Source organism: Melanotaenia boesemani, chromosome 13 (genome assembly GCF_017639745.1).
Source record: "Melanotaenia boesemani isolate fMelBoe1 chromosome 13, fMelBoe1.pri, whole genome shotgun sequence".
Classification (NCBI taxonomy): Eukaryota; Metazoa; Chordata; class Actinopteri; order Atheriniformes; family Melanotaeniidae; genus Melanotaenia; species Melanotaenia boesemani.
Genome location: NC_055694.1, coordinates 29,987,625 through 30,059,713, shown reverse-complemented (window position 1 = coordinate 30,059,713; position 72,089 = coordinate 29,987,625). Strand labels below are relative to the sequence as shown.

Below are 72,089 nucleotides of genomic sequence, written 5' to 3'. Positions count from 1 at the left end.
CAAAATGTCTACAAGATATGGAATCTGAATGAACAGACTTTTATAACTTAAAACACACAGCCCAGTCAAAGTGACGTTTATACCAGTTTGGATTAGTGTCAGGGTAAATACAGGCTGTTTCATTTGGATCATTCTAGACCATCTCACACTCAGGGGAGGAGCCAGAGGTGGCCAATGCCCTGGTGGCTCTGGCCACCTCTGAAATCTGATTAGACCCCCCAGGTACCAGCTCAGGTGATTGACAGGTCAGTAGAGGACGACAGAAACATCTTTCTACACCAGTTTGAAGTAAATTGTAAAGTAGTTTCCTATTTATTTATCCTTTAAAAAGATCAACATTGGGTTGCACATTTCTAGAAAAGACTTTGTTCCTGTGGAAGTACTACAACTAATGTTCTGTAAGGCTATTAACCTGATGTCAGCATGAAGCTATGTAACATTATATGAAAATTTTTAAAAATACTTTATTTATCCCAGAGGGAGATTACAATGTTGTTGTAGTTATAATTTTTTAAAATAAAAATGATAATAAATCAGAAGAACATAGTGCTATGTTCTGGAGTGTTATGACTCCTGGCAGAAATGATCTCTGGTAACTTTCTGTCCTGCGTTGGACTTGATGAAGCCTCACACTGAACACACTGTTGTTTCCTCACTGTGTTACGTAAAGGATGTAAAGAATTGTCCATATATAAGTTATCCCTCAGCACAGAACCTGAACTTCTTGTTTAGTTTATTCAGTCTCTTTAAGTCTCTGGTTCTGGTCCTGCTGCCCTAGCAGATACTGCAAAGCTGGTGGCACTTTCCACAATATACTTATAGAAGATATAAAACATCTTGGTGCAGATATTGAATGTTCTCAGCTTCCTTGAGAAGTCGAATCTGCTTTGTCTCATCTTGTAGATGGGATCTGGGTTTCATTTCCAGTCTAACCTGTTGTCCAGCTGAACTCCAAGGTACTTTTATTCCTCCTCCACCTCCACCTCTTCTCCAAGAATGTAAATAGTGTTTTGTTACTCCTGGTCTGTTAATCATAAATCCAGAGGGTTTGCAAATGTATCCCCTTGGAATTTATGGAGCTTCTCATGTAACAGGGCAGTTGAATTGTTATTAAAGCACTTAAATAAAAAAAAAACATGATCCTCAAATAGCTGCCTGATTTGTCCAGATGAGAGTGGGCTGTATCTTATGTGTAAGATATCCTATTTTAAAGTATTTTAAGTAGCTACAGGATGAAAATGTGGAGAAATATATCCTGAAACTAGTCTGACTTTTTTATAGGAAAATTTAAGAATGAAGAGTAAGGGAGACATTTCTGACTTTTTAGTAAAGAGGGAGGATCAGACCGAGACAGACTGCAGCCCCAGTATCAGCAGTCCAACAGCTCCCAACATGGAGCTAGTAACACCAGGATCCAGTCTATTACCACCAGACAGTAAACCAGAACTGATCCCCTGCTCCCACATCAAGCTCTAAATACTGCACCCAAAAACAACCAACTTATCTTTCTATGGAGCTTTTTGAACTTGTTGCAAATATTTCCACTTGGTGATCCAGATTATTATTGTAAAGATGTTTTATTTCTCATGTCTCTCTAATGTGACCACAGTTATCACAGCAGTGGATGTGAGTGTGTGTTAGAGAGAGGAACACAGTAATTTCCTTTCTTAGTACATAACCTCTGTGGTAAAGTCATGCCCACCTCTGCCCCCTCATGTTTAAATGTCTAGCTCCACTGCTGCTTACCCACATAACAGAGGTTGCTTGACCAGGACGAGAACGGGTACACAGAGATGACGTTGTAAGGCTTTGACTGGCAGTAAGTTTGGTTTCAGTAGTGGTAGACGAGGGCACAGTGGGAAGACCTGGAACTGGTTTTAAACATTCTGAAAATCAACTTGTTGAGTATCTGGCTTCCAGCTACTGTCACTCAGCAATGAAATCTTTCTCCATGGTGCTCAGAAACAGATATTAGTCCTAATTTGTAGACATGTCCTTTTCTCTTTCATTCAGACACCCGTGTATTCAGTTAGTGATGTAATGTCCCCCTTTTCCCCAATGAGACAAGGGCAACAATAGGGGGGGGAGTGCCTCTGTCACATTATTTTCCCCCACCGAGGCACGCCAGCTGCTTACAGTTGCTTAATGGCTACGAGCTGTCACAAGGCATCACAGCCTGCTGCCACACAGGAGCGGCAGATGCTTTAATTGCACAATGACTTGTAGGTTGTCAACAGCAATTATAGCAAGCTTCCACCTGAGGGCACCCAAACCACACTGTCTACTCACTTCATTGATACAAACCTCTAAAATGTGATCTCTGAGTCCTGTCGCTGACCAGACAAGAGCTACACACAGATTCCAGGTCTCTTTTTAGCTTAATGCTTTATTCAGGAACTGCAAAGATCTGGGCAAGATTGTCAGACAGCAGACTCAGGACCCTAAAATCATATTTAGACATAAAATATTTATTCAGTTTTGTCACCTTGGGGCCTGCTGCTCACCATGCTGCAGCAGGTCGTTGTGTGCAGAGTTTGAGTAATTTTGTTCATCATTAATTCATGTAATTCTTTTTTTTTTTTTTTTTTTGCATTTCAAGAGAGGCTAATTTCGCCACCTCTAGTTCAAAGATTATTATAATGAACAAGAGACAAACCAATGAATGTGTTTCAGGCTGCAATCTGCTGCAACACATAGAAACCAAATGCACTGCAGCATTTATGTTTATGTCATATCATATCCCTTATTTGTTTTTAGTCAAATTCTGCACACACACATGAATTCCTCTGGTCAACAGCTGCCATCACAGCATCAGATAAAACAGAGCCAAAGTCTGGGAACCATCATCAGCTTCCGACACCCCTAGTTTATCACAGAAAGGACACACTGAACACACACACAAGTGAGTGCAGGCGCTCCACACACAAAAGGCGGTCATGCTCGCACGCAGATCAGCTCATTGCTCTTTGTATCTGCTAACTGATGCAGATGATGGGGCTGCAGATGAGCACAGGCTAACCAGAGAGCACACATGGCTTCAGAAAGCAAAACTAAAGCAAGCTGGGATTCAGGATTCAGCCCACAGAGACATGCTGGGAAAGAAATGTTTACCTTTTATTATTTTAATGTGTGATTTGAGGTAGTACATGTTTAACCACACAAAGCTTTATGAATGTTATTGAAATGTAAAGTACATTTCCATCAGAGCAAATATTTGGACAGGAAGCAGCTTTGTGAGAACGGTTCTGCAGGTGTCGTGCCAGCAGGGGGAGCCCAACGTCAGGCTGCAGGAGGAGACCCTGTGCTCATTTGAAGCAGCTCACAAACGGTGATCCAGTTTGCAGCAGCTGACATTTTGGAACCAGTGGGTCAGCAAAATGGAGAGACCACAGAGATGGATCAGAACCAGTGAGAGTTCTGGTCACATGATGTTTGTGTGTAATTTACTGCAGCTCTTTGGTTTGTTCTTCATGAACCATCACCAGCAGGTTTCACAGGGGAAAATCAGGCCCATATTTGGTGATTGGATTCATCCAAAGAAATTAATCTAGACACATGCATAAAGGAATACATCCAAGATGTGCAAATGTGTGTGTGCACTTTTTTCTTTTTATGTGTGAAATAGTAAGTGATGTCATGATGGAGGTGGAAATCTTGATAGTTAGACAGTTAACTATCGGTCTGGCTTCTTCATGCCCTACACACACACACACACACACACACACACACACACACACACACACACACACACACACACACACACACACACACACACAGCATCATCATCGTCACAGAGGGAGCAAGGCTCATAATTGGACAGAGGTGTCTGTAGATAATGAAGCCAGACCTCACACCTGCCAAACCTTGGGGATTTCACTTGACTGGCCACTTAAATCTTCTTCACTCTGTGGGTCTGGAGGGCAAGAAACTGAGTAAGGAACTAATGGAAAAAAAGCATGCACTACAGGGAGGATCCCTGTCAGCATGAGTGTAGCGTGGACCCCCACCTCTCCACCCCGCCCCAGCTAAATCAGCCCCCACAGCTCGCTCCATGCAGCACCCACCTCACTTCACTTCACTGTAAATCCTCTGGTGTCAAGAATTTCAGACAGAAACTGGGAAATGCTGCACCAGCTATTTTGTTTCAAACTCTCAAAACACTCGCTTCTCCCAAGTTGTCTTTGGTGACAGCGTTGTGTGCGGCGAGCGTATTGTGCCAGCTTTTAGTGGGGTGTCATTCGAGGTGCTGAAAGCAAAATCAGATAGACGCTTCAACGGAGAAATACTTCTGTATGGAAAGTTTACCTGACAGTCATCACTGAAGGTGTGACACTGTATCACTGCTAGCAAAAAAGCTACACCAATTAGGAGCGAGTTTACCCTGGCATAATCTTAACAATTTATGAGAAACAAAATGGGATTTTTCTTTGTCGTTCTGTGTGACTTGATCCATAAATGAGGCGTAGAAATCATTGTCAGTCGTGATACAAATTAGGTATAGGTAAAACACAAGTTGAGAAAATTCTGTTTTATTCTCTCATATTGCTCCAGAACAGCACAGACACCCACGAACCAGTGGGGGGTATCACTCTTTGTTAACTTGTGATGGAGGCAGCCACGTCACTTTTAACATATGTGGTCGTGTCTGCTGTCAGAACACTGTGGTGGTAAACGCTAAGAATCAATAACTTTGAAGTGCTAACAGACACAAATAGGGACTCCTAGCTTTGTGTTTGTGGCTTATCTGTACCCAAATGGTCGGGGCAAAACTGCCATAGTTTATTCTTGACTCTGCAGATAATGGATGAAAATAAACAAAAAACAAAAACAAAACAAAACAAAAACACTCGCCTGTCAAACTCTGCTGTCTTTTGGAAGTTGTTTTGTGCCTTTCATGCAGCCCAGTGCCAGGCCATAGCCTACAAAGAGAACCTCCATCATCATTCTTCATGCTGAGTCTCTGCTGATGGAGAATTACACGCAAATCAAACCACAATTCTTCACAAAGCTCAAACACAGTTGGATAGTCATATTTCCATCATGTTCCATCAGCGTCCTGTAAATCAGATTTTAGTGAACTGACTGATTTAGTTTTCCAGAGCAATCTATGTGCATTCCTGCTGAATCTAAGATGTCAGTTGTTCAACAGTCTGTGGTTGGTGTTATCTGATTCTCCTCTTAATGGTGCCCCATTTTCTGTTGGAAGTCATTCAGAATGAGGTCTGACATCGTCCTGCTGGAATAACCTGCATTGACCTGCAGGAAAAAGACATCACCTTGGTGATATCACGTCTCTCTTGAACTCTTGAACATCCACCTTATCATTGGTACCTTCACACTGGTAAAGACCTCCATACCATCACAGCTTTCTCTGATAACAGCCTAGATGATCTTTCTAGTCTTTGTTGTGCAGATGCAGACGTCGGTTTTTCCCAAAAGCGGCTGAAATGTAGAATCCTCTGCCCACAGGACACATGTCCACTGTCTTTCTGCCCATGCAAGATGAGCTGGTGTCCAGAGAACTCTGTGTTTTTTCTTAAGAGTTTATATGTCATGGTTTATAGTTTCTGTTCTGACTTCATGTGTTTAGTTTTGGTCATGTTTCTTGTTTTTGTTTTTGGTGTTCAGGGCTTAGTTTTGTGTTTCTTTGGTTGCTGTCTGAGGTGTCTGATTGCTCATGCACGTCACCTGTGTTTAATATGTCAGTCAGTGTATTTAAGTCCTAGGTTTTCAGTTAGTCCTCGTCAGATCCCTTTGGTTCGTCCCTGTTTGTGTGGTTCCCTGTTTCTGGTTTTGTGGACAATAAACCCTTTTTACCTGCACTGACCTGCCTCCTGACCCTGACTGCCTGCACTTGGGTCCTCACCTCTGCTACACATATCTGTCTTCCTCAATGTGTAACCCAGTTTCAGGTTCTGGTTCTGGACCCAAAGATGGACTGTGTTGAGTGAAAATTGTTCTCCTGGTTCTCCTGAGTCCATGGTGTTGACAGTGGTGTCATGGTGGTTTCTACTGCAGTGCTGCCTGAGGTCAGGAAGGTCCCGACCCTCCAACAGGGATTTCTGTGCTTGTCCTTTCGATTCTGAGATTTCTCCAGACTCCCTGAATCTTTTCCCGACATTCTGAAAGACCAAACCTCTTTACAATCTGTCACTGAGAAATATTTGTTAAACTTATTGATGAATCTCTGATGCAGTTTGGGCCTAAATAATTAGCAACAACCCGTCATTGTTCGAAAGACTAAACCTTTGCTGGATGCTTCTTTTATACTCAAGCAAGTGTGAATTTTTTTTCCTGTTTTCTAAACACAAAGATGTTGGTGAAGACACTTATAGGTACTGTGTGTAAAAATACAGTCATCACTGAACGTAGTCTGTCTGCGCTTATGAGGCTTTTTTGCCAGGTAAATTAAACACCTCACCCACAGCAGCAACAAAAGTTATTTTTCTTATCTTTCCGTCTGGTCTTTTCGCTCCTGAAGTGAAACATTTTTTTCTCTACGTTCAGACTGCAGGACATGATGCTCAATTCAGATTTTTTTGAGAGTCCGTTCACATTTCCAATTAAATGCAACTTGTATGTGATCTTCTGTATGAACCTTATGTGCACCAAAAGTGTCCTGCATGCGTAGAAGACACGACAACGTGACAGCGAGCGTGTGTGTGTCGTCTTTGTGTTTGCGGAAGTAAACAGGGACGGTAACAGTGGAGCGTATGTTGCAATTTTAAAGTTATTGTCCAACCGTAGCCAGCACATTTTCAATGGCATTGTTTTAAGGAGGAGATTTTTAAGGAGGGTTGTTGCCTTCTGTCTGTGGTGTTTTTGTCTCCTCTTTCTTCTTCCCTTTTACTTCTTTTTGCTATTTTCCTTCTTTTTCTGTCCCCTCTGGTCAGGTCCAGCAAGATTACATAGATTCCATGATTCAAAGTAAATAAATAAATGAATCAGATTATCAAGAGGAGCCTTATACCCATAAACCTTCCCTTGGTAAAGCAAATTTGTTCAGCACAATACAGCAACCAGACTATCATTCCGCTTGCTATGATGTTGGACAGGAAAGGTTAAAAAAAAAAAAAAAAAAAAAAAAATTAATGTGATCAACGAGTATCAATGACGGTTAATAATAATAATAATAATAATAATAATAATAATAATAATAATAATAATAATAATAATACATGTTATTTAAAAGCGCCTTTCAAAACACCCAAAGACAATGTACAAAAGAACATTAAAACAGTTAAAAAACAATAAGTAAAAAAAATATATATATTAAAACAGTTAAAAACAATAAGGTGTGGGTTGGATTAATGCAACCTGGCCGTTCAGACTGAAGATCCGATATGTATCGGACTTAGGACCACATATCCAAGTGGCCTGGGTCGCATTTGAAAAAATTGGATCTGTGTCGTTCAGACTGTTATGAAAAGATCAGATACAGGTCTCATAGGGAAAAAATTTTTTGGGTCACTTCAGTCTTCAGTGTGAAACTAGCCTTCGACAGTTGAGTAACCATAATGCTCTGGTCTGTTGCCTCTACTATCAAGAAAACTCAGACAAAAACAGCTGTTAAACTTTCCGCTCCGAGCTCAGGAGGCAGAGGAGAAATAATTACTCCTCGGTGGCTTCAGGCCTAGTTCCCTTCACTTTACCCAGCAGTGGTGAAGTGGTCACGGGACTCTGCTGGAACTAGCAGAACTGTATGGAGTTTACTGCTAAAGCTTGTAGCATAACATTCACCTCTAAACAGGTAGTGTCTCACAGCAACTTTCTCTGCCCCACCCCCTCAATCTATTGTAATCTGGTGGGTCAGATATTATTGGCGGCGGGCCAGTTGTGGCCCACTGGCCGCCAGTTGCCAACCACTGCTCTAGCTCCTATCAAACAAAGCTGCTACTGCAGTTTTAAATCCTCCCACACAGAGATGTTTGTCCATTTAGGGACACCATAGTAAAATGATGGTACATTTATGGTTCATTCTAAGAGAATAAAAACACAAGTTATTTCAGTAAAGAGATTAGATGCCAATAGAAACACAGTTTTTGTTATTGACCTTTAATCTGGTTACACACTGCACCTTTGAAACAATTTCTTTAGAAATGGATCTGCTATATAAGACCTCCAAAAAAAAAAAAAAGAAAAAAAAAAAAAGAAAAAAAAAAATCACAGATTTAATTTTTTTGTTGCATTTTATGAAATTTTCCAGCTTCTAGAAATAAGGATTGGACTGTGTCCACACTGCTCCAGCACACTGTAAGTTTTTAGGTGTTAGTGTCCTTGACATTTACAACAGGATAATGATGAAGCTGCAAAATATTCATCTGGGTACAAAAGCCTTAACGACCTCCACAATGATCATCCTCTGGCTGGAGCTTTCATTCAGGATGAGAATCGGGGAAAAAAACTCAGCCCAGGATAGGAATCTTGGATACTCTTGGTTTATTTTTCCAGTGTCCTGGCCAGGTGGGCAGGTAAATGAGCCCAGGTGGCTTCCCTGGCCTGTGATACCCAGGAGAGAAACTTCACAATCAGCAGCTACAAAAACAGCTTTCACAGTGACAGATAGTGTCGCATGTTAGCCTATCGTCTCTGCTCTAAGTGCTGAGCTTGCTCAGATGATCGCTGCCCTCATCCTCCACAGCGATAGATTATGGATAGACAAGAAGCCGTGTGAGTGCAGGCAGTTTTGGGAAATGCACAGTAACCAAAGACCCTGGATCATCGTCATCGTTCTGTCTTTTAGCAGCTTGAGCTGCCGCACTAAGACACTTTTAGCAGTTAGTCAACATTTGCTAATGTGGATCTTCTTTCCAAATTCCAGAGATAAGCAACACCGGAACACACCCTGAAACGAAATCACACGGAAATCGAAAGCTTATCAAGATGAAGCTGTGCAATAATACAAGAATTATCCATCACCATCCATCATGTATTTGTTTGCAGGAAACAGATTACATGGATCTTAATTGAAATATTATTTTACCTTCATTTGAATTATTTATGGAGCCTCTTACTAGATTCATACTTCATAGAAAAACATGGACACATGTGATTCAAGTGTGTGTGCATAAGTGTTTGGGAGTATTTCTCATATATTATTCAAAGTATAGAGTCAGAATATGGTCCTATGTAAATGCAGGATATGAAAGAGTCTGTCTTTGATAGAATTTATCTGAAATTCTCTGGCCAGAGCCGAGCTGTCCATTGGCCTTCCATTGCTAATGAGATCTGGGGGTAAAATTGAGAGTGGTGGGCTGGCTGTCATCCGCTAGGTGATGGTTTTAAGACTAAGCAGTGATACTTCATTAATTAACCTTCACATTCTATGTAGATCTGCTCATCAAGATGCAGTTAATTAAAGAAAGGTCATTCCAAGGGCTGCTGGGAAGCGGCATTATTACAATGGAGGGATGGCACTGCTTTGAGCGAGATAACACAGGGGAGGGGGCAGGGAGGAGGCGATCACCCAGTCACTGCTGAAATGGCAGCCCACTTGCCAAAGCCATTTTCTGAACTCCTGACCATATGGACCACCACAACTGAGGAAAATAAAATCTATTTTTCAGTTGTTTATGTTTTTATTTCTAACCTTCCCCTTTTTTTTATATAGAAAGATACGGTTGAAAAGCTCTAATGGAGAAAGCCTGAGTAAAATATTCATTACACTCAATCGACAGCATCTATCTTTTAGCATCTCTAGATAGTTTGTACTCTCTTTTTGCATCCCTGTTCTTTTCCTGCCAATTTCTTGGGTGAATTTTACTTTCTGTGACCTTGTTCAGTGTACAGAAAAAATTTCCATCTTGAGTAAATAAAAGGCCAGAAGCTCAGCGGCATATAAAATACTTATGTGTCATCCGTAAGTGAAATCCACTTCAGCTTGGTAACTTATTCATTCTGATTCCTGACTATTTCTCTCTCTGTATATATATATATATATATGTGTTATCTCTATCTATCTATCTATCTATCTATCTATCTATCTATCTATCTATCTATCTATCTATCTATCTATCTATCTATCTATCTATCTATCTATCTATCTATCTATCTATCTATCTATCTATCTATCTATCTATCTATCTATCCATCTATCTAGATGAGTGTTACAAATGGCTTTCTGTAATGTTTTATTTCTGATGGCAGCCCCTCTCTGTCTCATCACTGTGTTGTTTGGACCCTTTGGGTCAGTTTTTCAAAATGTGGCTCTTCTGCAAAACTGTAGGAAGACATCAGTGCCTCCCCTGTGTCCACTCAGTCCTCCTGTAGTGTCTTTTGGCATTGCTTGCTTTGGCAGTTGTGGAGACAAATGAGAAACAGTGCTCAAACCTCCACACACTATATATATACATATATATATATATATATATATATATATATATATATATATATATACACGCACACACGTGTATATATAGTGTGTGTGTTGGACATTCCTGTCCCAGCCTGCTATGATACAGTAACTACTGACCCTGGACACAGTGCCATTATGGCAGACGAAGCAGGGCTCCCCTGGTAGTGGCTGGGCTGGCTGGTTGCTAGGTGGAGAGACATTACCGCGGGCCTCTGCAATAATTTATCCTAAGAGCGCGGCGAGCCGTCATGTAGCCCCTGACAGAGAGCTGCAGTACTTTATCAGCCTGCCTGTAAATCAGCCATGTGTGGGTGCAGACGGCAACATTGTTTGATCTCTTTCAGACACTCTAATAATCTGCTCCCCTCTGATTGATACCTTCACACAACAAAGCACATTACACCAGCAAGCACAGCAGTCATCATTGTGTGTGTGCGCTAACGTTTGAATGCGTGTGTCTTTCTGGTGGTCATCAGTATTGCCAGTGGCCAGGAGAGGATGAATTAGTCTTCTGTAGAAGCACAGGGTCATTTGGAGTCTCTAAAGCAATGACAGTATAACGGGTTCACGAAGCGATCACTGAATGAAAGGAGGGGTGGGGACCGAGACGGTGCCACCAACCTTCAAAACAAAAATGACCCCAAACAGGAAAAAACAAGCATTTTTATTTTTCTGAACAGATTGCAGAAGAAGAGTGTTAGCAGCTTTGAGGACACCACTTTTGTTGAAATATATTTATTGAAGGATTTGTACTCGTCTAAGTAAAAAATGCTTAGAAGAATAATTCTCTTACCTAGTTCGGTTTTCAATGAGAGCAGATATTTTTGGACATGAGTATCAGAGCTAGGCTTTGACAAACACAGAAAATGTAACTACACAGCTGAATGCTTGTATCTTTTCCTTAAACTGCTGATATTTATTCTCATATGCCATTCATGGCTCTCTATCAACTCAAAGTGAATTGCATCCTTTCCAGATTGCCTTCAAACTCCTTGCTTGATATGGCTCATATACAAAGGAAAGCAATGTCCCGTCCCACAATACCCATACCATTTGTGCTGCTCAGCTTCAGAATGTCATTGGTTTGAGTGTGACAATAAAACATAACTCTGGCTTTTCTCTGTGTTGCATTGGAACATGGCTTCCAATTATTCAGCCCCAAATTCAATAGCAATTTTCTGCTCAATGAAATAGTGGCTTCAATCTCTAGAGTAATGTTACTTTGGAGAGATTTTCAAAATGGCATGTCTGTGAGTGAATAGATGGACGCAGGAGAATTCATTTTGCTTCAGGAAATGATACTTGTCTGCTGAAGCTTGTCATTTATTGATGAAGAGAGTTTCTCTTCAGACACTATAGAATATATAGATGTAATGTTTTTTGCACGAGTCTAAGAGTCCCTATTAAATGCAATGCTATCAATTTTTTTTAGCTTTTAGTCAGAATTTCTAAAAGGATAAAAGATGCTAGCCAGATGCATGAGCTTATGATTGTATTTGGTCAGATGGAGCCCATTTTGCTTCAGTGCAGCATTAAAAGTAGCACTGAACAATAAAAAAATGCAATTATAAGTGTGTTTGTGTGTAATGTATCAGTAGCCCATCCAGGGCCCCATAATGAATGCAATGCAACGTGCGATCACTGAGCCGTGTGTATGCCCCGCTCAATGCATCTCTGAAAATAAACAGAGCAATGGAAATGGTTCTCATTAGTGTTGTTTTCATATTAAGTCCCCCAGACAAGGTTGACAAACCCAGCTCCCTGTGCCAGGCTCCTCGGGGACCATCGCTTCAATACAGCTAGGGCAAACAACACCAACCGATACCAACACCATTACCACCTCCTATAGTTACTTATCCTCTCCTCCCTCCCTGTGGAGTGCTCTGTCTACACACACCAGAGGAAAATGCATTAAGATCTTCCAGCAGCATAGAGAAAGAGTCCTGCTTTCATTTATCACCATTGCTATTGGCCCTAAAAGGGACAAATGTCTGTTCTCCATCTTTGTGCAATTGGAATTGGAGAAATGTGTACTTTGTGTACTGTGTGTCTATGTGTTTGAAGGTGCGTGTGTGTGTGATATGGGAGCTATTTTGTGCTCCAAAGACGATTCACTGCGAGGCTGTTTAGCAGGAAGGGAACAGGTGTGCCAAGCTTCTGGCTTCCACCATGTGTTCCAGTTGTTTCATCTGCACCTGTTTCCCCAACTCCTGTATATGATGATCAAAACACTTTATTAACCACAAAGAGCTCTCACTCGTCTGCCTCCAACATCATGAAATCATTTATTTATTCAGCACATACTACCATGTCAGATCTAATTTCTATTTACCACATCATGTGTTTAACATAAAACATGAACTTTTATCTGCTTTTTCTGAAGGTCAGTTGGATTAAATTTAAAGTTTTCAGAATTTCTTCATTATGACTTGAAAAAATAAACAAAAATCCATTTCTAAAAGTAGTTCCAGGGTGATGTTCAGCATTGTGTAGCATCACCTCTTCTTCTAACAGCTGTCTGTAAACATCTGGGAAGTGAGGAGACCAGTTGCTGAAATTTTAGGAGAGGAATGTTTTCCCATTCTGGTCTGATGCAGGATTCTAGCTGCTTTACAGTCCTGGATCTTGGTTGCTGGATTTCTGCTTCCATGATCCTCCAGATGTTGTGTATTGGTGAAAGGTCTGGACTGCAGGCAGGCCAGTTCAGCAGCCGGACTCTTCTCCTGTGAAGCCATGCTGTTGTTATGATGCAGGATGTGGTTCAGCATTGTCTTGCTGAAATCTGCAAGGCCTTCCCTGAAAGAGACGTTGTCTGGATGGAGCAGATGTTGCTTTAAAACCTCCATGAATTTTTCAGCATTGATGGAGCTTCACAGATGTGGAAGCCGCCCATTGATTTGGAGAGTGAAACCTCTGTTGACAGAAAAATAATATCTATGAGGCTACAGGGGATTAAACCATTAAAATACACATTATCACACATTCAGCTCCATTTGCTAAAATTAACTAAATTAAAGTCTGATTTGTGGTGATTAATGGTTTAAATCTGGGCCCACACTGACAAATTATTGTGGTTGCCACATTTCTGTGAGTACTTATTCAGCAGAACAAAATTCAGAAGCCTCTAGCATATATGTTCATTATAAATGGTGCAGCAAAGCTGTCCATTAGGATTTGTGTGCACCTCCATGCATATATATCTAAAGTTATGCATAAATAGAAAATTAGTAATTTCTTATCTGTGTAAAATTACACATTAAATATATTTAATTTTGTCTGTGAAAATACGACTTACAAAGGTACATCTTCCAAAATTACAAAATGTAATTTGTAGTCACAGTTTCTTCATTATGAATTTATGAACTGTAAACAAATTTATGAATTATTATTATTATTATTATTATTATTATTATTATTATTATTATTATCATCATCATCATCCATCCATCTATTTTCGATCCCACGTTTTCCAATTTTGCAGGGAAGCTGGAGCCTATCCCAGCAGGTGAGAGGCAGGTACACCTGGACAGCCTATTGCAGGGCCAGCACAGACAGACAAACAACCACTACATTGGGGCTTCAAGCGGCTGCTTAGTTTGCTTCTGCCTTGTGTCAGGCCTGCTTAGAAGTAGACTTTTATTTCAAAAACTTGCTTAAGTAAATGTAACGCAGTAAATGTACCTTTTTACTACCCACCTCTGCAGGCAGTAGGGTGAACTTGAAGCTCATAAATGTGAGTTATATTATGTCTCCTCTGTGTGTCTCCGTTACAGTATCACCCTTCTCTAAACAGGATGAAGCCACTTCGACTACCTGAGCTGTGATTTGGCAGGACACATCACACAGTTGCAGGCTACTGTAAATATCACCTTTCTTGTTATCTCCAGGACCTGCTTTTCCAGTAAATGGTGGAACATGTAATTCAATATACTGTGTCGGGCCATTTGCTTTCAGAGGACATCTAGGTGACATGACTTAGTTGCCTCACAATGAGCATAAAGATTAATAAGTAATGGACTTATAAAGATGATATTTGCACTCAGATATCACCCTTATTTAGATAAATGCTCTTGATCACAGGGATGCTGGTAATACAAAACGAGGAGCATTTGGCATAAAAGACATCCCAAAACAATGTGGGCCATCAGGATTCTGGAGCGCTGTTTACCTTCATTCAACTAAATCATGTTACTGCTTTTGCATAATATTAGTGACAGTGCACAGTTGTGAAATATCCACCTCGTGCTTTGATATGCACCTTAAACTAACTTGCATGTTACAATTTATCGACAGTAACGATAATATTGAGCTGCATGGCCTGTACTCTGAAATGAAATGGTATTTGGTTGTCTTCTGTAATACTGTTGTTGGTCCCTCTGGCATTTTGTAATTTGTTGCAGTGTTTGTGTTCTCTTTCACACTTTAATATCAGAGTATTGCTTCAATTTAAGCTCCAAGATAAAGTTCTATTTCATTTTGTAGGATTAACTCACTGGGTAGCACATGTCTCAAGGTATTTGTTGTGTTTTGTTTTATCTATGAATTATTTAGAGGCTTCAAAAATCGAGAATGGGTTAGAAGACTGTTCTGCCTCTCTCAGCAATCTCAGTCATATGTTTAATTTGGCCAGCAAGTGTAGAATAGCATTCACCACGACTGGGATCAGATGGTCGTCTGTGTAATTTCCCTAAAGGAGGAGCATGCTGAATGGAAGAATAATGATAACAGAGGTACTGAACAGTTGAAATGATGGAAGTATGAACTCATGATTTCTACATGTGCTTGAAGTTGTCGCAGATCTTAGCTTTTTGTATGAAATACTGTGGAAACACGGGGGCAGAGTTATAAAAACCAAATGGTTCAACTTGCAAGTAGGTGATGGTGCTTCAAAAGTAAGTCTGTAGCAGAGCTGTAGCCATCGGGTGATTTTTCATAATTTACCCAACATACTAAAGTTCAGCAGGTCTGTTAATGAAAGATTCCCTGTTTTTTACTAACGTTCTGCAGTGCTTTTTAAAAATGCTAATGGACTCACACAAGCACCTGAGCAAGGATGAAAGTGCCCTAATTCCTGCTCAAAAGGTCACTGAGATGAGTTATAGTGGTATAAGCACCTGAAAGCTATTCCCTTGTTAGATTTGACAAAGGGAGGCTGCCATTCCCCCCTTAAAAATAGTGTTGGGTAATAAATGATCATTTGCAGAACGTTGTTGCTACCGGCAGTGACTTTTTCTCTGACATAACAGTACTGCTGGCTGATTTACATGCCAAAAATTGTCCCCAAAACATTTCAAATGAGCATTTTATTCATGGTACACAGCAGACGGCAGTGACACACACAAGAGCTCTGATTGTGCTTCTTAGGGGGAAACGGCTAATTAGCCGGCCATGAAAAATGCAGGCGTTCCTGTTTTATTATCATCCTCTGTTTGACTCAACAACACTTCAGGCTTTTGTAGGAGATTTGCGGTTATATGTTCAAAATCAGCATAATATGAAATACCTGAAACATTCTGGTCTCTGGATGAGTGCCATCTGTACGGCAGGTGCTGTGTGCACCTCAGCATATGTGATAGTCCATCCTCAGCAGCCCCCTCACAGGTCCCTGGAAGCTGTTCCTGGTGTGGATGCAGGGCTGTAGAGCAGGGATCACTGTGACAGTTTCAGGTAGAGGAGTCTATTAATAGTTTACCTCTCAGCAAAAGCTTTTCATCATTTTTGGTGTCTGAGGGCTTCCTGCTTCAAAAAGAGGGGGTGAAGTTATGCATCTCAATCCAGCCCTTCATATTTCATGCTGTTGAGGATTATAAATAAAAGGACAGACTTTGACCTGGACCATTAGTTACCCAGGATCCTGTGGGTGGATGGCGCTTTGTTTTCTGTCAGCCTTTGGAAAGCAACAGGATTACAATAAAAGTCTTTAGGATACAACATGAGATATGATCCATGCTGTCTCGTTGGAAAACGGAACAAAAGGCAAAACAAAACCAAGCCAATCACTCAAAATCGGTCAAAAAGAAGCATCAGAAAAGTATAAGATGGAGAGTCTGACAGCAGGTCAAGCTCTGGGTCAGTGTAAAGTACCATTTTGTTGTTTGCCATCTTGCCTCTGGTGCAGCTCTCTTGTTTTGACCACACAAACTGACCAGCAGTCTCCAGAGATTAGCCTCTCTGACAGACAGTGAGGAAAACAGTAAGCTAGAAAGCTCTCTCGCCTTACCCGTGGTCCCAGAGATGGACCCAACATATGCCAGAACACACTGTCAATGCTGCTTGTTGTGGGGAAGACCTTTGATCTCCAACAAATAGAGAGAAGAGTCTAAGCACCTGCCTTGGGGCATAAAGAAGTATGGGCTTCGCATAGGGTCAAATTCTGAAGGAAGGCAGTAGAATTAAAACCTTTATTGCCCACTTTATGGCTTCATTCCCTTTGGCAGTTACATTATTTATGGAAAATGACAGAGCTTTGTTCCCATTATCAGAGAAATCAAGGAGTCTGATGGGCTGAAGATGAAAGTGATGTATGTGAGTCCGAATGTGGACTTATCGTAGCATGTTTGGAAACTGAACAAAACAAACTTTAATCATATTCTGCAAATAAAACAAGACTAAGTAAACTTCGTTTCAGAGTTATTTTCAATCCAGATTGACAGCCCTCTCCTGAAATTAATGATTTTGTTTTTCTGTGACCGGTCCGTCGCTAACCACCCGAAACCTCACACATTGACTTTTCTCCACAGATTGCAACCCATCCATTTTTTTAATTGTGTTCATTTTTACCTGGGTCCCACCGGACCTGCAGCAGCGGTGGTCGCTGTCATCCGTCTGCTCTGACAGGGAGAGAGAGAGAGTGGCGCCACGCCACTTTCCACCCCGAGCTGATGTGTCAGGCTTATCACACAGCCGAGTGATCCTGAGGTGACATCCTCCACTGAATCAGTGACATTTCACGGACGGTGCAAATCTATCCATCTTTGTCAAGCATCTGCCTACATTTTAGCATTCCTCGAGTTAGCATATTGATCACTAAGAAACGCATGAGCGAGGACTTTTTGTTTTCTGCTCCTTAAAAGTGGCATCGTGAGTCCACTGGACTCATGCAGTGGGCCTTCGTCCATCTTCTTCAATGTTACATAAATTCTGGAGGGCTTTTTCATTCAGGACCAAGAAGCTCACGGACGATGTTCTGGCGTCCACAGAGTTCATTCCTGCAACATAGTTTGTATTATGTTAAATGGCATGGCTTCCTTCCTGATAAACTCAGTTTGTTCACATGCAGTTTCCATGTTTTCTGGTTCATCTGCAATTTTCACGACAAACAAGCAGCTATAACTTCCAGAGACAATAGCAGATCGTGATCCAGTCCCAGTTTCTTCCATTGGCCCAATATTTTGACCATATCATGCTGGATTTAAAAGGTCAGGTGCTCCTTTTCTTTTGGAATCAAGGAGTATTGGTCATTTATTATTCATGTAAAACACTTTGTATTGTTAGTTGCTTAAATTTGTTACAAATAAATTTGCCTTTCCTTTCCAAATCATTAATTAGGCGACTAACTTGAAACTGGTGTGCCGTGAATTTACCTATTCTGTTCCTACAGCAGTCACAGTCCACATAGCTGAAACCAACATGGAATTAGAAAGAAAACCAAACTGGAAAAAGGAGGCGATACTCCTACTTGTAGATTTAGTCGATCAAGGAAAGGACACAACAGGGAAATTTAGCAAAATGCTTACAAGCCATGATAAAAGAAATGTATGGTAGGAATATAGAAAACTAACTAAATGCATCTCAAGCCTTCTGCTCTAACTCACCTGACTCAATGAAACGAAATCTAACGGCCCATAAAGTTCTGTGTAATAACTCATTAATTTGAGTCAGGTGAGTTAGAACAGAGAGACGTGGAAAACCTACTGGATTATGGTCGACTTGAATAGCTCTGCTCTACAGGCAACTCCTAACCCCTTAGGACACCTGTGGAGGTCTCTTAAAAATTTGTTGGAGTAGGAGTGATTCTTAGACTTGAGAAAGTTGGTAAATAGCTTTATTTCTTAAAGGGGTAATAAGCTAAATCATTTCACCAAAAGGTTTGTTGCTGTGCGCTGCCTGTAGATCAAAACAAAACGTGTAATAAGCCACACCTTCCTCGACCACTTCCCCCACTAGCCTTGTTTGCAAATAAAAGTGCAAACACGCTGAGCAAAACAATCACCATTTTGTGAAACAAACTGAAGAGCTAGCTTCAAGTCAAACTGTAGCTTCTTTAGCTCTCACAGTGCTTTCTACTTAGAAAATACAAGCCCAATGTTAATCTGGATTATGTCCCTTTCTCTAACCAACAACTTCTTCGCCAACAAGCATTTTCTTTTGGAGGTAATGTCGGTTCCTGGTCATCTTCTGGTCAATATTTCGTTCCGCTCTCTGTCATTTTGCTTTGAAAATATATACTGCCACTGCTCACTGGCTGAAGCCTTTTAAAGGAAGGGAGGAGGTGGCAATTCACATGAATGTATGTGAACGAACGACCAGACCAGCTGGTAAAAACAGGGCTGGAGATCAACACAGAGAGATGGTGTGTGATGTCATGCTATGCTCCAGATGAAATTACGCCTCTATTTCTTAAAAGCGAAATAAGTGACAATGACACCTAGTGTTTCAAATCAAAACTGCAGTCGAAAGAGAAAAACATCGAGAGCGTGTAAGACTCAATGTAGGACTCTCTTTTGCCGACATAAAATACCAAATGCTGCTGTTGTTTAGCAACCTTGGGGAGTTGCATATGATTGGTTAAGCAACCACGAAGTAGGAAAGAGCTACACAGTGCACCGAAGTTATTCCATCACTTAACTCTCACTTTCAAAGGAAAAAAACTTGACAAAAACATTACTAATGTAGAGAGATAGATTATTCATAGGGAAGCTTCCTTAACCCCTGTAATATTTTTACAGTAAAAAAAAAAAAAAAAAAAAAAAAAAAAACTTATTTAGCCTTTAACATAGCCATTAATTCCTTCAATCCAGAAATGATGAATTTCCACTTATTGTCCCTTTAAGTTTGAGAGTAGGACTAAATTCCACAATTTCTCAGCACTTGGTACTAAAATGGCACTCTATTCTGGCCCCTGATCTTTAGTTTCCAGGTGAGTTTCATTAAAGGCAAACTACTGAAAGAGATTGTTTTACATTATTAAGACAGTCCCAGTTTCCATGCAGTCTGGAGAAAAAGAAGGATCTTTCTGCACATGAAAAAATTTCAGCGTCTTGAGAAAGGAATGAAAACACTGGACATTTCAGGAAAACATATATGAGATCATTGTACTGTTTAAAGCTTAGTGTGTGATTCTGAGAGTGAACCGGCTGGCTCAGATAAAGGCAGACCAAGAAAAGTCTGTGAGCAAAATGCTTTGCATTCAGAGATCAGCTGTTAAAAAAGCCACTGATCAGCAGCAGCAGGTATCTGATGGGCAGCAGACCTCCAAACAGTAATTTAATGGAAGAAATTCTGGCCTCCTGATTGAGAACCAGGCAGAAACGATCCATGGCTCAGTAATGAGAGAGTTGTTTACAGAATTATTTAGGAGAAATTAACATGAACAGCTTATACAGAATAATTTGGAACACAATATAGTGGCAGTGGTGAAAAAAGTGGAACATTTTCTAATACAGGATATCCTATGACCCACTCTCTGAACAATAGTCCCACTGTGTTTCTCCCATTTCAGCTGCCCATCAAGTGTGACATCAAGCAGCTTAACCTCATGAACCTGCTCAATATCTGAGGATTTCAGTGATAGATGAAGCTCATCAGCACTATTAGTTGCATGCCTGGACTTAAGTCATTCACTGCAAATTTATTTTCATTTATTTTAATTCTGTTATTCACGACAGCATTCAGCTGTTTTTATAAGTGTTAACTGCTCTTCTCTTCCCTTTTTTCATGATGCATTATGACAAAATACAGCATCCTGTTTGTCAAAGTCCTGACCACCTGAGTCCAGCAGTGTGTAAACAGCCAGCCTCTATTGTTTGTATTAGGGTGTGCAATATAATAATAAATTAATAATGCAAAGCTTTAGGGAAAAGCGTAACCCCTTAAAAAGAGGACTATGATTGCGCTTGTGCCAAAGCAAATCAACAGAGACAGAATAGCACCAGGGATTACATCTGCAGTCTGCGGTGTCGGGGTTAACTTGTCCTGTGATTACAAAACACATTTACAGGGAGCAGCTGGTGCACTGACACTGCTGAGATCATGTATGTTGAAGCACCCAGCTACAGAGAGAGGGTAGGAGAACAGGAGGAAGAGGACCATATGCTTTTGGCCTCTCTGGCTGTGAGACCCGTGTGAAAACATGAATGAGCAGCCTGCAAATCGATAGGGACAAGAGATCTAGTGTCTAGCAAATCCTGTGCAGACTGACATGTTTCCATGTAATCTCCTGCATTGTGCTACGAGGGGAAAGATTATCCTTCTTTGACTGGCTGGTAAAAGGTTGCTTTGCTGTAGTATATGTCTGAGTGAAGGGAGCGAGCACATGGCTCACTTTAAACGATGCTGGCTCGCCCGCCTCCTCTGTCAGAGGCTGGATTATGGCCAACATTATCCACTCCCCTCACACACACTCTACTCTCCAATAAAGGGCTTTCTCTCTGCTCTTCCCCTTTTCAAAAATCATCGGATTTATGACAGTGGATTTCGGAAAAGTTTTTCGCCAATTTTGATGTCGGCTGAGCACCCCGGGAGGATTAGAAGGGACTCTTGATGTCGGCTCTCCAGTGTGTTTAGCAGAGCATTGTGGTCAGGGTTATCAACTGAGTGGGAGAATAAGGCAGTGGAATATAGAGCATGATGATAAGGCTCGTTATACAGATCAAGTGCTGAAGGCAGAGTGTTTGTGTGTGTGTTTGTGTGTGTGTTGAGAATCAATAGAAAACACTATCAGGATTAATTTACATTTCTGCCCAGCAGATTGGAGGAGATGGCTAGCTCCACTGTAGCAGCATCGTTATGGGAACAGGAGCTGCATGAATGAAGTGGCTGCTTACATTGACTGTAAATTGAAACTTAACACTGCAGCACAATTTACAAAGCCCTGATAAAAGGCAGCGACTGTACCAGGATTGACTTGTAAAAACGCAGTATACATGTTGTAAACTGTAATGAAATACAGCAATGACTTTCCTCTGATCTAGAAATAAACACCAAAAAGTTGTGTGATATGTGATGCAAGATTTATTGTGTCACGCTTGTATTGGCATGTGTGTGTTTGTACTCTTAAAGTCTAGACAAAGGAAGCAGACAGTCACCTTCACAGCCTGCATTTCTCTGGATGATGATGCTGGGTGGCCTGAATGTACAGCTGTAAAATCCGAGTCACTGAGGCGGTTCTGACTGGCTGCCTGCAGCCTCACTGACAGAAGGTCTGACTCCGGGCAGATGGGAGACAAGGAAGAGCCAGGTTAGACTCAGTTAATAAAGCCTCTACCAGTTTCTCGCTCTGCCCTTGGAGATCGCTTACATCAAAGCACCAATCAAAAACTGGTGCAGATATAATTTGTCATCAGGGATTTCCTGCAGGAGAATTATAGAGAAGATACAGGCCGATCAATACTATGGATTTTCACTGCAGTGGCTGATTGTCCAATTGCCGTGAAACATGTACCGAGATAAAAGGGCACGCCTGCCATTTTGTAACAGACTGCTGAGTCAGCATAAGGCTTGTCAGATACTTATAGGCTGCTGTGATAGAAAATTATCATGCTGCAGTGTCCAAGTTCTATTTAACACATTTTCCCTCCGTGGGACGTGATTCATCACACATCCCCCCTCTCTCTCTGCTTTTGAGGGAGCATCACTCTGCGTCATTGTCAAGTGGGGCTGTGGCCACACATGGGTGGCGTTTAAAAGGAGCAGACACATACGGATGCCACTGCAATGCAATCCCTCCGCAAGAAGATGTCATCAGGAATTAAAGAAGATGTTTGAGGAATATGTTAAATCCCTGAAACTCCCTGGAACACTGACCACTTAAATCATTTAATACGGCTTCAGAAGTAGCTAACTCCCTGAGACTAATGCCCCCAAAACATTTATCTTAGAAAAGTATACTAGTGAGGATTTAGAAGAATATGGACCTTTGAGGACCTGTTGCACCAACTGATGCAAACCTTTGATCACGATGACACAAACTACTTCTGAGCATGCTACATACTGACATGGTTTGGTTTCTCTGCAGAAGGCTGCCAGTCATTCATATAACACTTAATAAATAATCACAAATTAACCTTTAATTTTTCCTCCCTCCCTGTTAATATCAAACAAGAGAATGATCTGATCATGTCCTGTAAAGAAACAAATGCATCGGACACTGATGTAATGATAACTTCTAAATTTTTACTTCTAAAGTCACAAATTTGAACCTGGTATATTGATAAGAGTACTGATACCAATAAATTGGTGTTTTCATTCTGTTAATGGTTGCAGAATTAAAATCTAGGAGTTCAAACCAGCCCTTCCTGTGTGGAGTTTGCATGTTCTCTTCATGTACATGTGGGTTCTCTCCAGGTACCCTGGCTTCCTCCCACAGCCCAAAGACATGAATGTTGAGATAACTGGTCACTATAAATTCTCCCTACGAATAAGTGGTTGTTTGTGTCTGTGCTGGTCCTGCAATCGACTGGTGACCATCACTATCTACCCTACTACCTACCCTAACTACAAAGAAACTACTAAAACTGGGTTAAGAATTGTCCAACACTGAATAAATAAATAGCACAAACTCTGAAAGGATAGTTGGGAACCATCGTCTTCCAGGAAGAAATGTGGTCAGAAAAACATGCTAAATGAAGGTGATGGGTGATCATTTAAACGTTTGGTGAAATCAAACCGAAGAAAAACACAAGAACTCAGGGCTGTGTTTAATAGTGAAAGTAAGAACGTTTCCACATGAACAATGTGAAGGGAACTTAAGGGATTGGGACTGAACAGCTGTGTGGCCATAAGAAACCACTAATCAGTGAGATTGAATTTGCTATGGAGCATAAAGACTGGACTCTGGAGCAATGGAAGAAGGCCATGGGGTCGGAAGAGTCCAGATTTACCCTGTTCCAGAGTAATGGGAGCATCAGGGTAAGAAGAGAAGAAGATAAAGTGATGCAACCATCATGTCTAGTGCCTACTACAAGCTTGTGTGGGAAGTCTATGATATGTGGTTGCTACAGTTGGTCAGGTCTAGGTTCCGGTCTAGGTTCAGCAACATTATGTGCCCAAAGAATGAGGACAGCAGATACCTGAATATACTGAATGAGCAGGTTATTCAATTCATGGATTTTTCCTACCCTGATGGCATGGCTATAATCCAATATGACAATGCCTGGATTCATGGGGCTCAGCTTGTGGAAGACTGTTTTTAAGGAGCAGGAGACATCATTTTCACACATGGACTGGCCACCACAAAGTCCAGACCTGAACCCCATTGAGATTATTTAGGATGTGCTGAAAAAGGGTTTGAGCGGAGGTCAGAGTCTCCCGTCATCAATACAATATCTTGGAGAAAAATGAATGCAACACTGGATGCAGGTTATGGAGATGATGCCAGAGAGAATGCTGCTGGAATCAGAGATAAAGGCAGTCTAACAAAGTAGTCTGGCTCTGGCTGTGATGGAGGTTTTCCTTCCTGGTTCTGATGGATGCTTTCCTTCTGGGTTCTGGTTCTGATGGCGGTTTTCCTTTCCACTGTCTTCTCGTGCAGGATGGAGGATTGAATCAAAGAGAAGATTTGATCCAATCCATTGCTTTCCTTAGCTAGGTCATTATTTTTCTAAACTGGTTTATATGAATACAGTTATTATTGGACTAATGTGGATCAGAGAATAGATTTGTTTTATTTAGATTATAAGAGGACTACAGTGAATTGGACTGAATCTTCAAAAATGTCTTGGGATGACTTTGCTGTGAATTGGTGCTGTATAAATAAAGCTGAATTGAATCAAACTTATTTGAAAATGTTCTGCTAAAAGTCGTAAGATGTTTGTTGGTCTGTTAAAAATCTGCTGCTGTTAGCGAGCTAGCATAAATATCTACTGACTAGCATAAATTTGCTAAAAACTGGTTATGATCCCTCACCTTCCAGTGTGCAACCAGGGTGGCAACCAAGTGGCAACCTCCGTCTGTAAAATGTGAAGCCTATGTGGAAGTGCAAAAAATTGCCGTTCACTACTCATCCGCTAGGGGCTGGCTCCAAAACAGAGCAAATCCCGATAGAGTTCCATGTTAAAAAGGCCATCTTCACAGCAGAAATAAACCTGGTACAAAAATCCATTTTAGGATTAATAGGTCAAGTTTACCTTCAAGACAATTGTGAGGGGGTGAATTTTTTCTAACTCATTCATTTGGATGTCATTTAATCTTGAAATTCTACATAATTAGGGACGTGTCCTTTTGATTGAAAGGTATTCAGTATCCACAGAAAGAAGGGAGAGTGTAGCACAAACGCGTTTTTTTTAGCCGGCTAACAGCGTGTCTTAGCTTTAGTCCCTACCTCCATTAGCTGGTTAGCTACCGTTGCTCGGGGTTAGCTCGGTTAGCTCTTAGCTACAGGCAGCTCGGAGTTTGATAGTTGTCAATCATCTACCCCCACCTTCACAGTCCCCTTCTCAGCTCTAACTCTTTGCCCATTTTGGATTTTCTGGGACCAACGACACGTGTGATGCTGCCAAGACAGCAACGGTGGGAACGCCCAACGAGCTTCACTTTTGCTCTTCAGAAACCTACGGGTGACGTCACGGAGGCTCCGTCCATCTTTCATACAGTCTAGGGTGGCAACCCATGCAGGTGAGAAGGGTCCAACCTTTCACACCCTTTGTTTCAAAATTATTTAATGATTAATTTGGTTATTTTTCCTCAATCATTTATGCTGTAACAATATGATATCCCTTCAGACATAAATTAAGTATCATTAAGTTTAGTGAAGTACTGAGTTCTGGTATATTGAAGGTAAAAGTGAATCATTGTCATTTTTCCAGGTCTCCATGTTCTTCTTCATTTCCCTGCAGAGATGCTTTTTGATGATGTGGATGTTAAACATCTTGCTGCATCTCGTTGTGTGATTTTGTTGACAGCTGAGGTCATATACCCATCACCATGTCAAAATTTGATGTCTTTGCAAACGATGTTTGGAGGTGCTGATTTACTGACAAACACCTGGAAAGGTGGAGGAAGGGATATTTGAATTATAGTTAGCTGCCTCCCATGCTGAATGCCCAGTTTATGATCCATCCCAACAAACTCCACTCTCCTTAAATATGATTTTTAGATATTTGCTGTTTTTTCAGTCCAGTCTATGTATTTGTGGACCATTTTCAGATGAATGTTTTTAATTTTGGTGTAATTGCTTGTTAAGCCACTCTCCTAACTTTGTTTTGGTATGAACACTGTAAACATGCCGGAACTCAGATTGGAAATTTTCAGATAGATGAAAAGTGGAAAATGAATGAAGAGGTTAGTTCATCTGCAGAGAGGGTGGACGGTGCAGGGAAGACAGCCTCTCAGAGTGGACAGGTCATGTATGATGGAGTGCTGAGTGGGAAGCAGACATGTCTGCCTGCTATATCCGTACAGGCTTCTCCAGACGGAGGCCAGCGACTTGTAGGGATGGATGCCTGGGAGAGAAAATGAGAGACTGCAGCTCAGTGACAGAAGCAATGACCCTCAGCTCCACCATCTTTTACTGTTTACAGATGTGCTGTTATATGTGTATTTTTCTTTTTCACATGAATGGATGTTCAGCACAGAATATCCCACTTTTAAAACTGGTCCACATGTTTACAATATCATATAATAAGAATAATAGTTCAAGTATCAGGGAGGTGGAAAACCACAGTAAGGTAAGTCTTTTAAATAATACTGGCACAGATACCATGTGCACTTTTCAACATGGCTCTACTAGAGAAACAATAACGATCTGCTGAGAGATAAAAACAAATTACACATCCAGAACATCATCAACCTGCTAAATATGTTGAAAACAGAAACCACAAAAAAAACTAAAGAACATGACAAAAACAGAGGCAGTCTCTGTGGTAAATGGATTTATCATGACTATTTTTCTATTGGATTTTATTTAAACATAAAAGTTCAATTAATTTAATCTGGAGTCTTTTTCAGGGACATGTTGTCTTGACATCAATGTCCTAATGAAATGTGGACATTTGTGGACTAGGCTGGGGACTAAAGCCCTGCTGGAATGCTGCTACACATTCCCAATGAAAGGCGGGAGCAGGAAGTGGGATTCATTTTCCTCCCTTGTTACGAAGTTTAGCATGTTAGTACCTTTGTAATGATGCTGTCGGTAACAAGCAGAATTAACACCAAACATTCAATTAATCAAAATTCAAGGAACTGAAAATCTGTGGAAAGTAGAGGGAATTTGCTCCTCAAAGTCTAGCTTGATTTAATCCAACCAATGAGCTTTTATGGTAAAGTTTGCTTGCATGAACAGGGATGACGCAGTCTTTGCTGGAGTAATTTTTCTTAAAGGTCCCATATTATGCAAAATTCACTTTTTAATGGTTTTGGAACAGTCATACTGGTCCCCCCGCATGTGTAGGAGACCCGTAAGTGTGAAACTCTTTCAGGCGCTCTCTCTCCCCCCTGCTCCACCTCTAGGGAAGTAAGCGCTGAAATGAGCTTGTTTGAAAGCGTGTACGTTATGACGTCATAAGGGACAATAACCACTCCCCACAGAGCGATGGACCCGTCTACCGGCTCTCAAAGCCCGCCCTCTAAAAATCACCTAGCGCCCAGTGTTTTTCCCTCTTCGGCAACCCTCGTTAGCGGACATGGCTAAGCGACAGAAGCACTGTTCTGTTTGTGGCTGCATAAATGAACACGAAAACGTTTTTTTACTTCCATCCACTGAACCCACGAGGACTGAGTGGATTAATTTTATTTTTGGAGGAAATGTACCCGGAAAACTTCCAAAGGTTTTGCATGTCTGTGGCCAGCATTTCAAAGAGGACTGTTTCCACAACATGGGGGCATGGAAAGCAGGCTTCGCCAACCGTTTGAAGCTGAAGCCAGGTTCAATACCAACTGTCCGTGACACAGCTGGAGAGGTAAGAGCTGGCAGTTATTTTATCGTTTCGGCCTTATTAGTCTGATAGCTTGAAAATATATTAACCTGTCAATCACCTCATGACGGGCGATGCGATGGGCGGAGCCAACAGCTGAGCTGCTCCACCAGGGTTCCGCCCACCATAAACGGCACATTTCTGAAGCTGCTAAAAAGAGGGAGGTGAAGAGAAGCCGCTGCACTCAAACTGAGGGTCGATTTGTCCATACCATGGCGGAAATATTTCATTTAGATATTAATGAATGGTCTCAGATTGGGAATAAAGTGTATAATATGGGACCTTTAAAGTCAAAGGTCAACTATGACAAAGTTTTTCACTCTGTGTTGTTCCATCTGTTGCCCGCCTCACATGATGGGCATGGACATCAGTGTGTTGGAAAATATGCACAGCAAAATGAATTCATACTGTAAGGTAATGAGGACTTGCATGTGCTGTAATTGTTATTATTGCCAGACACAAATTGAAAAGCATAACCTGTCTGACACCAGCTATCAGTTGTCATTAGGTGGGAAAACATGCTCTCATTGCAGATTGCTGTCTGTTGACACCCAAAGTAATTTAGGAGGAAGCAGAACTGTTGAAGGTCCTCAAAGGGGAGGACGAACACTTGATCAGAGCATTTTTATGTCCTCTGAGATGATTTGATTTCACATAATGTATATTTTACAGCTAGATATGTCATTAATTTGCATGATAGTGAACCAAAATGTGACATTTTTATTTAGACGTCCCCACAATATTTGGAGAACAATTGAGTGCTGTTTTTTTTCTTCTGTCAGTCTTTCAGAGCGCGGCGTCTCATTATATCATTTCTAACAGAGCGGTGAATAGTTGCCGCTCTCCTCACAGTGCTGCGTCAGGTCAATGTGCCATTTTGAAGTGCTGATGGGAGGGAGTGGGTGGGGGTATGTTGTTGACAGTGAGATGATGATTTTGCATCTAACCATTCATCATTGTTTTCCAAAAGAAGAAACCAATACTGATGAAGAAACTTGGTAATTACTATATCTTGCTAATCATCATCCTAAATCATCTGGTCTGAAAAGGATGCCCAAACAGAAACTAAATGCAGTGGCTGCGACAGTCCAAGTTTATCTGTAGAAACAATGAAGATTTAGGGGTGTAGTTGAGTACAACCATATCAAATACAAAGTATCTGTTCTAAGGTTTTAGGTATCCAGACGTAATAAAAAATAATAGTCTTAAAACAACTCACATTGAGTCATTATTTATTTAATAAAAACTAACTAAACTAAACTAAACGAACCACTGTCGTCCCCTGAGCAAACTGCCCCAGTACTCTTGTATCCAGAGGCGTTCATGGTCCACTCAATAGCTGTGTCCCAATTCAGGGTCTGTACACTTGCTGTATGCAGACTACTCAGTGTCCTCTGTAGTCTACACACTTCGAAGTCTGCTTAACGTTCGTGAAATGGGACAACCTACCTAGCCAACAAGAATTTACCATAGCAACATGTTTTTAATGTAATTGGTTTTGTAACATTTCTACTTAAGAGTAGTTAAACAAGTCCACTGACCTTTGAAATGTACTCTTATGAGCTTGGTTGCTCATTTGCCACCGCCTTGTGAGCAATGAATTCTGGGAGGAAAGAGGCTGCAAAGGATGCATCACCAGCAGCCTTAGTTTGAGGCCAAACAAAGTGTGGATTTGTAGGGGGGATCACTGCTGCCAACTCCTCAGTAAGAAAAGTGGCCATTGGCTGTCCTAAAAGTCACTAGAAGTCGCTAAATGACGTCATCGCCTAATTAGCATAATAAATCTGCTACATTTAGTTGGAATGGAAGCTGCCATGAAGAGGAATGTCAGGGGAAAGGTAAAAATTGATGAAAACTCAACCTAAAAATGTTTTGATCTCACACACACACACACACACACACACACAAATTATTGATAATAAAATAAAAATAAATTCTTCGCTTAATGTTTGTTTTTAAGTTCAATTTTATTAGGCTTAGTAGTTTTTCTTTAATTAGGAGTTTGCTAAATTTCTAAAATTTTACATGTTTTCCTCCGCACTCATCATTAATAGACATTACTGTCTGACTGTAAGCCAGCGCGGGATCAGCCAGCAGCAGCTTTGCACGTTTAATTTTCAGCCTGGTTTTGAAACAGGTGATCATCTCCTGCTCTGACTGCAGCTGAGAGCTTTGTGATGCTGCTACATGAGTACCAAGTGTCTTCTGAGTGCTTTTGGAGGGGAAGGGCCTGTTCAGCACCGACTCCCCATTGAAAAAACTAAACTACATTCATTCACGTCAGTCTCCAAAAGTGTCAATTACTACCAGAAAAAATTGCTAGATTTGTCGCTAGTTGCTTTTGTGAAAAAAAGTCACTAGAGGGGTCTGAAAAGTTGCTAAATTTAGCGACAGAGTTGCTAAGTTGGGAACACTGGGGTGGATTCGGAGGCTCCTTTGAATTCTCTGAATTGGGGCGGTACTTGGTGCACCACGATGATGAATGTAGCCAAGGAATCTGCACTTCGAAGTGTGCAGACCCTGAATTGGGACACACCTATTGACTGCTAGGTGTCCAGATCCTCATCCGTCCACCACCGTGCTGAACATTGTTATGAGATGTTTGTGCTGATTTGCTGTTTTTTTTCCTGCTTTGGTTTGGTCTGTCTAAAGGACAATGTTCCAGAAGTCTTGTTGTCTTTGTTCAGATGCAGCTTTACCAGCCTAAGCCCTGCTGCCATGTTGTTTTTAGAGAGAAGGGGCTTTCTCCTACAACCCTTTCAAACAAGCCATGCTGGTTCAATCTGTTTCTAACTGGACCATCATGAACTTCAAAATTTAACATGTTCTGGAGAGTCTAAGATGTAGCTCTTGGGTTTCTCCATGGTCTGACCTTGGACTGGATTCACTGGGACGTCCACTCCTGGGAAGACAGGCAACTGTCTGAAATGTTTTCCTCTTGTGAATAACCTTCCTCTCTGTACAATGATGGACTCAAGATAGTTTAGAAATGACGTTATAACCCTTCCCAGACTGATGGACAGTATCAGCTGCTTCTCTAAGATCATTCCTCCTTGGCATTGTGTTGTATGTACATATAAAAAAAAATGTATAGAAGCTTAAAATTTTATATTCATGTTTTCTCTCTCTCTCTTTCTCTCTCTTTTTCTCTATTTGTCTATCTATCTATATATATATATATATATATATATATACACACACACACACATATATATAGAGAGAGAGAGAGAGGGAGAGAGAGAGAGAGAGAGATTGTTTTTGAAACAGTTGTATGTGCAGCACAGGCCAATGATGTCTTCCCTGTTAGCTCAGGCTGGCAAACTGGGCAAGTCTGTGCTTGGTGCCTGAAGTGCTGAAGCGAGAACAAGGAGCTTCTTTCCCATGAACTGGAGCCAAGTGCCAGCACTTAAGGTGAAGGGCCGAGGCGCTGGAGAAGTAATTTAATCTGAGGCTCTGTCCAATTCCCTGGGCGGCCGAGTTTAAGAAAGGTCACACAGAGAAACAGGCGCTGGTGACCCCTTCCCAATTACGGGTGCTACAGCAGAACATATCACAGCGCCGTCCAAAGTGACAGTCATTTAGCAGCAACTCATCTGAGAGGAGGAAGTGGGAGATGGATGATAAGGAAATAAAAAATGATTTGCCAGGACCTGTTAGCCACTTCTCTACACAGGCCTGCAGCCCACCCCCCTCCCCACAGCTCCTCCCTGTCCTATTCACACAGACTCATACACTCCCTCTCTGTCTCTTCCCACCCCCTGCCACCCCTGCTGCCCATCTCCCTCCTGTTCCACAGACACGTGACGACTCCGCATGATTATTGGCGCAATCACTCATGTAACAGCCTGCCCAGCTTTCCGTGGGGGCTCCAGTATTTGTCACTGTCACTTCCCCAAGTGCTCCGCCATTGTCTTGGAAATTGTATGTGTAAGGCAAGAGATGCCTGTGACCCACTTCGACAAGGGAGCCAGCGATGTGAGGGCGCTCATCACACAAAAAAACAGCAGTTTGATGTGTCCTATTATGTGTCCCAGCAAGAGCCATAAATAATTGTGACAAGTTTTTTGTTGCGCGTGAAAGTCCTTGACTCTGCCTCCTGTTCCAGCACCTCCTCTCTCGTATGGAGACGCTGCCAAGCACCCCTGATGATAGATGGCACGGTGCAGCAAATGACAACGGGATAGATTTTTAGTTTGTGCTTTGGAAGGGATCAGTAATGGTGCTTTGCTGTACAAAGCAATAAAAGAGGAGGACAAGAGACAGAGAGGAGAGCAAAACAAAACAAAAAAAGAGCCATCGATGATGGAGAGGGAGGCATGATGGCCGTGACGCACAATTTTCAAGCCATTTTAGCTCTTAGATATATGAAATCAGTGACATTTGGCCACTCACTACAAAAACATGCATTATAACTAATTTATTTATTTTTGTTGTATTATAATTATTAAACTCAGACTGACGTAGCACAGTTCAGATGCATGTCGTTCATGTTTCTTTTCACCTTGGACAGAAACTGCATGCAGCTTTTCAACCATTCATTTAAACACTTTGTTTTTGCTCTTTTTTATGTTGCCAAGCTGTGATTTCAGACTGCTTAGCGGCAAAAAAATTTCTGTGAAAAATTGACATGGATATTAGATAAAGTACCACCTGCAGGTCCTGGGTGCCAGGCGGGCAGGATACTGGTAGACAGTATGATCAGTCATGGTAATGAGCACAAGGCTGACATACATGCTTTGAATTATATGACTGTGAGGCCTCGGCACCCGCAAACCAGGCCTCAGCCATTAGTTCAAGCACGCTCTCCTTATCTCTGAGTCAAGCTGTGAAGTTTTAACAGTGCTATCATTCTCCTTTTTCCCTTTCTGAATCGTTCCACCTCCACAGCAGTGTAGTGTAAGGATGCTCACAGGGGTAAATTAACATTGTTTGCCTAGTGATTTCATCTGCTCTTTAGGTAAATGATTATAGAAAGCTTTTTTTCTTCTAAAGACAACAAGTTAACATCCACAAATGAAATGCGAAAGCAGCATGTTAGTGGCTTTGTGTTCATGTTTGCTTCTTTATTCAACCACACATGCATTTGCTAATTGTATCCTGCTTCCTCTATCACAATTATTCATTCATCTTAGAAGACTACTTCAGCAGCGATGATCATTCATGTCGCCGCATCCGATAGTTAAGAAGTGAGCTTCCGTAAAAATCCATCATGTACATCAATGCACATTACTGAGGTAATTAAACAGGAGGTAATACTGCCAGATATCGTAAAATATCAAGGGGTGATCATACGCCCCTTAACACTGTACAGCCTCAGCACATGAAAATGATGCAGTGGATAAGCTAAAAAATGCAGCACACAAATGTAAATGTAATTTGTCTAATTTAGAGTACCTGTATCTTACCCTGTGAAAAATACCAATTATTTGAAATATACTGATTGCAGCTAGCCAAGAAAGTGGCATTAAAATAATTACTTGTGAGCCCTCTCAGAGTTTGTACATTTAGCACTGTACCACCATTAGGAATAATCTGTCCAATTAAAGGTTGTGTAATTAATTAAGTGCACATTCTGTGAAGAGGAGAGGGGAGAGAATTTATCAACCTGCTGAAATATGACCTATCTTGTCCAAAAGACTAATATGTTTAAACAAAAGATGAAAATTGATGACAACATTATTTGTAACAAAATGCTCACTGTGCAACTATGATGCATCTGTACTTGGATTTGGCTTCGTTGCATTGTCCTCACAAATCTGTGATGTATTACCCCAGACTGCCTGGCAATAACTTTCAATGAAGGGCGCTTTGCTTATATGTCGTTGAGCAGTCTGTTACTGTATCCCACTTCGTATCCCAGTAAGCATCGTCTACTAAGAATGGTGCAACTGCAAACATGCTTTCTATTCAGGTCCTTATAGCAGCATATTGTGGCGGCGTATGAGGAAGTGAGTGCTGGCGCTGAGTGGACATCCTGATACCGCCACCCAAAAGTGTAGTAGAGCAGAAAACATCTTGCTGTGCAAAACCTGTCAGGTCATTTCTGGTGTACCAGTGATGTGTGGAAATGTGTGCACGTGTGAATGTGTGTGCTGAATGAGTAAGGGATGCCAAGTTCACATTCTTTCACCTGCTGTTACAGTTTGTTGTCAGCTCCACATATGGCCCAGATCAAGGCTTCAGGGAGCAGGCATCATAACCCAACATTTAGCGAAGAACACGTACAAAACACACATGTACCAACTGGGGGACGGATACACTGCACCGATACACTGATATAAGAGTCGCTGCTCAGCACAACACTCAGGAGATATCTGAAAATTATTTTATCAGCAACATTCAAGTCATACCATAACAATATCCTTCAAAGAATAAAGGGTGTATAAAAACACACAAATTAAACCTCCTGTTGGCACAAATTGCGAAATATTTTAGGAAAAGCCCAGAAAATTATTCACATTCCTGTTCTGTGTCACATTCATTTCTATGGTAATCCAAAGGTGCTCACAGTCTGCGCTGTAGACACCTTTAAATCATGTTTAATTCCATAATTCTGACCAGGGGTGTCAGAATTTTAACCTAAAAGAAGCACTACTAAACTTTGTCAGTTTTTTTCAGTGATTCCCCCCTAACGACGGCTAAAGGCCCATGCAAAAGACGAATACACAGATGGACGGACAGTTTTGTCCATCTTGTGCATCTGTTATGCTCGTAATTTGGTCTGTTTTCAGGGAACTCAGCTATCTGTCGCTTGACGCAGAAGACAAAGCAATGCCACCAGAAATCATGGGGGCAGTGCTGAGCAGAATAGTTGACATGTGACCAGCGAAAGAAACAAACCAGAGAAGAAGAAGAGAATCAGGAAGGGAACAAAAAAGCAGAAGAAGAATAAAGATGAGCACAACAACTGTAGAAATTGCACAAGCTTTTGAAACAAGACTGTATGTGAGTGTTTAGGGCATGTTGGGCGGTTGGAAACAGCTTCATGCCGATGCATTACCACTGCCAAATGGTGTCTGAGACTCATATCAGCTTGCATGAGTGAACTCTGAACTTAGCACTGCCTGCTAGTGAAGGAACACTTAACAGCCATGGCAAAATACACATGGAAGCACTGTTTAAGAACGGCAGTGTATCGTTTGAAAAGGACGTTGCTATTTATGTACGTAAGGGAGCATAAATGGGCTTTAACCCAACATCCATCTCCATCCTGTCTCTTCGCTGACATTTCTCCAGCCAGTAAAAGTCAGTTTGATATTGACTCTTGTTTTATATTTTGCTTTGTACTGCTCTCTCTTTCTTTCTTTGCTGAATCAGCCATAATGTGTGTTCAAAATGGCTGGTGTGTTGATATCCAGTTGCTGGCATGTAAAATAATACTTTAGAAGATCATTTAGTTTCTAGATCTTAAGTAAAATAAAAATCTTATAAGATAAGATAAGATAAGATAAGATAAGATAAGATAAGATAAGATAAGATAAAAATCCCATTCATACATGATAATACTATAAAGAAACAGGGCCAGAATAGTTTGCTCTTGGAATTCAGCAGGCCTCCAATTCAAATGTTGACAGTTACAAGAGTGACGAGTAGGGAGGAGCTAGAGCCAGAAGGTCCTTTTAGCCAAGGAAAACTTGAATCTCTACACACAAAAATAATAAAGCATTCATGTTCTTTAAACAAATTCAGGAGAGTTGTTCCATTTAAATATATTTATTGCATAGATATATCAATAAAAATGGGATTTAAAGTAATAAAAAAGCAAAAACCAAGTTAAAATGCAGTGTAGGCTTACTAGTTGTGGAGTAGACTAATAAATCAAGGAGGCATCACAACAATCACCCCACAGCACACCTGTAATTTAGCATGCACATACACTTACCACACTGCCACCCAAACCATTAAGTGCAAACCAGCATGCCCACAGCATACGTGAGGGAGACGAAATGGTAATGCCCACAGCGGCCAACAAAAGAGAATATAGGTTGATATATAAAAACAGCTTTTAAATGATAAAAGTAAAGACACTAAATGAATCAATCAAAGGTCCACACACATCCAGCCAGCAGCTTTCAAACTGGATAATCAGTTTAAATCAGTTTATGCTTTTTACAAAGACAAAAGTCTGAGGTGTCCAGAAAGGAGCAGTTTTGGCCGTTGGGAACGAACAATTTGCCACAAAACAAGGAAAAGCAGGAGAACGGCAGCTATGCCATCTCCAGAAAAGGAGCAAAACAGTCTTGAGTCATCCACAAAAAGAGAATAGGGCAAAACAGCAGCCTGAATCAGGATGGCAGTGGTCATCAAGGTGTGCTAGTTTGTGTTGGTGGCACATCTTTGCCATGACGATCATGATTTCTCAGCAGCCACCTGGAGCCACTCACTGGCCCAATCAAAAGAAAGTTAACTGGTTATTGGAAAGGGGGATTCTCCTGTTGACTGATGAGGAGTGATGTTATAACAATACAATACCTTGGGCAAACAGGAATTCCAGTCTCGCAGGAAGGGTTGCAGCAAATTGTGAAGTGTCCTATTAAAATGTTCACATTGGCCATTGCCAGCTGGGTGGTATGGAGTCGAACAAGAATTTCAATCACGTACAGATTGCAAAGCTGCTAATAAAATTTTGACGCCCTGGTCCGAGTATATGTGGGCAGGGACAGCAAATTCATAAAACCACTTTGTTACCAAGACTTGGGCTATGGTGGAGGTACGTTCGTCATGAGTGGAGACAGCCAAGGTATACTAGGTATACATTATGTTTGAGTTCGAACACATATTGTGTTGTGAAATCAATGGCCAAAATCTCATTGGGCTGTGAATACAACAGGAGGAGAGTCCTTGTCAAACTGAGATCCCTCAAAAGCTTGAGACCACTGTTTCACATCAGCGTCCCCCTGCCTGAATCAGAGCTGTAGTGATCATCAGTTTGGTCTTGCTAGCACAGCAACCCAGCATCTGCCCAGGCCTCCAGTGTCCCGATCAGGCCTTTATTATTTACAGCGGTGGAGGAAGTTTGGTGCTTATCCCCTACTAACTGCATTAGTCACCAGCAGAGATCCGATACAGGGAGACAGCAGGAGGAAACCAATAGGATTTATCTGCAGTTTATAAAAAGCAGGAAATGGTCGTGGACTCAAATCAAGTAATGCAGCCACCACCCTAGCTGCTTTTATGTGAGCCATAAGGTGACTGGCTGAGGTTACAATTGTTATTCACAGCACCTTGAGGAAACCATTCCACTACACGTGACCTATAAATCAGTTGTACTGCTGTGGTTATTGTTGCCTCAGAAACTCACAAAAATCCCTCACCAACCTGCAAAAAGAGTTCCTTTTTTCATTTCTCTTTTTAATCTTCAGTGGCTGATGTAGATTTCCTACATTTTTTGAAGGGCAGGGGTTAGCTGGACTGGTGTGTTTGATGATGGTGTTGTTTAGCTGGCTGCAATCTACAACTTTACCACCAGATGTCAGTAAAAGTCACCAACTGCTGCAACGTAGCAGGACCCAAAAATACTCCTATACAATCATCTGGTAAACTGAAACAGTGTTATTATGTCATCTGCATGTGTAAAAATAAAGCAACAAAATAATTTGAGACACATGCTGCCTTCCTGGGAACAAAAAAACAGAGAAAAGTGCAGGGTTGTTGAGGACACTACATTAAATACCACATTTCTGGGACTGGGCCAAAGGAAAAGACTGATTTCTTAAAGGCAAGTTACAGTTTGAGCTGTTTGAGTCCATGTGGCCCCAGTGAGCTGGGTGGTGGAGGGAAGGGCACCTCAGCTCTTCGTGAGGAACCATCCAGCTGACAGCTCCCAGCCAGGGGAGGCTGAGAGGAGATGGAGACATAAATCCTACATCCTATATAAAAAGAAATACTATCCATGTCAAGGAAAGGTGGGATGCTCTAAAATGAATGATAACAGACTCATTAAAAATAACGACCACCTAAATGATAAATAGCTTGTCTTCTCAGGACAATGGCTTTACCAAGTTAAAACTGCAGAGCTCAGACTTCAGATGTTATTGCTCCTCTATCTCTCACCACTGTGTCCAGTTCAGCTGCTACATAAGCAGAATGATCACTCCAGCTATCAGTTTAGTTGGATTTGGCACCGCAGAGAATTCCATAAAAAACAAACCTTTCTCTACACAAAGCAAACTGGGTGCGTGTCACATGATCCAACATCAAGCTTCTATTAAATAAAATCACGTTTTGTGATTGAACAGAATTAAAACATCAAGTTTAAATTTACTAGAATAATTTATGTTAACACATCATCATTTTTAACAAAATTAGTTTGTAAATAACTTCCTGTTCCACCTCCAGAACACAGGGGGGCAGCAGTGAGCAGATTCCCTTTCTGGCAAAGAGTGGCTACTTTGAGACATTTGTCCTCCCAACATTTTTCTTTGTAATCAGTTCGTAGGACTTAACTTTGTAAGCAGCTTTAATTAATATTTTGGGATCAGAAAGCTGTAAATCTAGACACGTAATGTTGGTTCATTGTTAAACGTATCCACGTGTTCAGGAACAGATGCTTCAGCTTTTCTGACGACCGAGTCAGATTCTAGTAAAAATTAAGAACAAATGTTCAGAGGTTTCTACCAAGATGGCTGTCTGAGTTTCACAGATTAGTTTTACTAAAATAAAAACATTTATGTGTTGATGATGAATACGGGTAATATGTAGGCTCAAACAGTCGGCTCCAACTTTCTAACTCAGACAGTGAAGAAAAAAACTGTAATTCAACCAGATGTGACATAATTTACAGTGTGATGAAGATTTTGTCCATCTGCTTGTTGTGTTTTCCAGCAGTTTCTAAGTCAGAGTTTCCTTTTCTGGTAGAAAATAAACTTTTACTCCAACAAATCTGGTTTCTCTGTTTTTCTTTTCCAAACTTGACACCAACTGTAAATAAATAACGTTTCTTCTTATTAAACCTGATGTTGTTTTGTTGGAACACAATTAATTCATGTAATTGTACTATTCTAATAAGTAGTAACTATCCTGTTAGATGAAGTAGCTCATCCTCCTGTTATACAAGTTTAAATAAAGAAAATCCAGTCAGATCCTGGTTAATATGTTATATTTACCCTTTAGATCTAGTTGGACTGAACAATAACTAACCCAAATACATCCAGTTGATTTAGAAATAAATTATTACTAACAAGTTATTTTTTCAGTGCATGATCTGTAACCAATAACTGGTTTCTGTGACAAGTCCCAAATTCCTATTGATGCTGAATTAAGTATACCTCGTCCCACGTGTGCACACTGCCCTGGTCTTTGGACTGTAACGCCTCGGCCAGTGTTCATCAAGTCTAAACATTTACATGTGAGTGGCATAAACAGATTCCAGTGCTGTAAATACTGTGGAGAAGAGACAGAACCAGGCCTGTCACTGGGGGATGAAAACTGGGAATGGATGAGTCGAGCGAGTCCCTGACTTCTGAACTGATAGACGTCCAGTCCCGAGCGAGCTTGATGAGGGCCGACATGTCGGTGAGCACACCCTCTCTCCGTCTCTTCTGTAAACACTGACATTCCTCACACATGAGAACACGTTTGGCTGAAGATTCATCAGAAATTCAAAGACCTGCAGTGACAGTTGTTATTCCTGAATGATGTGTTTTATGTTCTTATGAACTCTGTTTAGAATCCTTGTAATCAAACTGGAGGTGCAGCGACACAAGACGACTGTTAATTGGATCTGAGGTGAGTTTGTGTGTTGTCTGGTAACAGGGAATGTGATCGGAAACTTTTGCCGGCTGACATGTTAAAACCGTTGTCTGCTCCAGCAGTGCCCAGTACACATGAGCTCTCCTGTCTGAGTAAAAACCTGCTCCGAGGACAGATGCAGGAAGCAGGGCTTTGATCCCACTGACAGCATGTCCCAGTACTGTATCTGTTCTGGTAAAAACAAACCACTTCCACTACTCCTCCTAATGTCAACACAATTTTCTTTCATTTTTAGTAGATTCCTAAATAACTTTTTGCTCAGTTCCTTGTGCTTCTCTGAATGGTTGTGTTGTGTGTGCGTTCATAATTAACAGAACATTTATATCCTGATAGTAAAAAGCAGATTCAATCTGTCCTCCTGGAATTCAAGCCATGTTTTCAGACAGAAAAGTGGACTGAGGGACTTTACAGAAAAGCAAACAACAAACAGAATCTAGCTGAAGTAGGTCATCACCTCAGAGCTCCAAACAACTGTTTTGTGTGGTGCATGCATGTACTGAAAGTTGTATCTATCACAGTCATACTCATTTCATGCTAAACTAGCTTAAAGGAGGATTCTTTACGGGGAAAATGCTGTGCTTTGATTTTAAATGTAGCTTCTGCCATCAAAGTTTTCTCTGTCTGTAATCTTGATACAATATTTAATTTAGCAACTGGAAATTATCCTCAAAAATATAATCTAGATAGAGTCATTAAAAAGAAAATAGAACCTCTTTCTGTTAGAGCATGGAGAAATCCAAGAGCTACATCTCAGACTCTCCAGGCCTCATTTAGCATGTTAAATGCTGAAGTTCATAACGGTCTAGTTGGAAGCAGATTGAACCAGCATGGCTTGTTTAGAAGGGTTGCAGGAGAAAACCTCTTCTCTCTAAAAACAACATGGCAGCAGGGCTTAGGCTGGCAAAGCTGCATCTGAACAAATCACAAGACTTCTGGAACATTGTTCTTTAGACAGACCAAACCAAAGTGGACATGTTTGGTCAGAATGCAGGAAAAAAATACAAACACAGCAAATCAGCACAAACATCTCATAGCAACTTTCAGCACGGTGGTGGAGGGATGATGATCTGGACACCTTGCAGTCATTGAGTGGACCATGAACTCCACTGTATAGCAGAGTCTTCTAGAGTCAGATGTGAGTCCATCTGTCTTACACCTAAAGCTTGGTTGAAACGGTTTCATGCTGCAGAACAATGATCCCAAACACAGCAGCAGATTGAATGGATGGAAAAGAAAAAAATCAAGTTGCTGACATGATCCAGTCAAAGTGTGACAGCATCTGGACCTGCAGCCTGGTTCTGGTTCAGTCTCTCCAGCTGCTTCTTCACCCGACTGCAGGAACCAGACAGGAGGGGAGGCAGAGGAGGTCTTGGTGTGGTCCAGTCAAAGTCCAGACCTCATCCTGACCAAGATGCTGTGGTGGGACCTTCAGAGAGCTGCAGGAACCAATGCTGCAAACCTCAATGACCTGAAGCAACGATGGAAAAAAGAGTGGAGCAGAGTTCCTCCACCCAGATAACCATTATTGCACCTCCCTGCTGCTGGAGGGGCTCCTACAAGCTGCTGGATCATGATGTGGACTCAGTTTTTCACACACAGATTCTGACTGTTAAGATTTGCTTCCTAAATAATGAGACAGTGTGATATTTATCATGTGGGATATTGATTGTATTTGTCTCATTTTAAAACCTGATGAGGACCAGATGATGTCTTGATGTGTAAAACCTTAGCTTTGAAATGGTGAGTCATCTTTCTTTCATTACTTTGAATTTTACCTCTTGCTCTTCATCTTAGAATGTGTCTGCTTTGCTCACAAACAACAATGGCCCTGAAATCTCTGCAGAGATTTTAAACAAAAGCTGTTTAAAGAGAACTGTAGTTTGAGAGAAGTTGTGGACCTGAGTTTCCAGCGAGGATGACAGCACTTTCAAGGCAATTCCGCTATTTGTACTGCCTGATTATACATAGCAACGCTGTGATAAGGCTTCATTTAAATTTACAACAAGCAATTTCTACCATATGGACTCACCAAATGGAGATCACAGACTGGCAAAAGCAATCAGCTTTTTAATTAACAGAATTAACAGTGCGATGTTAAACCATAATGGCAGCAATAAAAACAGTTGATGTGACAATCAAAGTGCACCAAAAACATTCATAACCATTATTTTCATTAGTCTGCAAGAAAGACAACAGCAGTGAGTGGGTTTATATTGGAGAGGGATCTCAGACCCCCTTATAAGCACACTTGAATTAGCTGCAGATAAGGCAACTACTCCAATAGACTATAAAACACAGGGTCACCGAGAACACTCATCTGGGTTTATCTTGGACACTTCATTAAATGTTGGCCGGCTCTTTGAGGGAGTGAGTGTCGTAAGGAGAAATAAACATCCTGCATTTTGAAACAATTTTGAATGTGAAACAAGGTCCGAATCTCCACAGTTGGGTGATCTGTAGAGATTCGTCTTCCAAACGGCCAGTGCAACATTACAAGCAGAGATCTGATCAGCAGCTGAAAGACTTTGGCAGTGAATAGCTGTTTATTGACCATAAAACATGTGCATGTACACATGAAAGCACAAGCGCACGCCCACACGCTCACACAAATGCAAGTACAAACATGCAAACACCTACACACACAGAGATGAACCGTTGCACCACGGAGAAGGCCAAACCCTGGCAGCAGCACACAAAAGAAAGTCAAATTATTAGAAATAATGAAAAGCCATCAATAAGAATTCTGCAGAGACTCATTTCATTCTGTTTTCAACAGCGCTTTTCAGCCCATTATTTTCTGTAAATGTTAACATCACCAAGCCTGCCTATTGATTCTATTATTTTTGACCTTGCATTAGTGTCGGCTAATCTCGCATGCTATAAAATTTCATTTCATAGTGAAAAATACTCCAAGGCCCTAAGGGTGAGTTATACACAGGTTGCAGCACCCCTGGGATTCATAAGTGCACATGCGGGTAAACAAACCGTACATTTAATGTTTCTTAGATGAGTGAGCAGCATTGGGGGTTTCATTTCTTCCTAAACCTCAAGATTTTTTCCTCCTCTTCTGTGAGGTGGCTAAAAGTGAGAGTTAGGGGACTCATTCAAAGATGAATATGAGCATCTTACAAAATGATATTGTATTTTCACTGCTGTATGCAGGCCAGAGAAGAATGCTGATCCACAGAAGCCAAATGGCTTTTCTCCAGTGCATGTATGAGGCATCACCAAAGACTGCCACATTTTTCAGACCCCAGTCAAGAATGACCCAAACTTGACCTGGATGAGAAAAACATGAAACAGCTCCAACTGTATCATTCAGTTGATACATATGGGGTCAAATGTTGGACAACAGCAGTGATTACTGCTGATGGTCTTTAAGAAAAGCTAATATGAGCTTTTCCAGATCATAGAAAGAAACAAATTGTGCTGTAAAAATGATCACATTTTAATACTGAGTTTAAGTTAACTGGTGCAAACATTAATAAAACTAAATGTTTACATCAGGGCTACTCAATTCGGTCCTTTGAGGGATGCAGACCTGCAGGTTTTCAGTGTTTCATCTTGTCCTACTGCCTGTCTCAAATTAATGAATGCAGAACCCTATAGGCTGATGGATCCATTATGTTTGAGTCAAGTGTGTTGGAGCAGGGAAACATTGAAAACCTGCAAGACTTAGTTATCAATACAGATATAGAAGTTTTTACACTTTGTTGTCTTTTCTTGCAGCTCATGCAATTATTTTCAATGATTTGGTTTATATAAACACAGTTATTATAAACTTGACTAACGCAGATCATAACGGATTAATTTTAGTTTTATTATGATTGGACTACAGTGAATGGGACTGAACTGGACTGTATCTGTAAAACTGACTGCAGATGACTCCACTTGTGAAGCTGAATTGAATTGTGAACTTTCAGTGGTGATATTAATGCTCAACATTGTCTCATATTAAAGGACTTGAGTTTATACATAATTTAGTAATATTAATAATATCATTGCATTAATCTATCAGAACAGTCACAGAACTCGTCCTCTGTTTCATTTTCTACATAATGGCTCATCAACCCACCTTGTGCACAGTGTTTGTCTATTTTCAGAGGTGCTCTTACCTCATCACACTTTTCATTAGAAACTTCTGACACAAACATGCTGCAGCACTTTGCTGCAGCTCCAAAATTAGAGAGCAGCAGAAGGGAGGAGAGAGAAAGATACCCAGTGATTTTCCGACTGTGGATGCCTGCGTTCTGGGTGTCACTTTGGTTAATAATCTCCTACCAATCCTTCAACTTGGGTGCACGTTCAGGACGCTTCTAACCATGAAAACAGCTGGCTTTGTGCAGCCCAACTGTCAGAGTCTCCTTTGCTGTCGATGATGGAAATATCAAACCAGTGAGCCGTGAGTGGACATCTCAATCTGAATCTCTTCAGCTCAGCTAAACCACAGCCGTCCTTCCACTGATAATTCATGCAACATACACTCACATTAGGAGCACAGTGAACCATCGCTGCACAGTCCGCTCCTTTCTGCAGTGATTCACAAGCAACATCACGCACGGTAATTCACTTAAACTGGAAATGAAATGGATTTTTGTCATTTCTTAGATTTGGCCACTGCTTTGATAAACAGTTGAGCATCAATTCAATCTATTTAAGGAGCAGAACAGTCTCTTTTCAAGTACTGAACTAAATATAATGAAAAAGCACAAGTTCATCACAAACTACATTGTTCCAGATCTCCACTCAGAGAATGACCAGTTTGGCCTTGAAACCATGAAGTGAACACATAATCAATCCTTTTCAACAGCTTCTAAGCTAAAAATCAGTGGTTAGCCTAGAAAAGGAGGTGAGATCTTCCAAGTTAAATAAAGGTTTCAAAGCAAACTAAGATACACCATTAATAGGTGTTAGGAAGTCCACTAAGTCTAAACATTACCAGCACATTTGTCAAAAAGCAGTAACTATCTATTTATTAAGCCTGGATTATAGATTTATTAACCCTTCAAACTCAGGACAGCCTCAGTTGTCAGATTATGAGGCTAAGGTGATGTAAAAAAATGTATTAAGAGATACAGCAGCAGAAAGACCAACTAAAACCAGAAAACAGAATTTATTACTAACAGAACTTTGTAGAAATAACACACAGATCAACAGTGACCAAGTCTTTTCTCATCTGCATCATTCTCTCAAGTCAAGTTCTCTCAAGTTCAGGAGAAAAATATTGGCATTGAAACAAACACACAACAGAAACTATTTACATATTTACACTTTTTCCTCATTTCCAGTTAATTCTACTATTTACCTGCTATCCTCACATAACCAGCTCTAACTTTACTTGTTGATCTTTGACTGCTCCTGATTGGAGATTACCATCAATTTAAGCTTTCAAGCTTTTAGGCTTTTGGTGGAAAGTTTGACAGGAAGTGGCGTCGTCATAATATCCAGGTCAAATTAAAGTTCTCTTAGCAACATAGTAGAGATAGTGAACCTTTTTTTATGATGAATATGTCATAAAAAATGATGTTATCATGGATCACCCATTGTGGATTTACCATATTGTCTTTAAACTCTACATTTTGTGGCTGGATTTTAAACCTCCTGGACAGGATATAAACGCCTAGAAAACTTCTGTAGATCACCTAAAGGCTAAGTTATTCATTACAATTTACCCCACAGAGTTACACACTACTGGTTCTGAGGATCGTAGCAATAGATGAAACTACCGAGTACTTTTTGAAAGAACTTTATTCAATTTAATTTGGTTGCTCAGTACTTCAAATAGCACTTAAAAGTTTTCTAATGATTTCAGTACAAAAAGAAGGAAAATAACTAACTAACTAACTAACTGACTGACTAACTAACGAAATAAATAAATAAATAAATAAATAAACAAACTATAATGTCATGTCATGTCATTAAAAATGAGATAAACATATCATCTTAATTTACCCCACAGAGTTACACACTTCCGTTCCTGAGAAACCGGTGATGGTATAAGCAGTAACGCTCGGGGGTGCTGGAGATCTAGTGGAGTTTCAGGAGTTTTGTGGAAATTAAAACCTACAGTAGAGGTGGATTAATTTGAAAGTAGATAGCCATCAAAAGACAGAAGAAAGGAATGCCGTATTTGCTTTTCCTTCTCCAGACCTCCATTATGTGTTTTCAATAGATGCAAGTTGGAGATAAAATGATAAAAATCCCTGGGGCTCATCCAGGACTAACAGAGCAGCAAGGAGCCCACACAGAGCTACGCTGCTCCTCTCATGGAGAGTGTAATAAATAAATGAGCAGATGAGTTTGGTTCTGACAAGTGAGGGACATGGCGCTCCCTGTGCATTTTTGATAGTGATCTAATTCATCTGGCAGGCGTGGATGTTGATTAAATCAGAATGTCAGCCACTTGACAAGACAAGACACAAGCCAGCGTGGAACCTGTTTGAACAGCGTGAGCTGTGCAAGATGGCCAGGGAGATTTGCTGCGTGGCCGCTGAACTACACACACAACCCTGTTATCATCACTACCCATGACATGTCCGGAGAGACAGACAGACGTTCTGAAAGAGTGGAGGAATCCACCTCTTCTGTTCCCTCTCAGGGTGACATCAGCCCTCCAACATTCAGGGGTGTGATGGCATGACCATGCTACTGTTCACTCACATGTGCTTGATGCCTTCATCAAATCTCCTTGACAGTCACAAAGCTGGAGGCAAGACATACATATATGTTGAAATCACAGTCCCTGTAATTATGGGGAACAAAGCCTCTGTGAGCAGACTAGCTGTATGAAAGACCATCAGTGGAAAATCAGAGCAAAGAATGCTGAGGGTTGGTCTGTCAGCAGCTACACACAATAGGAGGAAGATAAAGGGGAGTTTGGGAGACAGAAATTGTTGAGGCAGGTTGCTATTTAACTGATGAGTGCCTCTCCTGAATTCCACTATCTGAGGAAAAGTATTGCTTTCCCTCAAATTCAAAACAATATCTGAAAGATCTGCCAAAATATGACAACAGACATGATGTAAACACACAGGGAAACTTGAGAAATGATACCAATCTTTGTGATCCGTTGCATACACAACAAATGTTGGGTGATTGTTTCATTTCTGCTGACATCAGAATCATTGTTGACGTTTTTACTATTGTTCTCATATATTCATACTAATTGTCATCAGTCTGTTTCTAATTCTCAACATATTTGTCTTATAATTTTTGCTTTGACAGAAAGAGAGAGAAGTGGGTCCTTGACTTGTCTCCTGCCCCCTTTTCACCTTTCCTGCAGCTCAAAGGAGGTCAAAGTTACATGTAGAAAGTCATTTTACTAATCTCCTTTGTCACTCATAAAATTTACACAACATCTCCCTCATGGAGGCCTGTCAGTTTGCTGCTGCCTGTGGCTGTCAGAGAACACAGATAATTACTTGCAGGGATCAGAGAAGGCCTTGATTATTTATAGGGCTGAATGTCTGAAGAGAAAAATATACTGTATGCTTTTCTTTTTTTTTCTTTAATTATTTCTTCTTAACAAAAATACCATAATATCACTGTTAAAAAAAACCCATATGTCACTTGTTGGAAAAAACTTTCAGTTAGTCTAAGTTTTAGACACAAAACACAATTTCTTTTCCTTAAATTGTACGAAAAGAAACTTGTTTTAAATCTCAGAAATGCAAATGTCTTTAAAAGCAGACACTGAGCAGTCAGATGTGTTACAGATGAATTCAGTCTAACTGAAAGTTTCTGCCCCCTCACACGTCGGCCATGACGCGACGAGGAAGCCCGGTCAGATGAATGAGTTGTGAATTTACCTGTCGGGTGCTTTTGTTCACCTTGTTGTTGTAACGGAACCCAACGTTTGTGTGTAATTGTCTCCCATGAAAGCAGGAGGAATTATTCAAAGCTTCCGTTGAGAGAAAAGGGAAAAACAAGCTGCTCTTCAAGAGGAAATAACTGTTGTGAGACTGAGACTACTGCTTCTGATTCACCTCAGCCTCTGATCAAGATTAGCTGTTTTTACTTCCCAAAAAACGACATGAAACAGTTTTGAAGCGTAATGTTTTAATCTTCCTTTGGGGGAAGAATTTAGAGCATCTGAAAACTCTGATTCAAATCGTTATAATCTAACTGAATATTCATGCCTCGATAGGCATCAATAAAACTAGAAAAATAAAAACACTTTCAGGTCACCATTCATTTTTATCAACAAAAACCATGAAACATCTTTGAATCTTTGAAGACATTTTAATCACTAAACATTTATAATTTCCATCCATGTATCCATCCATCCATCCATCCATCCATCCATCCATCCATCCATCCATCCATCCATTTTATAAATTAGATGATTTGACGTATTAAAGAAGATTTTCCGTTTTCAGGCCTTGCGGATCCGTCGCATGACAAATGAAGCAATACCACCGGAAACTGCTGAGTCAGTGTCAGTAACAGCTGATATCGACCAGTGAAAGGAACAAAGCAGAGAAGAAGAAGAGGAACAGGAGGAGGAAGAAGATGATGATGAGGACAACAACTGTAGATGGCGGGCGCATCTGAAGAAAGGCTGGGTGAGAGTGTCGGGCGTGTTGGGTGGTTGCAAACAGATTTCAAAAACTGATGTCAGTGCAGGGGAGTGAACTCTGAGCTCAGCACTGCTCACTAGTGGATGAATTAAATTTAATGAATTGACTTCAAAACCATGGCAACAAAGACACATGGAAGTATCCATCCATCCATCTATCCATCCATATATATATGTACATATATATATATATATACCCAAATTTCCCTGAGGACTCTCCAAAGGGATTAATAAAGTATTTCTATTCTATATGGATGGATGGATAGCATATATATATATATATATATATACTTTCTTCTATGGGATGTAGCTATTTGTGGAAAATGGTGTAACAAAAAAGAAACAAAAAAAAAAGAAGAAGCCCATAGTTGCCAACATAATGACAACAAAAAATATATAATGGGTACTTTTAGTGTCATTATTTTGTGGAAATTTGATAAAATTATTCCATGTACAAATTGGTTAAAACCTGCATTTATTATTATATTTATTGTTAAAAACCTTTTTTTTTTTTCTTCTTTTTTTTTTCTGGCCATGTATTAATAGTCGTTGTGGATGGTCCAGAGAGCCACTAGTGGCACCAGAGCTGCAGGTTGCAGACCTCTGTTTAGTGTCACTGCATTTTCTTCATAGAGCAGTAGGCCTTCTTTAATGGAAAAGGACGTTTTGCACATAACAGTGTGATTAGTGATAGCAATATATTTATATAAAATTATAAGTTGTCTTTTTTAAAGGTCTCATGACATTTGCGTCTTTAAACACGTTTTATTTAGTGTGAGGAAGGCCCAATTTATGCTTTACGTTTGTAAAACATAGTCAAATGTCTGATGTTTGCTGTCATGCCTCAAAACTTACATCCAACAGGATAAAACCACATTTAGTTATCAAAAAAAACCCAAAACAAAACAAAACAAAACTATATATATATATACATATTTATATATATATGTGTGTGAGTGTGTGTGTGGATTTTTTCCCCAGTTTTTCACAAATGTGACAAAAAAACTGAATGGAGACATTTCTTTGGTTTTAAATAAAAACAGGTTGATCCAGTTTATTAAGTAGTATGTTCATATAAGGTTCTGAGAGTTAAAGTAAGAAGCCGACTGAGAAGAGTTAAATCAGGTTAATCGAACATCTGAGTAGTAAAATAGTCGAGTGACCAGAATCAAACCCATCTCCCCGCTGGTCAAAGCTCCAAATACATGTCTGTTTAAATCGTATATGCCACTTAAATACCAGCATAGTAAAAGATGGCAACTCCATGTGCAAATCAATTTGATATCTATGTGGACTGAAAAGTGCACATCACACATTACGAGCCAGGATCAAGCTGGGGGCAGGTGCCTTTCCTTTCAGAATTACAAGGAGAGTTTGCAGACAGATATGAATTTACAATTAGTCTCATCCTGGCGACTTCTTAAGGTTTGTGACAGTGTCTGGGGTTTCTCTAAAGGCCATGTGTGTGAAGCCATGAATTTCTTGCGACAGGCTATGATACCAGAGAGGCTATATTTAGGGAGGATAACTAGTACTGCACGGTATAATCTGACATTTGTACCACAAGGGAGTCATACTGCATTGCTCACAAATGACAGTGTCACTGTTGGTTTGTGTCCCCGGTGGAATAGGTTAAAGAGAACAAAACATGTTTTTGCAGTGGAGTGCCTCGCTGCAAGACAGATCTAATAAAACTGTATTTGATTGTGAGGGTATGATCTGACTGTGGCTGTCACTGGTGAGTGAGCCCCCTGAGCTCGGAGACAGCAGCAGTCTGCTTGAAAAGGAACAAAGAGTCCCTGGGAGCGGTCTCAGTAGACTCTGAAACAAGAGTCTGGATGACTGGCCTGCGTTTGATGGCTGACTTCAGCAGGGCATTTCAACTTCCCCTCCACTTCGCCGGCCCTCTAACCAAGGACAAAGAGAACAAGCAAGGTCCATTGTTATTCCAGTGCTGGTAGATGTAGTTTTTCCAAAACTATATCAAGTATAACATATCACTTTATATCAGCTATTCATGAATAAAGATCCTGCATATGTGGGACAATGTCATACTTTTATCAATCTGTAGAAACATTTTCTATCTGTTCCCTCATGTGGCATCGTAGTGTAAATTATAACATCAACCTGCATATTTGAGCACCTGTCAAATCCTTTTAAAGAAAACAAGCATGATGTAATTCAGTTCAAGCAGGCAATTCATTAGCCCAAGTCAAACAGTCGTCCTTCTGCTGTTAGCTGCTGTTGTCCTCCCTGTGGACGTGGAGAAGCCACTCAGGTCCACATTCACCAAGGTGATCAAACCTGCGTCAGCCTACACCTGCTTCCCCTCTCAGGAGGAAGCAGGACGGGCAGCACAACAAAAGCTGTGGCGGTGCACTGGGAGAGTTCAGCTAACTGCATCCTCCATCACCTCATCTCAGAGCCTTCCACAGATCGCAGACGTTTGGGGAAAAGGCAGGCGTTTGTTTACAAGGTATATTTCCCAGGTCTGAGGAATATTCCTGCAGCTATATGACACTTTGCATTTACTTCCATCTAACCTCTATAATAAGAAACAGCATCACAAGTAGATAGACGTGGAATATGAGTGTTGAAGACATCTTTACTATGAGACAGTAAAGTCATGTTAGCAGAGGCAGGAGAAAATTATACTAGCTGGATGCTGAGAGGAGATTTGGGGATCAGCACTGTGCAGGCTGTTTTTTTTCAATGATATGTTTGAATTATTTCTTATGGGTGTGCATAATGGCAATATAAATCTTTCTGGGTGTGCAATTACAAAGACTGGCATGGTCTATTCCCCGCTGGGTGATCGCCTGCGAACAATGACATATTACCGGCTGGCCAGCAGTGGTCATTAAGAACTGATATGGGATTTATGGCCAGTCTTTAAACATGAGATGGCATTAAAGAGATTTGAATACAGTCAAAATGGCACAAAGAATCCTGCCTGAGCAAGATGGAGCTAATGAACTGTGGTTGGAAAGCACAGGGATATAAAGTTATTTTGGGTAAAGCCAATTTCTTATCTAGCAAAATGAGTCTGATTTTAATCACAGGCTGTCAGAGTCCATAACAAGCTCTCTGTGTTATTATCGTATTCCATTGGTGAGGTTTTATTGGAATGTAATGAGCAAAATTTACCAATTAATACATTAACTCACGGTTCAATTTGCTACTCTAAAATGTACGTTGAAAAGCAGATGACAAAACCTAAAAAGCAATAAGAAGTTAAAACGATACAGACTAAAATCATCTCACTGTTTTTGCACAACGACAAAGCTCACCATATAACCACGCTACCAATTTCCAGTGGCAATTAAGGAGTCTTACATTCCTCATGATACCTGCTGAGTGAGTATAAGGAGCTTAAACATCAGATGTGTTCATTGGAAAGTGAGAAATAAAGACTTTGCCTCATCATATTAGTGCCAGCCCTTAAAGTGACTGTTTATCATGAGGTAGTGCTCAAGGTTTTAATGAGCTCCCTGCCTGTTCTAGTATAATTCCAATTAGTCCCTCCGTCTCATATAATGGCATGATTACCTTGTGAAGCCTCCATTGTTTTCTGAACAAGCCTTGAAAGGAACCCTGACTATTTTAATCTGTTTCCCAGTGGCAGCACACCTGCCAAGCCAGTTACACCTCCTGCAGAATGATCACAGGTACTGCTTCATTAATACAGAGAACAGCAGTGTGTGAATCCTCCTGCTCACATCGGATACATAAAAAAAAAATAAATAAATAAATTATAACCTTATTTTATAACCTGATTTTAACTGCATTTCTCTTTCAGTGGTAAATTCACACCATTTAAAATTACATCCCGTAAGAAGTAGGAGGAGTTTAGTAAACCTGTTCTTTGTTTGTGGCCAAACTCGGGGCCCCTAATTCAGCATTTCTTTACTCTTGTTAAATCCAGATGTTAATGAAGTTGATAACAAATCATTTGTATTAGCATCTAAAATAAGAGTCATTGCTACCATTTCGCATGGAGGGAGGAGAAGAGACATAACAAAAACAAAAAAAATAAAATAAATAAAAAAAAAATAAAATAAACAGAATCATTAAAAAGCTTTGATTCTTTAATTAGAAAATGTGAATGAAATGGTTAAAAAAAAGAAAAAAAAAAACTCCACTAATCTGTAAAAGATGCTCAGTAAAGGTAGATTTTGCCTGTTTCAAAGACCTTTTATGCACAAGGAAGAAACAGGCTTACATGATCCGGTGTGAGCTAGTACTCGCTAAAACTTTGTGACTAAAAGTGACATGCTGATGAGTCTAAATGTGTGTATTTAAAAGTTATAGTTACAAACACAATGGTAAACTCCAGCTAATGATATTAGAGGGAATGTTTATTTTTACATCCTTGTTATTCTCATTGTCAATAAGAAATGTTAAAACTTTTATGCTTCACTGTCGGGATCTGTACCAAACAAAAATGTCTTTTTAAGTCTGTACGTTATTATGTGATGGTCAGGTAAACACTTCAGTATGAAATATTATACCTTAAATCAAATCTCAATTAATTATGCAGAGCAAGGCACAAATATGAGCACTAAAGCTTAACTGTGGTGACCACGCCTCTCCTCCTGTTTCTCCTTCTCTCTCTCCTCCTGCCTCTCCTCCTGTATCTCCTTCTTTCTCTCTCCCTGCTTCTCCTCCTGTCTCTCCTCCTGTTTCTCCTCCTGTCTCTCGCCGTGGCAGGTACATGAACAAAGTTACTTTTGGCCGGCTTATCTCATTCTTCGTGAGAAGCTTTGTTTGTCATGGTGCAGGGATCAGCGGAAAAACAGAAATTACAACTCTCTGTGCAACAGATGATGGTAGGCGCATGTCCCCACCTCATTCTACACCGATGTTCCCAGATATGATTTTAGTTTGTGAAATAAAACCCTCCATTTTCATTGTGTGGATTCCTCCTCAGTTGTTGTATTTCTTCCTCCAGGTTTGTTTCCCGTTTGGACAAATTGAAATGTATCTGAAGCTTTGCTCTTCTGCACAACCAAAACGACTTATGAGCATATTTAAAATAATCCTAATGACAAGAAAAATGTGCAAAAACTTCAGACAAACTGATAATTGAGTTCATATTGTTGATTCAATTACTCTCCCAACTGTAAGAGCAGCATGCTCTAACCACATCATACTGTTTACACTGTCTCAGTAATTGATTCAGAGCTTTTAGGACACTGTCATGCAAGAGACATGTTTCATTCAGATTAGATTTTAAGAGGCTATCAGAAACAACAAGCACAATAGGAGAAAATGACAATAGCCAGGCCCTAAAACTGAATTTAGATTTTCTCTTAGATTTGACACTCCTGCAGGAGACGAGACAGGAGGGAAGAAATGGTAATCTACAAGAAAACCCTTAAAAGAATCAATTTGGTAAGGTGTCTAAAAATGTGACTTTATCCGGCGCTGTGATTCCGACTGTCTCCTGGAAGAGTGGGATGACTGTCTTTCTTCCCTGCTGACAGGCAGACCCAGGCCAAATTGACAGTTCTTTAAAGCGTCTGACAGAAAGCCGCATTAATTAAGTCATTGCTGGACTTTAATTGTGTTAAGAAGTTGAAAAAAAAAATCTAATATGAGAAAAGGTTACCAAGTCCTCTGTGGTGTCAGATTTTCTACTTTCTATGAATATTAATGTGCCTAATGAAGACAATCTTCGCTTCATCTCTCCATTGTTCTGTATTCAGGTGCCAAGCTTTCACAGTCATTGATTTGTTGTTAAAGAACAAATATGTCACGGGAGGAAATGACTGCCACGTCTTTTATCTTAAATTCATCAAGAAAAACGCCTCTCTTTTCACTTGAAGTGAGGATTTTAGTTTTCATTTTTTATTTTTTGTTATTCTAAAAGGATTTGAGCTGAGTGAGTGTCATGCATAGTTGTCAAGGTGTGTTTGGGTGTTAATTAGATGTGCTAAGCCAATTTTGCTTTCTGCCGTTAACAGAGAACAAAAGGAAATTCAGATTTCAGATGAGGAGCAGTGGACAATGAATAAATACAAAGCAGCAAAAGCACACAATTATTCTTCTTTACCATTCAGCACAATACCATTATATACATTACATATATATATATATATATATATATATATATATATATATATATATATATATATATATATATATATATATATATATGCATTATACATTATATAACCAATATCAAAATGATTCTGGTTAAAAAAAGAAAACAGATGAGTTTTAATGCTCTCTGGACAGAAAAAGTACAGCTGGAGGATCTGCTGAGGGGGAATGTCTGCCATTGCTGGAAGATAAAAGTCATCTGATAAGATATTTGATGGCAAGTTACAAGTTCTTTGTGCCTGCCTGAAAGCCTGCAGGGAGAACAACACAAGCATTCCCCATACTTCAATATTAAGGGGACATCATGATTGCCAGGCTTATTGAAGAGACAGAAATTCAAATGAACCTCTCTGCCTGTGATAAGACGACCTGAGTCCTTGTGAAAGATGAGCTATGGCTATTTCTGGAGAACGAAGTGCTCGGTCTCGCCACAGGGCAAACCCTGAATAGCCGGGGTTGGAATTACTTGAAAAGAAGGCCTGGCTGATGTACTTGGCACTTGTCATTGAAGGAGTATCTTTTTGTTCACAGCACCATAGATCTCCATCAGAGGAAACCGTACAAAAGGACTCATGTATTTGTGAACCCTTTTGTGAAAAATTAACACACATACTTTAACAGCAGGGGAAAGGATAGGTCAGAAAATTAATATTACAATATCTTATCTGAATTTACTGTTTAAATTTTGGGTAGAACTGGCTTTGAACGCTTCCCTAATGCTCCTTTAATCTCCCCGAATGTCCTTGTCTGGGATGTCTGTTGAGAAGTGAGTAGTCCCCATGTCTAATTCATGTTGTGGGTTGGTGTACACAAAGTGTGAAGGATGAAGAGCCATGCACATGTGGACGTCCTTTTATTACTTCTGACAGAGACGATTTCTCTCTAATGTCATCCCTCTGTGAATGTGGGAGTGAGTGAAGTTCACATTGTTTCCCACCAGCATGCAGAGTCAGTCGAAGCTGCTCTGAGATCAAGGGCCAGTTTCAGAAACAGAGCTTAAGGCGAGTCCCAGACTAAGATGCATGTTGGAGCTGACTCGCTTGCAAAGACTTGGCTTAAGTAAGTCCCAGATTTAGCTTATTCTGGATCAAACTAAACCAGTTGCAAGAGTAATTAGAACTAATCTAAGACTAAGTTGATTTTTTATACTAATTCTGTTTTGAAGTGTTTGCTGGGGAGTGTGAGCTACCTGGATTATTTAAATGAAGACACCACGAAGGCCTGACACGAGACTGCTTGCATTCAGAAGGGAACACACTGGTTTATCTTGATTAAATAACTTTTCCAGACCACTTTTATGTATAGGAAATGCTTTAGTGCTAATATCTGTGCTTGAGCAGTGACCAAGAAGGACTTGCACATTTTCACAATGCAGCTCTTCAGTTAGATCATCAGCAGATATGGAAGGTGGTGTTCGACTTGCTTTCTGTTCAGTTGTATTTGTTATGTACTACATAAAAACAGCGTGTTTGAAGAGTTAAACAAGGCTCATTTTAAATCTAGTAGGTACTCATTGAAACACTCATGAATATTCCAATAAAAGCTGATTTTTACTTTTTATATTAACCATTATGAGGGTTAAACACAGGTGTCTCATTAGTGTTTATATTCTTCAACTTGCAGGATTTAGTTTCGTTTCATCTTCTACTTCCCGATATTTAAATTCCTGTTCATTAAGATTTCTGGCTAACTTCTTTTATGGATGGCCAGTTTGTTTTGGTCTCTGCTGAGAAGTGATGGTGATGCTGAATAAATGGAAGACATTCACTTTGGACTGCATCAAAATCAGTTTTGTTAAATTAAAAGAACTCAGTTCCCCAAATTTTATCATTTTAAATTGTGTTTATAATTATAATTATTTTAAAGTGCTCATACCGGATTATTTAAAAAAGGAAATAAATACCTTATATTATTAATAGTTTCATGCTTTTCCTAAAACTCTCTAAAGGCAGGTATAATTTAATGGCAGTAATGTCTTAGTAATGTGTTAGTAAAAAAATGAGGACTGGAACACATATGATTTACCTGACGTTGTTGTGGCTGCATTTTCATGTGTGTTGTACTTATGGGAAATTTCCAAGTAATTTTCTTTTTTCAGTTGCAGTTTTAAGGTTTTTAAATAACTGCGTAGTTTTACCAGGATTTGTTCAAATAACATCCTTCCAAAACTTTTTTTGATTTTTACCTCTGCCTGTTATCTTTTCAGATTTACACCAGTACACGCTGTTTTTGACTCCATTCTGGGTTTTTATTATTGCCAGGTTTACTTAGATAAATCCAAAGCTCCAAGGTCCCAAACTAACTAAAACAACCTTAAACCAAGATTAGGAAAATGACTCTTGTGCCAGTTTAACTAGTACCGATTAAGGCCCAGTCCTGGTTTCCTCTAAGCCGCGTCTCTGAAAACGCAGTCATAAATTGTTAGTAAGAAATTTTATATTAATTGTTTTTATATGAGCTTTATGTTGTGTTTTTAATTTTTATTTATTTATTTTTTTGTTACAAAATACAGCTACTGTTTAAATTTTTAGTCAATAAGTTAAATGGACAACAGCAAACAAATGAAATAAATAAATTAAGGACCACGTCTTAACATGATAACATTTTAGATAAAGTGATGTGATTTTTTTTTATAAATCAGCTGAACACAGTTATTATAAATGAGGCTAAAGTGGTTTTATGTTAACTGGATCACAATAAACTGACTTGAACTGCGTATCTCTGGAAACCATCAGATGACTTCGTTGTGAATTGGCGCTACACAAAAAAAGCTGAATTAAACTGATATTTTCATTTTACAAATTTTGTTCTCAGCTTTGTCCCCTGTGATTGAAATACAGCCAGATGTTGAAAATGAGGCATTTTACCATTTCATGGGAAATATTTTAAACCTGATGGCAGCAACACGTCTGTAAAAAGTAGATCCAGGGTGAAGTTTAGCATTGTGGTGAACTGTGTTCACAGACAGTGAATGCAAATAAATGAATCAATGTCATTGTTTATATTTAACATTTGCTAGAGAAATTCCTTTTCAATGATACTGAGGTACGAAGTGCTAAATAATACGATAGACGTACAATAAGTCACAGAGAATGTTTAAACTCAGAATGTCAAATAAAATTATTAGAGTTTTAACAACAATCTAATGACCTGAATCAAAACTCATGAATGTACACAATAAACAATTTTTTCTTGATGTAATTCTTCTATAAATACAAACCATCATTTATTCTTATTATTACTTTATTATTTCTGTCCCTAACTGCAGCTGCGCTGACCCCAAAAAAAGTCTGCAGAGAACAAATGAAGAGCAGCATCAGAGGGAAAGTAATGAAACGTCTTTCAACAACACTTTGTCTCCGTTCCTTTGGCCAAGTCTGGGATACCTATTAACACTCCCTTTAAATTATTCATTCTGATGGATAAAACACCTCCACAATTAATTGCATGTGAGCCACCCAGCCCCCCTGAATCTGTTGAAGAGGCTGAAATTCATGATGTGCAATCGTTAAATTTATGTTTCCGGACTTTTAAATATTGAGCTGGATATGAAAGTAATTACTTCTAGATAAATATGGTAAAAGATGGCTGCTGAATGCTGGCTATAGGATGAAATGCTCTGTCCTCAGCTCCTCTTCTGTAATGATATGACTTGAGGAGACACAAAGACAAAGAGAAATGCCTCTTCGATATGAAACTTTCCTATGGTTTGTATATTCTCTTTCATGGACATCACTTCAGAGAAAATGAGCACCACACTCATGCAAATTGCATCAGAATCCCAACCTTGCACCATTCCATATGAAAATGACATTCAGTCTTATTTATTAATCATAAATATCATCAGTATATGCAGTATTAATTGTCCTACTTTCTTAGGAAAAAAGTTGATGGTGTTCAGCTGTGGGGTGGTCTTCTCTGTTTTGGTTGTTAATCTGGAGATTATGTGGTTTCATTTACAAACCCCTGGTTCAATTCTTATTTCATCTTAAGTCTTGCTTTTCTCTTTCTGAACTTGAATGTTGTTTCCACCTGGAGAAAAATTCGTTATTATGTGACTTTCAAGGACAAAATTAGCCAAAGCTGCAGTATTGATGCAGAATCCAAATATAGGAGCAGACTGATGGCTGCTACTAAACTGATGTTAGTGTCAGTATTGATGTTTTAGGACAAAGCAATTTAAAAAATGCAAACTCAGAGGCTAAAAAAAGTCATATAAAAAAGTAATGCTGTAAGCAGAGAGGGAAACGAGGCATTGTGTTTTTGTAAAAGTAGCTCATCCAGGAGGAGGAGTGTGCTGCCTGGCTATTTATTGCTGTGCTGCTGAATGCAACGCCAGCTCTAAAGGCTTCAAATCATCGGGGAGATTGTTAGGCTTCTGTGAAAATTACGGAAATGCAGGGGAAATGGATGAGCAACACTTCATAACAATTAATCAGGGGCCGCTGATTAATAAAGTTCATTTTTTATTCCCGATGATTCAGGGGATTATCAAAAGGACACTGTCCTTGTCATTTTGATTAACAAACCCATCCTCGCTCTGGAAGAGGACGCGCTGAAGGGAGACGCTTTCTTTCGCCCATAAAATAAATATTGAATGAGAATATTAACTCGTTAACCTTGACAAGTATTTGTAATTTTCATAAGGGGGTAAACCAGCAGATTCAGCACAAAAAATGCTGTGGGGGTTTGAGAAAAAGCAGGCGAAGAGTGGAGGGGGGACGACAACACACAACAAATTAGAGAGAATGAAGAATGCTACTGCATGAATCCTGTCATTTTTATGGGCTGCAATGATTAATTTGTTTGTTCAAATTCTCAATTAAGGCAGGAGGAAATGGCAGCGGTGGAAAAGGAGAGCAGAGCTGTGTTGTCTTGGCTTTGCAAGCACCCTGGGGAGATATAGCCCTACCTGATCCCAGGTCATCGGGCAGCTCTGCAGAGAGAGGTGTGATCTACATCTTCAGCATTCAGAAAAAAAGAGTAAATCAAAATATTTTGTCAGACCACCCGATAAATCATTCTGCCTTTTGTCCAGGTTGACTTGTGAAGGCTAATGTCCTTAAAATGTCAATCGTCGGTGTGAGCATGCATTTCTTTTGAAATAAAGTACAGTTCAACACACACACACGCACACACACACACACACACAAAACAGCAGTCAGACGCAATGCTGTACAGAGAGAAATAAAATATGGAGCTTGCACTTCCCTTTTCCCTGGAGGCACTGTGCACTTATTATTTGTCAGAGTGACAGATGTTTTTCAAATGATGGTGTCTCATGTGTGCTGAACTTCTACCAAAGCCCTAGCGTGAGAGGCTGCGGGATGCTGTACGCCATCTGATGGAACCCACCATGGACCGAGTCCCTGTGCTGAGAGGCATTTCTGCAGGGAAGATGCTGTCAGGGTGGTCTGCTGAGGTGCTGGAAGGAACAGCAGGCCTGGATTTGGATGCAACTTACAGCAATACCAGACTGAATCTGGAGTGAGATTTTCTCATCAGAATTAAAAGAATCTCATTAGTTGTTATTTACAGCACATACATGCATATTAATACAGGCAAAAAACTCAGTCCCGCTAACTGTGGAGAAACAGATCATTCTGTGATGGGATTTTTTATCGTGTAAAGTGTGTGCGGGAGGAGAGCACTCAGGTAGAGTTAAAATAGTTTCAGCGGGTGGGAAGGTCAATGAAGTCTTTTTTATCTGCTTTCTTCCTCAACTTCAGCTCAAACAGAAACAGACTGTACAGGAATTTTATCACAGATTTTTCTAATCAGTCAAAGACAGTCAAACATTTTCTGGTTGCTTTACCCACTTTTAACAAGGCCTGTTATTTCTGCCTCCTGTCTGAAATGACATACCCCAAAGAAACGAAGTATATCTTCACAACTACAAGGGATGTGTGTATAAAAGCTGAGACATGTGAGTATAGAATATTAGAATTGTGATATGTGTTACTGTGTCAGAGTAAATTCACCCGGCACACAGTAGAAAATGTAAATAGTTATATCCTCCTAAAAGAAAAACCACATTACTTTCAGTGAAATCCAGCGAAACCCTATTAAACCCTGACTCAAGAAAAAAATGGGGGGAGAGTATCTTAATTTTCTTTAATCTGAACTCTTTCTTTGGCCCTTGTAATTATTTTTTGTGTAAAAAATAATAATAATTTGCAAAAATAATTTAGTATTCCAGTTATTACCATGTGATATGTCAAAATTACTGTAAAACAGTCATGTATCAGATTGTGTGCAACAGGGTTTTGAACAAAGTTTTTAACATTAAGTGATGCAAAAGGTCTCAAAAACTGTATGTATCAAATATGATCTATACGACATTATAGGGTTAATACAGGTGTTGCAGGTAAATATCTCAGGAAGCCATCGCTGATAATGTACACTTCTATCAATGGTCAGAGTCAGGAGGATCCAGAGATAGCCCTCGCATTAACCTTAGACACACCATGAGGATCCAGGAAGAAGTGAAGCCCAAAATAGTCTATGATTTGAAGAAAGAATATTTCTCTATAAAACCTCCTTCATCTCCATGGAAACTGTGCATGGCATCTCCACTGGTCTCACGATTCGATTCAAACTTTATTTTTTGATTGCCAGAAAATTAGGAGACATTACTATAATGTGACATTTTTATCAAAGCAGTGTGTTTTGTCCCTTCAGTCTTTCCATAGTCAGTTCCGACAGAACAGAGCTTGGGAAAGTACGTCATCCCTCAGAGTGAAACAGCGACAACTTAACACCGAAGAAAACATAAATAAATAAATGGATGGAGAAAATGTAAAAACACTGTTCCTCATGGAGAAAAAGTTGAACAATCAAACAAGGGAACGCTATCTAGACAAAATCTAGACATTAGGTGGAATCAGTGTGGGAAACAGTCCCAAAAATATAGGATGTGTGCAGCCAATAAGGCTTGATTCTGTGCTGTAAGCTGTATACACACACATTGGAACACATACTGGTCAGTGCACAGCAAACACAAACATTTTATTAACAGTTTTCTGTCCTTCACAAGGAACTACAAAGCTTAGTGGTACTGGGCTGCTTAAAATGTATTTGGTGCGTACAACTTCAACCACCCTCTCAACCTGAGGTGTGCTAGCCATCTGGTCTCCTCATGCTCCCAGTCAAGCTGCCAGCGTCCTCCAGTGAAAGCAGGTGTTTTGATTTCAGCATTGACTTTAATGTCAAAGCCGCGGTCTGCCAAAACCCACAATAATTTAAATAATACGTATTTTACATTTACTATGTAATACACAAATGTCTAAAGACAAGTAGATCACACTACTGGACAACATAGCCAACAGTGAAGCTAATAGTGAAGTTGTAGGAAAAAGAAAGATTGCAAACTAAAGTCATCGATCTCTCCACCTTCACGTACAGTTAGTGCTAACTTTCTACTGTGAAAATGCCTTGAACAAATAAGCATACTTGTTATAATCTGTGCTGCATGGTAACATCGTAAATGTGGGCACTGAGATTTTGTTTGCAGGTTTGAAAAATAAAAAAAAACAACACCCTGTTGCAATGGTTTAGCATTACAGTTATGGGAATGGTTGGGACAGCTCAAAACACAACAAGCCCTCGCCATCGCCGAAAAATATACCGAAAAATGAGCATCTCAAACCAGCTGTGACTAAACTGTTCGATATGCTTCGTTTGCCGGCGCAACTCCACGATGCTTTGCAGTGTGATGTCACATTCCCAAGTTCTATGGACCATTCTCAGTGACGTCACACTGTTCGTTTACGCCACCATGCTGGGTGGTAAAAAGCTAGCTGGGACTATTACCTGTCTCTCATCAGCGATGGCGCTAGCGCACCTCACACTCTCCAAACCAGTTCAGCACGTATGTGGTCAGGTCAGACAGCGATATTTTGAAAAAAATCGTGCTTGTCAGTGCAGAAAAACTGTATGATTTTCCAAATTTCTGGTTAAAAAAACCACTCCAAAACATCCAACTGACGGAGACATTGCTACCAGATTTACATTTACAAAATGTCTCATACACTTACCATCGATGAAGTGCTCGCTACACAGCTCAGAGCTTTTTGACCCCCTCTTTCCACCATGTGCGAAATTTGAGAAATTACAAAATCACAGAGAATTTGAGAATCTTGTGATGTGATTGGCCACTTCTAGGACAAACGTCTCGTCGTCCACGGTAAAAGAAGAAGAAGAAGAAGAAAAAAAAGTAATGTAGTATTTACATGGTTCAGCAGAGCAAATCTGCACGGAGGCTTTTATTTTGAAAAATACCGGAAGCATTTAAATTTAGCGGAGAGCCTCGACAAGGCGGTCCTGGGATGCTTCTGACGCTGCGCAGACAAGTGATGGGATGTTTGGCTCTTTTAGAGATTGGATATTGGATACAAATGAAACCAGTTTATTTAATTTGATCCATCTATTTTGAATGCATTTTTATCAATGCATCCTTTTATTGGTCAAATTTCCATCTTTTTCAAGTCCTTGCATTTTAATATTTATTCATTTATTTATTACTGTTAAGATCTCATATTTAGTAGATTTTGTGTTTATAAGCCTGACTTGAGCTTTTAAATGTGTTTTTGAATAAGCTGATTTTCTTCTATGAATTATTATCCTATTAGGTGTCTTGTTGTATTTGCAGTTTCTTGTACATGTGATATATAAATGTCTTTGTGATTATCTCATTGTATCATGCCATGCCAACCACAAAGATTTATTGATATTGTTGTGTGTGCTGAGGTCAGTAGCAATATAGTAAAATATCATCATTGTGCGTTACTTTAAATAATTAGTTAATCATATGATAAAATTGAACTTTGAGAGCATTTAGAAATATAATGTTTAATTTTTTAAATGCACTTTTCAGTTCAATGCAAAAACATGATGAAGGACCAAACACTGACTTCTCAGTGTTGCTGCTGGAATTTTAGGTAAAAAGACAACATGTGCATTTTTTACATATTTTGTTTTTGGGGCACCGCAGTTGAGGTTCGCCTAGGGCTCCAGATTACCTTCAACCGGCACTGTATGACACCTCGTTTGTGTGGTTTGCTTAAAGTGGAGAAAATAGAGAAGCTCTAAAGTGGACAGAGCTGTTCTCATGTTTTTCTTAGATTTTCATATAATAGCTTGGGGTTTAAACTGTGTTTGGTTTGAATGCTGATACTTGGCAGAGTCTCTCCACATCATTTTGCTATTATTAAAGTTGGGATTGGTGCATTTTAGTGTGTGCAAACATCTTCTGGACTGTAGTGTCTGATTAAGAGGTTAATCTTACTTGCTGTAAAAAACATGAACTTAACTTGAGGATATCCCACAGTAGCTAAATGGGCTATTTTTGTGCAGCAGCGTTTATATAACATCTGCAGCACTTTTGTAGTGCTTAGTTTTTTAATGTCTGTAGTTTCTCTACTGTAAAACATCCCACTTAAAGTGAGCCGAGCCACTGATGTGTGGGCACGGTGTTAAACCTGTGCTTCTCTTTTTGACACAATGCATTTCAAATCAAGCTCTATATTTAATTTACATCTTTATTAGACTTCCTCTCCTTTTGCTCAGCTGAGTCTCTATAACTGTTCTGTAATACAGAAATCAAACAGAAAGGATATATCTTGGGCGTTCAAGTGGAACTTGTCTCAAACAGATCTCTTTCTGTTCTACATACGCTGCAGATTCTTTACATGAAAGTGCAACTTTGTTATTGTGTTTACAACCATTATAAGATTTTTTGTAATGAAATCACAGTATGTTTTCCAGACCAGTGGGTGCTTTTAATAATGTTGGCCACCTTTCTTTTTCCAATTCAAGGTGTCCTCTAACAGTTTGTGTATATCCATGGCAGCCGCATTGACTACAGCCAGCACTTGTGAAACGAAAATGCTTATTAGTCAAACAGTCCCCATCGGAATAATGCCACGGTCAGCCAGTGGTGAGGGATAACTCTGTGTGGATGACACTGTGGAGCTTATTCTGTGGGGGGATCTGCTTTAGTACAGCATGCACAAACATGATATATGGACACACAAGCAGAGAAGCATCGTGGGACCTCACAATGAAAGAGCTGTGGATGAGTTAGTGTTGCAAGAGCACAGCTTGCATAGAATGTGCACTTCAAAACAGTGACATTGTGTTCTACTTTCTGTTTAATGATCCGTTTGCCCCTGCAACCTTGATCAAAACTGGCTGGCAAAAGTAAAGCCTCTGTAGATAAAGACAGAGTGATTATAGGTCATGTTAAAGTCTGTATCCTGCATGGAATTTCCTAAACGCTTGTGAAAAATCTTGGAAACCAAGAGTAAATAATGTAATCGATCTCCTCATGTTCAGGTGTGGCTTATTGATGTAAGCCAAGTGACATCAGGACTTGCTGCTTGTTAGCTAACAACTAATGTACTGCAGAAACATATAGGTGCTGTTAAGCTTTTGCCCATAGTGATCTTTATAGTTCTGTTTTAATCTGGATTTGAATAAAGGGTGTTTCACCTGTCCTGCATACGGTTTCTTACTCCGTCTTCCTTCAACAGTCCAAAAACAGACATTAGATCCATAGCGCAATCTAAATAGAGTGCATATGCACAGTAGTTGTGTTAAGGTTTTAACATTTTGTTGGTCAGGTGTAAGCTCTCATCCTATTGATTTAAATTCACTTCAGCTTCACAACATTTCCTAAAGAGTTGGGTGCTGTGTATAATAAAAGTTTAGACAGAATACAAAAATTGCTTCATCATGTAGCTTTATCATGTAAAGAAGAAGCCAGAAACACTGCAGTCTTCTCTGGACCAGAGTTCATTTAAAATGGTCTGAGACAAAGTGGAAAACTGTTCTGTGGTCAGATGGATGAAAATGTGAAATTCTTTCTGGAAAGCATGGACGGCGTGTCCTGCAGACTAAAGAGGAGAGGGAGCATCCAGCTTGTTTTCAGTGGACAGGTGAAAAGCTGCATCTCTGATGGGATGGGGCTGCATTAGTGCCTATGACGTGGGCAGCTTCCACATCTGTGAACCTCCATCAATGCTGAAAAGTACATGGAGGTTTTACAGCAACATCTGCTCCCATCCAGACAACGTCTCTTTCAGGGAAGGCCTTGCAGATTTCAGCAAGACGATGCTGAACCACATCCTGCATCCATCCCAGCAGCATGGCTTCACAGGAGAAGAGTCCGGCTGCTGACCTGGTCTGCCTGCAGTCCAGATCTTTCACCAATACAAAGCAGCTAGAATCCTGCATCAGACCAGAATGGGACAACATTCCTCTCCTAAAACGCCAGCAACTGGTTTCCTCACTTCCCAGATGTTTGCAGACAGCTGTTAAAAAAGATGTGATGCTACACAATCCTAAACATCACCCTGAAACTACTTTTTACAGATGTGTTGCTGCCATCAGATTTATAATGAGCTCATATTTTCTATGTAATGTTAAAATGTCTTCGTTTCAACATCTGATATGTCGTTTATGTTCTACTGAGAATAAAATATGAGTTGATGAAATTTGGAAATAATTGAATTCAGTTTGTATTTACATTTTAAACAGAGTCCCAACTTCTCTGGAACTGGGGTTGTGCTTGAAAAGCACCGATTCGTAACAAACATTATCTAACTTCTAAAGATACAATCTAATCCGATCCTGGTGGATTAGTGGGCTGGTGTGAGTGGGCCTTAACAGAGTTATATTTAGTCTGACTTTCATTGCCAGGGCCCTTCAAGTTCAATACAAAGAGCTTTGTCAAAGCATCATATATTTATGTGGAACATTTGCTGCGTATGGGGAAGGAGAAATCAATTTCCCACCCCTCCTAATAATTGATCTATTTTTTTTAGTGTACTGAAAAATGATGTGCCATAATAAATAAGTAGTAAGCCAATAATGTCTGTCTGTCTGTCTGTCTGTCTGTCTGTCTGTCTGTCTGTCTATCTATCTATCTATCTATCTATCTATCTATCTATCTATCTATCTATCTATCTATCTATCTATCTATCTATCTATCTATCTATCTAACGGTCTCAGATGGCTCATCATTATCCAGTAAACCTTCTCAAAATAAATCCAATCTCATAAATCTGCCTCTGAAGGAATCTGAGACTTTTAAAAAGTGACAGCGACTGACCTTGAGATTTATTTTTGTCACACCAGAAACTGTCTCCCTCAGCAGCGAGAGATGTGCCTGTCCAGATGGTTTTGTGTGGCATCGTCTTGCTAATTGTCAGTGATGCCATCAAAGGGATGCAGCAGACCTGACAACTTAGCTGATGAGCAATAAGAGGAGCACGAGGGGGGAAATTAGAGCCAAAAACCATGTGACAGTTATTTTGTGCTGCCTACCTCTGCTTTTAAATCATCTTCAGATTGTTTGGCTTCTTTTGTTTTATGCATGTGTTTCAGACATGGAAAAGAGTACAAAAGAATGCTGTTATTATTATTACTATTATTATTATTATTTTTATTATTACTATTATTATTATTATTATTATTATTACTCATATTTCAACAATAATAATATTGAGCAAAACAGTCATAAATGTGTAACTAAAACATGTAATCGTATCAAAGCATCTGAATATTAAAGCAGACGGAAAAGGTTTAATAAATGAGCCGTTTTCCAGTTTTCACCTGCGAAAGTTCACTTTAAACTTAAATAGGCTGGAGCAGGGCGATATGTCCCTGGTGACTGTAAAACATGCAAGACAAAACATATGACACAGGGGATGATCCTGACCTGAGACTGACATGTGCTAAAGTACATTAAAGTCATTGCCAGGATAAAGGTCACATTGACTCCTGTTATAAATTGGACAGGACAGCTCCAGCATACATGGAGTGTCAAGTGTGAGGAGGTCTGAAAGAAAATCCCTGGGATGTTTCAGGACACACACACATGCGCAGGCGGAAGGATAAAACTGTCTACATCTCGCTCTCACTTGTGATTAGCAAACTTAATCATCATGTTAAGGCAGAAGTCCAAGTAAAGTTCATCACGTAATGGAGCTGCAGAGAGTGAGATGCAGGCCTAGCTTCTCCTGCGTGTACTTTAAATCCTGCTACTGGTCATCAAAACTATGCATAAAGGTGAGATAATGTAGTGAGTTAATGAGAAAGTTATAGTTTCAGTTGTTCTACTGCAGAAAAAAAGCAAATATTTACATATTCATTAGAGCCATGATAGTCTTTTTACTAAGAATAACCTCCCTGGAACGACAGTAAGCACAAGAGCAGACTTTTGCTCTGGGATACAAAGGAAAACGACTTGAAAGGAAAAAAGCAAATGAATGCAATGCCTCATTAGGCGGGTTTTATTTGACCGTAGCCAATTAGAGAGCATCTGTAATTTAAAACAGTCAACCTAAAAAAAGACTCACGGAAGAACACATCTCTCTCATGGGACCGAATCCTTTCCTTGTTTTCATTCAAATTATTTTTCAACAGTGACATTTTCGATTTGAGTGAATATAAATAATACACAGAGGACACTGAAGTTCAGAAATATGCAGATCGGCAGCCAGCAGTAGGAGGTTGTAAGCTGAGATGAAAGCGTGGGGTCTGGGGGTGGGGGGGGCTTCATGGAGGTCAAGGATGCCTGCTGAGGTGTTTGGCCTCACTCTCAGCTGGTGATGCTGACCTGTTTTGCTGCTGCTTTTTGTGATCGATAACTCTCCCTCTGTCTTAATCAGCGACCTGCTGAGGCTTTTTTTGCAGCCTGTTACCTTAATGACACAAAGGTGCACTCTGAAAACACAGCAGACTGACAGCCGGTTTCTCCCTGAATCACACCTGAGTGCAGATTAACGTGCTGCTCCTCACAAACACAGACAGCAATGAAATATTGATGGGGAGAAGTAGTTTCTAAAGCTTGTGCGAGTGATCCGCATCAAAAGATATGAGCAAAACAAGATCCCGACTGCTTACTTTGGTGGTGGTGGTGGGGGGATTCTTGTGAAAAAGAGTAACACCTGTATTCCTTATACTGGTTGTTAAGCATTGGAATAAAATTTTGTGCAATATGCATAAGCAAATGCTGGAATAATGAGCCATCTGTATGTGTGGTCCCTTCCTTGGAGATGCCAAGATCGGCACCATCTGCGATGCAGCTACCAGCTGTTTTCCTTCTTATTACATGTTTATTAAAAGCTGAAGTTGTCCTCTTCAAGCAGAGGAAAGGAGAACATGGGTGGCAGGGTTGGTTATCTGATTGCCTCCATCTCCATTAGAAACAGGCTTGAGCTCTGTTCCTGGTCCCATAAAAAACACACTAACGGTTTCAACAGAACAGAGGGGGTGCTAATTAAATACTCCTTTTTCATCAGCGACTTGCAGGAAATTAAGAGAACAAACACGAGATTGACTGGCAGCAAAGCAACAAACATGAAAGAGGATGAATGAATGTAATCCACCAGGACTGGAAAAAAATAAATAAAGGATGTCACTTACCCCACCTTCACTTAGCCCTTTGGGTTTGTATTTGAAAATCCCTCAGAGGGGTTTACGTATCTTTTCTATCTGCATTGTTTTCAATTTTCAAAACCTATTAGCAAGATATCGATCAACCACAATTGAGCATTTATGCACAGCAGGCAACCTACATCCCTCAAGTCAGAATCTGATCACATCTCCCATAATTGAGGGTGGCAGAACTGCAGACCACCCTCTGCAACTGTCAACAAATTTCAGGAGCTCAAACTAAGATGCGTCAGGGATGCATCCTGCATCGAGTGATGGACACTGAGAAGGAGAACTGGAAATGTCCATCAGCATCCTCTGCCATGCGCTGAACAAGACAGGTCAGGTCTGAATAGACACTGACAAACCCAGGGTGGACACACTGTCGACGCAGACTAAAGCAATACCAAGGGACAAGTGACAGGCTGCTCTGATGCCTTACCTAACTGCAGCACACACACACACACACACACACACACACACACACACTGATCGGTCATGTGGTCAAACAGGCCGCACACTCAGAAATGTGAGCTAAAAAGCTCCAGAAGCAGCTCTTAGCAGCAGCGGGTTACATTTAACAGCTGAAAGCAGCAGCACAGTGTGTGTGTGTGTGTGTGTGTGTGTGTGTGTGTGTGTGTGTGTGTGTGTGTGTGTGTGTGTGTGTGTGTATTATTATGTGTGATGAGAATTACAGTGTAATCTAAAACAGCAAATTGATATTTCTGACAGAGCGTCCGTTTCTGAGCTTTGCATGTTCACTCTGCTTAATGCTCAATAAAACAAACAAATGCCCTCTATTTTTCTCCAAACAATTACCTGCCATAGATTGTAACCTTATTGGATCAAGTGAAATGTTTGAAATAAATCATTAGAGGCGCTGACAGCACATTTATCTTCACTCTTGCCTTAATGCTCTGTGCACGACGCAGTGGACGAAGTCAGTCAAGGGTGTGTGGGGTTGTTTTTCTTTTTCTCTTCTTCTTTTTTTTTTTTCTTCTTGGTCCCAGTGTGGTGGAGTGTGTGTGCCTGTAAGAGCACTGTTGCGTGTGTCAATCCTCCTGTGGAGCCATGTTCTCAAAGCTCTTCATTTTGAAATCAAGCATGAATAATTAAGCCATTTCACAAGGCTGCTTTAACGATATATTACATGAGAGGAAATAGGTCAAGCAGCACTGTAAGAAAGATTGTGTGCATGGGTTAAAAAAGAGGGAACAATGCTCTCCTCCATGCATGCTGTATTTCTGTGCTACAGTGATTGGCGTCTCAAGTTTCAGACTCAGTAGGGTAACATCTGGGTCATTGTGTCATTTCCACAGTGGGTGATGTGTTTAGTTTAACCCCGCCATGAGGCACTGAAAGATGCACGTTTCCTCCACTTTTTTTTCTAAATATAATGTTGAAAGAAAGATTAGATGTGTAGCTTGCTTCCACTTGTAAATGCAGTGAATGTATAAATGTGAATAAATGTTTCCCGGAGAGAAACGAAACATTGTTGTATTAGAACTGTATAAGCATTTCTTTCCAGTATTTATATTCATGAGTTTTACTCATACTTCATATTGTGCTTGCAATAAAGATTTTTGTGTTTTTTTTTTGTTTTTTTTTTTTTAATTGGGAACCACTTTGTGATTTTTATCTTCAAAGGTGCTATAAAATAACCTTTACTTTACTTACTCTCCTTTAACGGACAAAATGCATCTGCATCAGTATCAGTACTGGCAGCAGAGTACTATAGATACGATGATAATCGACAGCTAGGGTTCGTAATCCATTCATAAATTTCAGGCATTGCCCATCCTTACCTTGGTTTCATGCTCATGTTTCATGGTTAAGTGTGTGCAGAGTTTTTACTGGAACTTTATGTTTTCATGTTTTTATTGTTTGTGTTTTTCTGAGTTTATCTTCCTGTTGTGATCTTTCTGCTTTGCTTTCTTACAGACGCTGTAGGATGTGTCTTGTAGCAGCTGGTTCTCTGGTTTCTCTTTTTGAGTTTTGATTGTGCGCTTGTTGTTTTCTATCTTTTCTATCCTTGACTTCTTTTTCACTTTCCTCCTTCCTTTGTTCCTTCTGTCAGGTCCAGCATTAACATGTAATTCAGCAATAACCAAATTAAAAAGTAATCGACACCACGTAAGTGTTTTGGGGAGCTTTATATCCACAAAGCTCCATTTCCTTTTATCCATAACGTTCAACACAGCAGCCAGATCATCATTCTGCTGATGCTCAACAGGAGGAAGTTTAAATGAAATAATAATAACACAATGTAGTGGTTAGGACCAAAACAAAGCGCTTAAAGACCCTAAACCTCTTTCTGAAGCTGTCTTGGCCTACAGAACATAGCCATAACTTTCTGGAGGCTTTGACATCATCTGGTCCATATTTCTCTGTCAGGAGTCTTCTTCAACAGGAAAAATCAATCTCATGTCAGACATTTTTACTCCACAACCCACAACAAAAATGTTTTGTTCAGAGTCTCGGCCATGTGTTGCAAAATGATTGAGTTAGCCAGGTTTTCACAGGACCTGAAGACATGTCTCTGCCTGCTGTCCAACTGTATTTACATTAAACCTCTGCCATTCTCTGGAAAGTCTGAAATCTGGTTCAGTTTGTCACCAACTGCAACCAGATTTTATTACAACTGTTTTGTCCAGTGTGAAACACCCAGTCTGTGTTTATAGTTGGTATACATGTAGGAGTGTGACATTTCATGGGAAGAGTGACAAGCAGCGACTTGTCAACTACGAGCATTAACTACAAACAGAGCAACAATATCCCAACAGTGTCTGTGTGTTTAATACAGTTATAGTGGAGTTGTGAAACGGAGTAAGTTGTGAGTGATGTGAAAAAAGCTCCAATGATCTCTGTCATCTGTTACATTCAGCCCTGAGGACAAACATGCTGAGTCCCACAAAGCACTTTAACTGAGCTTTCAGCAGCAACAACAACAGCACAGCATGTTCAGCCTCACCTACTTTCAACTAAACTCTGATTCTCTCAGTCGGGATGGGACCCACAGTTTTCTGTGGAGATCCAGAAAAAGCCTTTGTTTCTTTGTCTGGTCGGACAAATCGCTCCATCACACTCATTTCTGATAACAAGGCAAATTTCATTTAGTCTCTTTCATTAGAAATGAGAAAACAGTTAAATGTTTGTGTTTATTTATGTGATCAGTCTTCACTCTGATCCCGTCTCATGTGTTGTTTTTATTCCCCAACCTTGAAACGGGCTCATATAAAGCTTGCATCTTTAAATTGCTGCAATGTAGTTCTGCTCTGGGAAATTTTATTTTTAACCACTTGTCAATCACACAACTGGGAACCTCAGTTTATTTCTAAGATGTGCTGAATTTGTAATAGCTCTTTGTTTTTAGCTGTGAGACGTTTTCATAAGCTTTACAAATGAAAATGAAGCTGAATGCGTCCGCCGCCGCACTGCTTTGAATATCATGAAACCAGACTTCAATCACTGAACATGAAATTTCATCTTTGGAGCAAAGACAGGCGTCAGTTTCCACGACCATCCTCCTATGATCACATGTGCAGCTTTATCATTGTGGTAAGAGTGAAACTAAATAGTTCAACCGCACAATATGAGTGAGGCCACTGTTGGGATACGTTACACAGCCTCAGCTGGAGCCTGCAGCATCTTCAGTCAAAATGTTCAACTATTTAAAAGATTCCCAGTATTATTTGTATGTGTGCAGTAACTGTGCTGACAGTCTAGAGTTTCT

The 72,089-nt window shown here is 40.1% G+C and overlaps 1 long non-coding RNA gene across 1 annotated transcript; it reads left to right on the top strand.

Moving 5' to 3' along the window:
* The first annotated feature begins 40,361 nt into the window (after window positions 1-40,361).
* LOC121651121 lies at window positions 40,362-64,784 on the top strand. Its single transcript, XR_006012399.1, has 3 exons — window positions 40,362-40,373; window positions 46,249-46,255; window positions 64,679-64,784. It is a non-coding gene; the product is annotated as an uncharacterized LOC121651121 (long non-coding RNA).
* The last annotated feature ends 7,305 nt before the right edge of the window (window positions 64,785-72,089 follow it).